The sequence below is a fragment of the Pongo pygmaeus genome, chromosome 13 (genome assembly GCF_028885625.2).
Source record: "Pongo pygmaeus isolate AG05252 chromosome 13, NHGRI_mPonPyg2-v2.0_pri, whole genome shotgun sequence".
Lineage (NCBI taxonomy): Eukaryota > Metazoa > Chordata > Mammalia > Primates > Hominidae > Pongo > Pongo pygmaeus.
In genome coordinates, this window is record NC_072386.2 from 89208409 (window position 1) to 89261180 (window position 52772).

Here is a 52772-nt window from a genome sequence, read left to right on the forward strand (position 1 = left end):
CCACACAGCTTGGTGTATCATAGCCACAATATTTATTTAATTAGTGAAGTTGGAAATACTGGCCTCTTACAGTCTCCTAATGTTTGTGAGGTTTAATACACTGCACACCAAATTTCTCACACCTATACACAACTTTCAAGGTTTTGTTTTTTTTTTAACAAACATTTTATTTGATCTTATGAAGTCAGTTAGCTGAAGGTTGCTACCTTCTGTTTGCAGCTGCTGATAATAATAATAATAATAATGATACTATGTGTTCAGTACTTTTCTAAGCACTTCATATAAATGAGCTAATTTAATTCTCAAAATTAAAAAAATTCCACCTCCCGCCCACCACCTCTGCTTTAAAAGGTAAGGACACTGAGACTCAGAGAGGGTAAGGAACCGGTCTAAGGTTGCACAGATAATAAGTGACAGGGCTGAGATTTGCATTAATCTTGCTCCAGAGCTCAAACAGCTCTGTCTTCCTCTCTCTGGGAGGGGAGGAGAGGGCCTGCCCAAGTCACGCAGCTCATATTCCCTGATCACTCTTAATCCATTTACACAACACTGCCAGTTACAGCCTGACAGTTAATGAGAGTCTGTCCTGCTTGGAGAGTGCAGGAGTTTATAGCTGATTGATATCTCTGGGCAAGCACATTTCTTTCCAAAGTGTCAAGTCAGGGAGAAGAACTAGGGACAGGGCTCCAAGTTCAGTGTCCCGTGTGGAGCAGACCTGCTCCTCCACATGCAGCTGTCCGGGTGGAATTCCATCCTTGCCCATGTCACACTCTGCCCTCTTTCTCTTTCAAACAGGATGCGGGTGGGAGGTATTTCTTCAGTTTCCCTCTTTGATGTTCTTACTGCTCAGTCAGAGAGGCCTACAGGCAGTGGCCAAATTGACTGCGATTGCTCCATCCAGCCCTTACCCATCTTCAGTGTGCTTAATACCCAGGGGATAGAGAGTTCTGTCTCAATCGCCATGTCATGATTCCTTTCTGAATCATCTCGAACTTTCTTTTACGAGGTAAGGGTCAGTGGAACAGATTGCTCATGAGAATCTTGAGACAGTTATTTCAGCATCCTATAAAGAAATTGCCAGAATGGGTGTGTCTGTTGGGTGGCTCGAGTTATTAACTCAAGCGTGATTGCAAAGCACCACTGGATTCTAATTGCCAACGGTTATTTTTCATTTATTTATTTATTTATTTTTGAGATGGAATCTCGCTCTGTTACCCAGGCTAGAGTGCAGTGGCACAATCTCGGCTCACTGAAATCTCCATCTCCTGGGTTCAAGCAATTCTCTTGCCACAGCCTCCTGACTAGCTGGGATTATAGGCACCTGCCACCATGCCTAGCTAATTTTTGCATTTTTAGTAGAGACGGGGTTTCAACACATTGGCCAGGCTGGTCTTGAACTCCTGACCTCAGGTGATCTGCCCGCCTTGGCCTCCCAAAGTGCTGGGATTACAGGCATAAGCCACCGTGCCTGGCCACCAATGGTTATTTTAACAAGTAAATTACTGGGTTATAGACCTTGAAGGGACTTTAGAAGTCATGTGCTCAACTCCTTCCTAATGCAGAAATTCCTCCTCCATGTTCCCAATACACAGCCAGCTGACCCTAGCTTGTCCACTGCCACCTACTCCACAGCCATCCCATTCTGTTGTTGAGTGGCTTCCTGATGAGGGGGAATCACTTTCCCTGCAACTTCCCATATTGCTCTGGGATCTCTCTGAGGCCACCCAGCGCGTTGGCTCTCTCTGCTCCAGGACACCCCTCAGAAAGTCAAGGAGAGAGGATATGGCCTTACATTTACTCTGCTCCAGGCTAAGCAGCCCTAGTTTCTTCATTGTGGTGTGTGGTTTTCACTGGGATTCTGGGAGTGAGTGAAGACAGAGGTTTGCATGAAATCTGCTGCATTTAACCAAAAATCAAGACTCTCTTCTGTATCCTTACAGAGAGGTCCAGGCCAGCTCAGGCTGACCCCCAAATGCTGTGAGGATAGTAAAACATTGGCAGGCTGTGGGATGGGGACTGGCTGTGTGCATGTGTATGTGTGTCTCTGTGTGTGTGAGTGTGTGTGTGACAGAGAGAGAGAGAGAGAAAACCAGAAATGGTGTGAGACCCCAAACCTTCATTTTCCATAATAGGAAGTCAAGAATAATCATCTAAAATTGAAAAATTGGCCAGGTGAGGTGGCTCATGGCTGTAATCCCAAGCACTTTGGGAGGCCGAGGCAGGTGGATTACCTGAGGTCAGGAGTTCGAGACCAGCCTGGTCAACATGGCGAAACCCCATCTCTACTAAAAATACAAAAATTAGCCAGGTGTGGTTGTGGATGCCTGTAATCCCAGCTACTGGGGAGGCTGAGGCAGGAGAATTGCTTGAACCCGGGAGGTGGAGGTTGCAGTAAGCCAAGATCGCGCCACTGCACTCTAGCCTGGGTGACAGAACAAGATTCTGTCTCAAAACAAACAAACAAAAATACGAAGGCAAACGCAGGAAGAAATAGCTGGAGGAGTTGAGAATAGAGTCTCTCTCAGGAGCCAGATCTGGGGGTGGAGAGAGGTGGGATGGGGTACTGCTGATTTTATTATAAACCTTGAGAATGATTAGGCTTCTTAAGCTAAATACATGTATTCCTTTGACAAAAATTATATTTAAAAACTTCCCCAAATGGAGTCTGAGTGCAAACTCTTATTAGTAGGGAAACAATTGGGGACCTCAGTTTGCCTTTGTTTGGCATGATTGATTGAAAACAGGCCAGGATTTGCAGTAGGAGAGACCTGAGTATAAATTCTGCTTGGTCACATGGACTTTGAGCAAGTTACTTACCCACTCTGAGCCACGATATCCTCTTCTGTATTTTAGGGGCAGTGCTACTACCTCTGAGGGGGTGGTGAGGATTGAAGGAAATGAGGGGGGCCAAGCTGGGAGCCTGGGGCACCAGCCAGAATCAGAGCTCAGGGACCACTTCCTGAGGGAGAGCAGATGCTGACCAGACAAAGATCCCAGGTTGCTCAATCCCAGAAGTGTCCTGGGAACCAGATCAGCCTCAGCCAGCAGAGTGTCTGGGAACTGTTGCTCTTCACAGAAGCCCTGAGTTCTGTGCTGTTTGCTGCATGTGGTAGAACAAAGAGGTCCTTAGAGGTTCCCAATCCTCCTTCCTTCTCCATCTGCAAGAATATCAACTTTTCAACACTTCTCGTAATTAGTCCATCTCCCTGGGAAAACATCAAATCCAAGAGCTGCAGGGATGTTTAGGGTTCATTTTATCCCAATCTTTTCACTGTGGAGTTGAGGGCACGGCTCCCTCAGAGGGCACAGGAGGGGGCCCCAGAGGCTAGTTCATGCTTTGTGCCTGGAGAAGGGAGGATGAACCTCAGCCACTCTGCAGAACCCTGCGGGCAGTAGGATTTGGAAGACTCAGGGAGCTTGTCCCGATGTGGACTGAGCTCTGTGCACAACCTTTGCAACCAGAAGCTGAAGGGAAATCAAACTGCCTTTTCTGGGTAAGATTCTGGACAATTCTGGGAACTTGTCTGCAGAACAAATTGATTTATGGGGACCCAGCTGTGAGGAACTGTACAAAACAGGGATCAGAGGAGATACTCTCCAGATGTGGCTTCATTAAAAGCAGGGATAGAACAATACGGCTGAAGGGCTTCTTAGGTCCATTGGGCCATGACTCGGAGTCTTGGGAGAAAGTGTGGCAGGGGCCTGTGGCATCAAGCGGCTGACTTTGAGCTGGATAGCACCTTAGAATTCATTCTGTCCAACCTCCAGACACTACAGATGGGCAAGCCAGAGGCCTAGAGAGCAAAGGGGCTGATTCAGTATCACACAGCCAGGGTAGCCAAGGTTGGGACCAGAACCCACGTCTTCTGCTGCCGATTCCAACGTCTGTCCCATCACCTGCCCCTGCCTCTCACTCTAAGAGTCTGCCTTTTAGAAACCAACTCAAGGCTGTTTTCTTAATTAAAAGCCAATCTCACTGTGTTGGTGAGATTGGCCACACTTTGAAGAATGAGGCCAGGCATCTATCTATCTATCTATCTATCTATCTATCTATCTATCTATCTATCTAATTAGCTTTCTTGGATTGAAAAGATCCTTTTGTGTCTCCCAGAGGGAATCCTTGCCCTAATGCTGGGGTGAAAAACTTTCTCCCCACCTCACAGGCTTCCAAAGCCCTCGGCGACACTTTCCATTGGAGTAGTTTGTCCTTTGTCAGGTGTCTGCTCTCTGTCTTCTGATGGTGCAGGTGGAGGTGGCCCAAGAGATGGGAGCATGATCCTCTCCAGCTGCATTGTCTCTGTTGGGAATGGATTTCAGTTTTCTAATGCTTGGAAACTAGATTCACATTTGGTAGAATCTCAAATCCAGCTTGGTTTCCCATTCCTATAACAGCATTCCTGATGTTTCTTCTTTAACACTTTATTTTTCCCAGATTACTTAAAAATGTAAGATTGCTGCTGAAAATCTGGAAACTACACAAGAATATAAAGAAACCACTTAAGTTCTCACTACCCAAAGACAGAACCATTTGGAATTACATCCTTCCAGTCTTTTTTCATGATGACACTTCCTTTTATTTGGCTGAAATTGGCTGAATAATAACTTTTGCCCAGTGAGCATAGTTCTGTTGCTTGGAAAAAGGCAGAATTACTCTCCTTCCTAACAAAAGTTCAGATGCATGAAGTCAACATCTGTCTCCAGATTCTTCCTACCTCTGGGAAAAAACCTCAACCCCATTTAAATGCCAAGGTTTATAACAGCACTTCTGATTATTACCATTTACTAAGTGTGCACTACTTGTAAGGTACAGTGCTAACTAATTCTCATACATTCCTTGTTTAATCTTCACAACAACCTCATGAAGGAGGCATTTTCTAGATCCAAGTTTTAAAAGAAACTGAGACTCGAAGAGAATGGGTACCATTTAGGCTGACGGGAACCAAGTTCAGTGAGATGACAGCCTCCTTTATTCTGGACCCTTTATTATGGTGGCCAGAGGACACAGCAGCATTCCTGATGCCTTATCAGAACTGCCCATTGAATGCCATGCTTGCAAAGCAAACTTTTACATTTGTTCCTGACAAATTAATCTCTTTCATTCTGGCTCGTAAAGACCTTTTTTCCCCTTATAAAAATATCTGAGACAACATGACTCATATAGAATTCCTGGACACAATATTTTTAAAAAGCCTCCTAGCTATAGCACCTGGCACACAGTACACATCCCATACCTGGTTACTATTATTACAGAAGGCGGGCGACACTGTTTGTTTGGTTCCCTGGGTTTCCCTCTGTTCCCCACAGTAGAACAATGGGCTAAAAGTAGCTCTGTGCTAAGGAGGGCCCATCCGCTGTGGTTGGTCTCTGAGGTGGCTTCTAGAAGCATCCGTCCTCTCCAGCTATTGGCAGAAACAAGAAGCCAAGACGATACTTCTTTGAATGTGGGCCCATCTGCTCTCATGCCTGGTTCTGCTCTCCCTCATCATCCCTCCCATTTGCTGGTGGGGTGGGTTTGTCTGTCCTTGGTGGGAAGACCTCTTCCCTCCCCAGCCCTCAGACCCCAAACCCATGACACCACAGCCCACCTTGCTGCTACTTCAGCTGCTGATTCCTCACCCACATTGCTCAGAAGTGACATTCCTTTTAGTGGGGTGGAGCTGTTGAAATGGATTTTAAAATATGGGTTGTATTTGAATTTTTGGTTGTTTTCTAAATTTGGTCACAATCATGTCTTCTTGTTCTAAAACAAGAGAGAAAGGAAGCAGCTGCCCTCTGGGAAGCCTCCAGAGAGGAGAGAGGAAGAAGAAAGCCCTCACGTGTCTCTGTTGATTGTTCTGCTTCCTTCCTGAGCTCTCTAAAGCCAGGTCTGTAGGAGTGGAAGGAGATAGATGTGGCCCTGAAGATGCCCACTTGGTATCCCTGGCCCAGGAAACTCTTGCAGAGCACACCATAGCCACCCAACAAGGCTACTGGCTCCTACTTGTGCCAGACTGGTGTGCTCTGCCCTGTGGGGAACAGAAAACACAGACACTATCCCCACCCTGGGGAGCAAATCCCACTTGAATCTGGCCAATATAATTCAAGGCAGATACAGAGAGGTGCAAGGAGCCCAGAGAAAGGAGTGACCTTGTCTTCATTAGAGGGGGTGACATTTGTGCCACCTCAGAAGGTTGAGTAGGCTCCAGATAGTCTGTGGTGGTGGGGGGGAGGGCAGTCCAAGGGTGGACAGCGAGGCCAGGAATGGGGGGAGTGGGATCCTGCAATATGGAGAAGGGAGGCTGGGCAGGGGAGGCCACAGCCTGGCTGGGTCCACATCTTTGAGGGTTGGATGCCAAGTTGAGTTTAGATTTCATCTTGGAGGCAAGCAGGAGAAATGGTCTGTGCAGTGAGGACAAGGCTGCAGCTGGCCAAGCAGTTGTTTCCTCCCATTGCATCATCCTTCCTCAAGCGTCCATCCCCCATGGAGGGAGCTGCAGAGGGCTGGGATTCTGCAAAGGGCTGTGTGGTTTGGCTTCTGTCCCCAGCCCTGAACTAAACCTTTCCTGCCAAGGTCAGGGACCTCTCATTTACTAAACCCTTTGAAAAGTTTTCTTCCTCATGTGCCTGAATCTCACTGCTGCATTTGGCCTGGTCTGTCCCTGTCTCTTGTTGAGATTCTCTCCTCTTGTGGCCTGTGGCCACCACACATCTGGATTCCCCATCTACTCTCCCTGCTTCTCAATCACTTCTGTGGGCTTCTTCTCCAGCATTCTTAAGTCACATTCCCCAGGATTCCATGAGACCTGCTTGTGACCCTTCATGTTCTTCCCGGGGGATCTCAAACACAGGTGTGGCTTTATTTTATTATTATTTTTTGAGACGGAGTTTCGATCTTGTCACCCAGGCTGGAGTGCAATGGGGTGATCTTGGTTCACTGCAACCTCCGACTCCTAGGTTCAAGTGATTCTCCTGCCTCAGCCTCCTGAGTAGCTGGGATTACAGGTGCCCATCACCACAGCTGGCTATTTTTTATTTTTTATATTTTTAGTAGAGACAGGGTTTCATCATTTTGGCCAGGCTGGTCTTGGACTCCTGACCTCAGGTGATCTACCCACCTTGGGCTCCCAAAGTGCTGGGATTACAGGTGTGAGCCACCGTGCCTGGCCAGTTGTGGCTTTAATACCAATAGTTACCTGTGTCTATCAGGAATTTTTTTTTTTTTTTTTTTTTTTTTTTTTTTTTGAGACAGAGTCTCACTCTGTCACCCAGGCTGGAGTGCAGTGATGTGATCTCGGCTCACTGCAACCTCTGCCTCCCGGGTTCAAGTGATTCTCGTGCCTCAGTCTCCTGAGTAGCTGGGATTACAGGCTCCTGCCACCATGCCCAGCTAATTTTTGTATTTTTAATAGAGACGAGGTTTCGTCATGTTGTCCATGCTGGTCTCGAACTAATGACCTAAGGTGATCTGACTGCCTCAGCCTCCCAAAGTGCTGGGATTATGGTGTGAGCCACTGTGCCTGGCCATCTATCAGGAATTGTATCAGAAGTAGCAGAAACCTGTAAAACAGTGATTGAATCAAATTGAGGTTTTATTTTTCTTAGGTAAGAGGAAGTTCAGATTTAGGCATTTCCAGGCTGATACAATGTCTCTGTGGTGCTGAGGGATGGAGGCTCCTTCTGTCTTTCCACACGGCCTTGTTTAGTGTCTTCCTGTGACCTGTGGTTGTAAGACGGCTGCCTCCTCTCACCCCTCCAAGCATTGAGCCTGTCTTCATTCAAGGGAAGAGAAGGGAAAGGGGCAAAAAACCTGCCAGCTGAGTCTGTCTTCTGTTAAAGAGCTTTCCTGGGGGCTCCACCAGTGATGTCTATTTACATCTCTGCATCAGTCAGTTATTGCCAGGGTAATGCTCTGTAACGCGACCACTCCCAAATTCAGGCTTGGCTCATCTGAGCAGTGGTCCAGACTTGGATCGGCTGGCCTTGGCTCTAAGAGCACTAGTTCTGGGATCTAGAATTTGCTGGGATCTGAGCAAGCAGTGATTACCTGGGTGGGTTCTTCTCATGGCAAATCATGAAAAGAAGGAAACCAAACTATTCAAGCAAATAAAAGGTTTCTGCTTATTCCTTCCACTAACATTCCAAAGGAAGTCATGTTACTAAGCTCAACATCAATGGGTAAGTACTTATACTCTATTCACAATGGGAGAGGAGAAGAATGCATATTTGTTGAGGAATAATCCACATTAACACAATCTCACTGTCCAGCCATGTATGTTGCCTCTTAGCTGCAAAGGAGGTTAAGTGTGGATTTTTTTTTTTTTTTGAGTCAGAGTCTCACTCTGTCGCCCAGGCTGGAGTGCAGTGGTGAGAACTCAGCTCACTGCAACCTCCTCCTCCCAAGTTCAAGCAATTCTACTGCCTCAGCCTCCCGAGTAGCTGGAATTACAGGCGCCTGACACCACACCAGGCTAATTTTTGTATTTTTAGTAGAGACAGGGTCCACCCTTGGACTGCCCTCCCCACCCCGCCACAGACGGGATCAGGTCTCAAACTCTTGACCTCGTGATTCGCCCACTTTGGCCTCCCAAAGTGCTGGAATTACAGGCTTGAGCCACTGTGCCTGGTCAAGTGTGGCTTTTCTAGTTGGCACACTGCCATCCTAAACAAATGCAAGGTTTTGATAGTAAGGAAGAAGAGGAGAGTGGATGTTGGCTAGGCACACTTTGCCAGGACTTTTTACAATAGTCATGGGCCAGGAGTTTCCAGGCAAAAATTAATGAAGATAGGGATCACACTGGCTTACGGTAACACTGGAGATGCTTATTATCCTTGTGAAGACATAGAGACAGGCAATGCCGCATCTCAAACATATCCAAGATTTACATGGGCCACTGAGTTCCTTTCTCCCATTGCAACATTTCACAAACTTTCCCCCATTTTGGTGTCCTCCCAAGTACTGCCCCTCGTTTTGGTACCTCTCCAAGTACTGTCAGAGGTGCAACAACATGATGGGCATGGGGAGGTTACCAGGAGAGGTGGAAGAGTCATCAATGTCATCCCCATTGGAGTTGCTTGTCCTTCCATCTTCTCGGGAGATGCTAGCCTGTGTCAGTCCCAGCACATGCCCATCAGCCCTGAAGGACTCTGGGTCTGTCACATGTCCTGGTCCCAGGGCCCAGCATCAATCTCTTTCATTTGTAGCATCAGTGGTTCAAATCACTATCAAATATATTCAGGTCCTGACATCAACTAAGGGAGAGGAAGGTGCAAAGCAATCTAAGACAAGAAGTGAGAGCTGGTGTTGAAAGAAGGAGGCTGGGGCATTGCTAACTTCAGGATCACAAGGACTGTTCCACTGCCTAATCCTAAAGAGCAAAGAAAGCAAGAGACTTTCACTAGATCAAACTTGCAGTTCCTGAAGCAGGGAGTCCAGAATGGCTTCCAAAGTCTGCATCATTATTGTCTTCTTCAGCTTCTCACTCACCACCTACACACTGGAAATTCCAGATCCCTCTCCAGCATGGGTCTCTCCCTGCCCGACTGCCTGCTGACCATCTCCTCTGCTTGCATCACAGAGCCTGTAAACACAACTCCTTCTAATCTGGACTCAGCATCTTGTCCTCCCCTAACCGACTGTTCTTTCTCTCGTACTGCCCACAAAGCTAAAAACATCTGGTCGATCTCACTGGCATCTATTTCTTTCTCTTTGTCCTAGCAAGAGCCTGAGTATTTCTTTGGGGTCCACTCCTTTGCCTCTTAGTCCCTACAGTTTCTATGGTTCCACCAAAGCTTAAGGGGTGGAGCTCATGGATTAGGTCTAAGTCAATTAGCACAGCCATAGCGATTGGCTGGAGGTGAGCATGTGACCAAAGGTGGTCCAATCAGGGCAAATCTCAGACTATTCATGGGATTGCTTGGACACAAGCTCTTGTGTGTTTTTGTTGAATTTAAACCTGGAAGGATGTAGTTCAGAGAGGTGCTGGCAGCCATCTTGAAAAGATAGGGGACGAGCTGTCAAGAATGGAGTCAGCACAAAGTACTTGAGTCGGGAGATGGGGGGAGGATATGCTGATGATGTGACCCTCATACTGTTCAGTTATATGAACACTGCACTCCTCTTCCCTTTTTTTAAAGGTCAGTTTGACCAGGTTTTCAGACATTTTCAACCAAAAGTGTTCTGCTACACCCATCTCACTGTAGGGCTACACCACTGATTCAGCCAGTTAAGCCAGAAACCTGGGACCCACCTGTCGACTCATTCCCCACATCTAAGGAATACCAAAAAGCTCTCAATACTTTAGCAAGTCCCCTCCCTGCCATCCCCACTGCTATTGCCTCTGTTCGGGCCTGTGTCCTCTTTTGCCTGAGCCATGGCCAGTGACCATCAAGTGGCCTCCTTTTCAAACTTGCCGTTTCGATCTCTCCTCCTCCCCACCCAGCAGCGTAGCCTTTCTAAAAGCAAACCTAACCATGGCACAGTGCCTCATCACCTCCCAAGCTCCGCTGGTAGGTCCTCCTTGACCTGGCCCCTGACTGAGGCTGTGGTCTCACCTCCTGCTACCTGTCACCCCCTGGAAGAAGATGCCTGTTCCGCCTGCACATCCCTGAATAGACGAGGCTGTCTAACACCTCCACTGGAAAACACGATCTTCCTACCTTTTCTTCCAAGAACATTCTTCCTCAACCTCTGATGTCCAGTGCAATCAACTCTGTGTAGGCTTCTTTGACCACCCTGTTGTAGTTGTTTATTCCTGCCTTCCTCAACACTGTTCCGTGTCTTACCTTTATCATAGCAGTTGATCCGGTTTGTGAGGGAGGGCTTCTAGAAGGCGGGTGTGATGTGTCTGGTCATTACTGTAGCATTTGCCACAAGGCCTGGCCCAGGTGTGGTCATCCAGTGTTTGCTGGCCAGCTGAGTGAATGACTGAATGAATGAAGGAAGGAAAGAGCAGATTAGACTAGGGAACATTGTCCTCTGACTGCTTTTGCTGCTGGGAGGGAAGGCCTTGTGACTTGGAAGGAAGTTGTAGTGAATGGGAAAGGGGAAAAAACTACCAAAACATATTGTGAGGTCACAGTCAAACTGAACTCTGGCTGGCTCACACCTGTAATCCCACCACTTTGGGAGGCCAAGGCGGGTGGATCACTTGAACTCACAGAGTTCAAGACCAGCCTGGCCAACATGGTGAAACTCCATCTCTACTAAAAAGACAAAAATTAGACAGGCATGATGGTGGGTGCCTATAATCCCAGCTCCTAGGGAGGCTGAGACAGGAGAATCACTTGAACTTGGGAGGTGGAAGCTGCAGTGAGCCAAGGTCATGCCACTGCACTCCAGCCTGGATGACAGAGTGAGACTCTGCCTCAAAACAAAACAAACAAACAAAAAACAAAAACAAAGTGAACTCTGTGGAGGACTTTTCTTTACTCTGTAGACACATCTTGAGCCGAGTACAAGCTGCTCTGGTGGCACAGAGGCGAGCTATCTGGACAGAATCAGGTGCTTATGAGTGTTAATTCCACCCAGCTCTGCCACTTACTACCAGTATGAATTTGAGCAACTCATTTCCCTTATCTGAGCCTCAGTTTCCCTTTTGGCCTATCAGTTATAGTCCCTGACCTGTCTGCCTTGTAGAGCTGTTGTATGGATCAAAGAAAAAGGGGCTTTCTAGACCCAGGAGTGCTCTTTGAAGGGAGGCCAGGATGCCCATCAGTGACTCATGATCTCGACTCTTCTCATCTTCACCACTCCCACTGTGTTGTGAGGTCTCCCAGATCTAGGGAATCCATGGTCCTTATGGATTACAAGTGTGAGTGGACAAGCTTGGATACCTCTGAGCACACATTCCAAGCTGCATTCTTTTTTTTTTTTTTTTTTCTGAGACGGGGTTTTGCTCTTGTTGCCCAGGCTGGAGTGCAATGGCGCGATCTCAACTCACTGCAACCTCTGCCTCCTAGGTTCAAGCTATTCTCCTGCCTCAACATCCCTAGTAGCTGAAACTACATGTGCCCATCACCACGCCTGGCTAATTTTTTGTATTTTAGTAGAGACAGGGTTTCACCATGTTGGTCAGGCTAGTTTCGAACTCTGACCTCAGGTGATCCACCTGCCTCAGCCTCCCAAAGTGCTGGGATTATAGGCATGAACCATCACGCCTGGCCTTCCAAGCTGCATTCTTTTGATGGCTACTGACAAAAACTCAACTCCAGCTGTAAGCAAAAATGGAATTTATTGGCACACAGAACTAAGAAGTCAAGGACTTCAGGCACAGCTGGATCCAGGATTCCAACAATATCTATCCTAGGGCTTTTTTTATTTTTTCCTTTGCTTCCTTCTGCTGGCTTCATTCTGAGGCAAGCCTTCCTTACTCCATGAAGGGACTCCAGGAAGCTCCAGGCTTCCATCATTCTTACAGCTAGCAATCTCAATATTTTCAGTGAAAGTTCAGGGATTGAGTTTTGCTAGATTCTCTTGGATCAAGGGCCCATCTCTGGATGTACCACTGTGGAGAGGGGCACTAGAGGGACCTGAGTTCCATGCCCACCTTTGGAGCAGGGGTGGACATAGCACTACCTGAACCAGGCATGGGGAGAAGTGGCTCAGTGAAGCAGGAAAGAGAAGATGCATGCCAGTCAGGCAATAGCAACTGTCATCAGTTGCCAGTGGCCCGGGCAGAGTGGGTGTGAAATTGTGAGGTCAGCATATCTTGTGTCTGGGGCCCCTTCCTCCTTCTTGGTGCCATCTCCCACCCCTGTGCCATCAGCTGGGAGTGGCACAGAACTACTCAGATGAGCTGGGCCCACAGAGCCAGAGGAATCTGTGGGTCTGGGAAGGCAGCCAGGAGGTCAGGCCTCCTAAGCTTTGGGTGGAAGGAGCCTGCCAAGTCTTGGACTCCCTCCTCGCCCCAGCACCTCCCTGCCTGGCTGCAGCTAGATCCCTGGAGGCAGACAAGCTCGGAGGGCGAGGGTGAGGGGGTGCACTGATAGAAAGAGGAGTGACGGGACTCAGGAGGCCTGAGGTTAGGCTGGGTGAGCTCTGGCTCACTGGGGAGCCATCTCTGCCTTAGGCTTACCTCACAGGTGTGCCACCTGAGCACAAGGCCCCATGCCTAGACGGGCCCCATGCTTGGTATAATGCTCTACTGTTACCATCTTGAAATTCTTCATAGTTTTTGAAATAGGTGCCTCCAGTTTTCATTTGGCACAACCCCCAAAATTATATAGCCAATCTTGGTCTCAGTCTCCCCATCCATGTCAAGAAAGTGATGGACTAAAGGAACAGAGGAGCTTGGAGGTGACTTCCCACTGACAGCAGAAGCAGGTGGTCCTCCAGGGGAGCTTCTCTGGGCTCACAAGTGGTTATTTCCCCTGAGAAGGTCACCCAAAGCTGCCCCATGTTGCTTTGCCACCTCCTTTCTCCTCTTCCAGCTCCTGTCCTTTGAGGGGTGGAAAGAGCTAGAGCTGCGATCAGCACCCAGGACTCAGGGAGCACTGGACTTCCCATCCTCACTCACCCATCTGGCTTAACCCCTTCCATCTGGCACCATGCTACTCAAAGTGTGGGTCATGGACCAGCAGCCCTGGCATTCCCTTGGAGCGTGTTAGAAATGCAGACTCTCAGGCCCCACTCAGACCTACTGAAGCAGAATCTGCATTTTAACAAGCTCCTGGGTGATTCTCAGGCTCATTAAGGTCTGAGAAGTTCTGATGAAGGCTCATTAAGGCTCCCTCCAGGGCATGCCTTGGGCCTCAGGACTGGGCAGGACAGCATTGCGGGGTGGATAAAGGCACAGAGCTGGAGAAGTGCAGGGTGTCCATATTTGCTCCGGCTGCCATGACAAGTACTCCAGGCTGGGTGGCTTAAGCAACAGAAACTGATTTTCTTGCAATTCTGGAGGCAAGAATTCCCAGATCAAGGTGTGCCCTGGGATGGCTTCCTGTGAGGCCTCTCTCCATGGCTTGTAGGTGGCCACCTTCTGTCTCTGTGTTCACGTGGCATTCACTCTGTGCTTCTCTGTGTCCTAATCTCCTCTTCTTATGAGGACACCACCCTTCAGATTGGGTTAGGGTCCCCCAATGAACTCACTCAAACTTAATGACCTCTTTAAAGACCATGTCTCCAAATACAGCCACATTCTGAGGTACTGGGGGTTAGGACATCAATGTATGAATTCAGGGAGGGACGTGATTCAGCCCATGGCATGGGCGTGCACAGGAGGGGCACAAAATGGAAGTCATCAAGCGCTCACTATGTGCCAGGCTTGGAGCCAGGTGCTCTGCTTATTTTTTTCACTTAATCCCCAAACAGCCCTGAGAGGTACAAAGTGAGCCACAAACGCTGTTGAGATCACTCTGTGTGCCAGGCACTGGCTAGGCACACACATACATCATGGCATGGCGTCCCCACCGAGTCTGCTCCTCATTACACTCACAGGTGTGGAACCTGAGACCCAGTGAGGAAAGAGAGGATGCTCCAGGTCACTCAGGGATGGGGCCAGGACTCAGGTGTTTGTGGTCCATTTTCACCCCTCCTTCTCTACCTCCTTGCCTTGCTGCTTGGGAACAGTGGTTTACAAGTCACTCTGCATTGCCATCAAATAAACTAGAGGGTGTCTTTTTTTTTTTTTTTTCTTTTTTGAGATGGAGTCTCACTCTATTGCCCAGGCTGGAGTGCAATGGCACAATCTTGGCTCACTGAAAACTCCGTTTCCCGGGTTCAAGCAATTCTCCTGCCTCAGCCTCCGAAGCAGCTGGGATTACAGGCATGCACCACCACACTTGGCTAATTTTTGTATTTTCAGTAGAGATGGGGTTTCACCATGTTGGTCAGGCTGGTCTTGAACTCCTGACCTCAGGTGATCCACATGCCTTGACCTCCCAAAGTGCTGGGATTACACCTCCACCCTTGGTGCACACCCTGGGGGATGAGTTCTCACTTTCTGCCGTGCCTGCCCAGGGCTTCGGTGCACCACCCCGGTTACCTCTTTTTATTGGAGCCGACTCTGCCTCCCAGTGGCTTCTTTCCATGGGTCATTGTTCTGCTCCTCAGAGCCACCTGGAATGAGGTCACCATGTCCTCTCTGTGACACAGATGAGAAGATAAGGATCTACATCCCCTGGAGTTCGCCCCTCTCCATGGTGTTCAGCTGTGGCTCTTTCCTCTCAGGGCGGGCATCCAGACCCTTCCCAGCCTGTCTTGGCCCCAGGCCCGTTCCTGTTTCTCAGTGTTCTCATTAAGGGCTGGCCCCCAAAACACAGAATTCCAGGTGCAGTCTGGCCAGCCCAAGGAGAGCAGATCGCTCCCCCCATTTGTTCTGGATGTTGGCCCTCATTAATGTAGCTCTGGAGACAAACATAACACAGCAGATCCACTGAGCTGGGGGTCAACTCAGACTCCCAGATTGTCTCCCTGTAAACAGCTGTGCAGTCCCATCTTCCCTTTCCTCTTTCTAGTATTTGTGAGGTTTTAGATGGAAATCCCAGTTTATACCAGATATTTGGTTTTCTATTATGCTCCTTTACTGCTCATGGTGCCCTCAGCCAAAGGCATTTCCACCCCGAGCCTCAGTTTCCTCACAGGTTTGTTGGGATGGTGAAATGTGTAAGGTCAATGTGTAAGGCTTGGAAGGGTGTTCTCTTTCTGTGTGTTGTTTTGGAAAAGATTTCTGGTTGTTTCCAAAATCCATTTCCTCCCTTTTACATGGAAATAAAACTTTCACCTTGGTGTGCAGACGCTCAGCATAAGACCATAATTCCTGGTCTGTCTTGTGCTAGATGGAAGGATGGGCAAGCCGTGTGCAATAGTCCCTGCTTATCCACACTTCCCACAGTTTCTGTTACCCAAGGTCCAGAACGGTGGGTGATTTGGAGAGAGAGAGAGAGAGGGAGAGAGAGAGAGAGAGAAGTCACATTCACGTATTTTTTTATAACTGTGTATTATTATAATTGTTCTATTTTATTAGTTACATTGCTAGTCTTTCACGGTGCCTCATTTATAAATTAAACTTTATCATAGGTATGTATGTATAGGAAAAACATAGTGTATATAAGGTTTGGTACTATCTGCAGTTTCAGGCATTCACTGGGGGTCTTGGAACGCATCCCCCACAGATAAGAGGGACTCTTGTACTCAATTTCCAGTTGTGCCTTTGAAGAGAGGAGTGTGTCCTCTTTCGTTACCTGCTCCGTGGGTGGAGCGTAGATGTGTGGGCTGCTATCTGGGACACCTGGATGAGTACAGCCCCTTGGGATGGCAGAGCAATAAGACAGAAGCAGCCTGGACCCCTGATGACTTCAAAGAGCTGCCTCAGCCTCCTCAGAAAGACTTTCTTTCTTTTTTTTTTTTTTGAGACGGAGTCTGTTTGTGTCACCCAGGCTGGAGTGCAGTGGCGCAATCTCGGCTCACTGGAACCTCCATCTCCCGAATTCAAGCAACTCTCCTGCCTCAGCCTCCAGAGTAGCTGGGATTACAGGCACGCATCACCATGCCCAGCTAACTTTTGTATTTTTGGTAGAGACAAGGTTTCACTGTGTTGGTCAGTCTGTTGTCAAACTCCTGACCTCATGATCCGCCCACCTTGGCCTCCCAAAGTGCTGGGATTTCAGGCATGAGCCATTGTGCCCGGCCATAAGGACTTTCATGTGAGTGAGAGATGAACTCCTATTCTGCATAAGCCGTGTTACATGTGTTGCTCAGCTGAGCCTTGTCACAGCCTAATCAATGAGTTTTTTTGAGGCATTTTATTTAGAAGAGGCAGATACAGGCTCAAATCAATAGGGAAGAAGAGAGGGACTTGCAAATACTCTAAATAAGCCAATATTTTTTTTTCTTTACTTCTGCTTCTTTCCTTCCCGCCTGCCATTTCTCCCCTCTCCTTCTATCTGATCCTTGAATGCTTATTGAGTTCATTTTCTGTACCAGGCTTTCTGCCAGGCACTGTGGATACAGAGATGATTAGGACACACTATCTGCTGTAGACTAGCAAGGGAGACAGAGGGCATGTCTACATGCCCTCTGTCAAGTCCATGTGACAAGATCACCATGGAGGGGTTTATAGGGTGATGGGTGGACTCGGAGAAGCAGCCACCTCTTTTGCTTGGGAAGGTGGGAGGGAGGGAGTCGGAGGATTACGTCTTGAGTTGATCCATGTGGGCTGCGTAGAGGTTCTCCAGAAAGAGAAGGGAGGGAACAGCATTCCAAGCAGAGGAAATAGCTTGTGCAAAGTACTAGAAGTGTGCAGGAGCATTGAGTGTGACGAGCTGTGGGTTCTTTTTGGTGGGAGCGAGGGGTGGAAGACAGCTGATCAGTGACTTGCTTTGCGGCAAAGTGCCCTGCCAGAAGTCAACTCCCTTCTGAGGAGCGCTGAGCATGGAAGAAACAACTGCTTTGCAAACAAACACCTCATGTATTTATTTCCTCTGTTTTCCTCACATCTCTCATCTTTTCCCCTGAATGAGATGCCTCCTGGTTTCACTTAATTTCCACAGGAAACTGGAAGGAGCAACATCTGTCTAAATTCTCCCTAACTCACTCCAGATTTTCAGGGTCAGAATATGGCTGCTGAGAGTCAGGATCTCTGTGGGGTCAGAGGTGACAGCCCCAGAATTGGGGTCTTGTGCCGAGCCCCTTATGGCAGGGGAGGCCAGGCACCAGTTCCCTGCACAATACAGATGTTCAGCAAGGATTTTGTTGGGAGCATAATCAGCGGCCAAGGCAGCCCCTGGAGAGGGGAATGTGGGCCTCATTCCCATGGGCTCCTGCCCAATGTTCCTTCGTTCTTGAGTTTTATGTTCCTGGGAGAGGCTGGAGGCCGAGCAATGCTCCAGCTCCACAGCAGCTGCCCCCTCCTCGGAAAGGCAACAACCTCTTTCCTCACATGGCCTTGGGACGTTGGACTCCCAGCCCGGGGACATTGTTTTGTTCACAGCTGCATGCTCATGGCATTTATTTAGGGGACACTTTCTTTTCTGCCACCCACAAGGAGGCAGCGTGGAGCAGAAGGAGCAGAGCTGAGCCTCCAGGGATGGAGGTCTGTTCCTGGGGAAGGTGGTTCCCTCTTTTGAGGCTCAGTTTCTTCATCTGTAAAACAGAGCAGGCTGGCCCAGGTGGCATCTAAGGTGATGTGTGAACAGCTGTGGACTTTGGAGTCATGCAGACTTGCGTTCTGCCTGGGCCAGTTGGCAGCTGCGTGGCCCTGGGGAGGTCCTGAACCTCCCCAGCTGCGGTGTTCTGTTCTCATCTGTGCATGGAGGACATGGGATCAGGTCATCTTGAAGGGCCTCGAGGGCTTAGTGATGAGGCCAGGAAAGCCCACTCTCGACAACAATGCTGAGGAAAAGCATTTTGTTTTCTCCCTCTTGGCAAAATATTTATAATTCTATGCCTGTTGGAACCAAGCAAGGTCAGCACAAAAGAATTGGCCCTCCACTATCCTAAGAAAACTAAAGCAGGAACAGTAGAGCAAATACCACATGCTCTCACTTGTAAGTGGGAGCTAAACATCAAGGACACGTGGCCCCAAGGAGGGGAACAACAGGCACAGGAGCCTACTTGAAGGTAGTGGATGGGAGGAGGGTGAGTTGGGTACTATGCTCATTGTCTCGGTGACAAAATAACCTGCACAGCAACCCCCTGTGACACTCAATTTACCTATATAACAAACCTGCACATATACCCCGACCCTAAAATAAGTTAACAAAATAAATAAGTAAAACAAAACATATGGGAGACCGAGGCGGGTGGATCACCTGAGGTCGGGAGTTTGAGACCAGCCTGGCTAACATGGTGAAACCCCATCTCTACTAAAAATACAAAAATTAGTCGGGTGTGGTGGCATGCACCTGTAATCTCAGCTACTTGGGAGGCTGAGGCGGGAGAATTGCTTGAACTCGAGAGGCGAAGGTTGCAGTGAACCAAGATCATGACACTGCACTCCAGCCTGGGCAACGGAGCAAGACTGCATCTCAAAAAAAAATAATTTTTTTAACAAAAGAAGAGGCATCCATGATTTACCCTTCCTCCCACCCCTTGCCCCCAGTCTCCACAGATCAGTGGACTGTTTTTCCTAAAGCATAACTGGATGACTCGTTGGGTTGTCCTCTTCTTGCACCCCACCTTACTGTGTCCTCTCACTCACCCCGACCCCTTTCAGACCCTTCAGCAGTCCAAACCACAGCCTCTTCTGGAGCTTGCATTGTCCAAGGGTGACAAGAAGCAGCCCCAATGGGTGAGGGTGGGAGGGCGGGGTGGGGGTTTAGCTCCTCCAGCATCTTCACGTGCGTCTCCCAAACCCTCCATCTCGGAAATTCAGGGTGCTATTGGTGTGTGATGATGTTGAGCCATCCAGGTCCCCCGTTCAAGGTGCTGGCAGTCCCCTGTGCCTGCTGCACTCCCGCCCTCCCCACCCACTGCTCCTGCTGGCTGCCTCCCCTCTTTCAGATCTTGGTGTCCTGTCACTCTCCATCCTGATGCCTTGTCTGTCCCCCATCTCATCTTTCAGAGCCCCGCGTGTTTTTCTTCGGAGAACTCATCATATTTGTAGTTATACACGGATCTCGTCCTCTCCCATTTGATGCCTGGCTCTTGCAATGGATTATAAATGCCAGGAGGGCAGAGGCCATGCTGGCCTTACCGTATTCCCATTGCCTCACATAGCGCCTGGGAAATAGTTGGCTCTGGACAAATCATTGTTGAATGACTGAAGAAATGAATCACCCAGTGAATCTAGAATTTGGTGGCAATGTGAGCACAACAGGAAGGCAAGTGGCCGCAAATCATGTTGTACTAGATACAGACTTTGGCACTAACATGGTGGGCACTCAAATCCTAGTGGTGACCCTGGGGACTCCAGGAGGGCGGGCTATTTTCCCTCTCAGCCCCACAGAGGAGAGTGTCTCAAGAAAGAGAAGGTGGTCACCTGTGTTGAAATGTTCCTGAGAGGCCAAGGAAGAAAAGGACTGAGGTATGTCTATTGGACTCAGTCACAGGAGGTTATGGTGACCTTGACAAGAACAGTTTTAAAGGACTGGGGAGTCGGAAACCAGACTGCAGAGGAGGGAGCAGGAGTCAAGGAAGTGGGAATTGTGAGTAGAAATTACTCACAGAGACTATTTCTAGACACTAGACGAGGAATGGGAGGAGAGATGTCATTAGCTGTTTCTTACCAAGAAGGATCACGTCAAAATTCATTTGGAAAATTTTTGGAATAATAAAAATGATTCATCTACTAGATAGCCAGCAAAATAAGATGCCTCAACCCCTAGTCCTACTTCTCACCAAAAACTAGACTATGAGAATTGGAGGGACCTCAAAGGCCAGAGGTTTCCAACACAGCCTTCTCATTCCATAGACGAGGTGCCTGAGGCCCAGAGAGGGTCAGGGATGTGCCCAAGGTCACACAGCAGATGAAGGGGAAAGACAGGTTTTGAAGCAGGCTCCTGTATGCTCAGCCCATGGCTCTTTTCCCATATTCCATGTCTTTCTTTCCCCTGTCCTTTCTAAACAGTCGTTATTGACTCCAGGAAATGGGAAAGATAGTTATTTTTAGTTTATTCAAAATGAGTAAAATGGGTAATTTTTTTTCTCCCCAATATATCAGATCCAAAATATGTCTTATGTAAGAGCTAACTGGGATGAGAAATGGTTGCACAGTGAGAACAAAGATTTCTTTGACTATTAAAAGCTCCAGAGTGAACCCTAAACTGGCCCAAATAACTGGGCTCAGCTCTCCTTGCCTAGCTGACAGAAGAAGGTTGGGCAGGGCTGTGTGTGTGTGTACATGTGCAAGTGTGTGTGTACAAGTGAGCACATGTGTGTGTATAGCAGGCTCCCTCTGTGGGGTGGTTTCCAGAGCACCAAGACAAGCACCCTGAATCTGAACTTCTTTGATACTATTTAACATCATCATCATCATCATCATCATCATCATGATTAATTCTACTAAAACATGTATAAAATTTACCATCTTGATTATTTTAAGTGTATACTTCAGTGTGTTAAGTACACACATGCTGTTTGTTGTGCAACCATTACCACCATCCAGAATTTTCCAGAAACCTTTTTATCTTGCAAAACTGAAACTCTGTACCCACGAAACAACAGCTTCCCATTCCTTCCTCCAAGGCCCTGGAAATCACCATTCTAATTTCTGACTCTATGAATCTGACTTCTCTAGAGACCTCCTGTAAGTGGAATCATCTGATGTTTATTCTTGTGTGACTGGCTCGTTTCACTCTCAGGACTTCTTTGAGTGTGTGCCCCCCATGCCCCCAACACCCCATGAGACACCCTCCTTTCAATACCTCTTTGAGTGTGTCCTTGTGCCCCCAACTGCCCATGAGACACCCTCCTTTCAGCACCTCTTTGAGTATGATCCTCGTGCTCCCAACGCCCCATGAGACACCCTCCTTTCAGTACCACTTTGAGTGTGATTCTCGTGTCCCCAATACCCCATGAGACATCCTCTCCTTTGGCAGAGGATTTGATCCTTGGTTGAAGAGTGGCAAGCAACCCTAGGAAGGAAGCATTTCAAGCTTTACTGGCACTTTTTCTTTAGTGCCAGTCAATGGATAATTCCTTGAGAGCAGGTTTTGATAGGGTAGGGTGACCCTAGTTGAAAGCCCTGATTGATTATGGGTGGGAAGAGGGAGAGACCTGATGACAGAGAAAAAAAATTGTTCTGCCTGGAAAAATGTTGCTGGGATCATTATAAGTGAATCCATGAAACAGCAATTAGTTTTATAACAAGCCACTTCTGACATTTATGTCCCTAGGTGTGTTGACCTCATGTTATGCTCTGACTTGATTCCTTGGGGAGTCATAAATTAAGTGTCCTCAAAGGACTGCTGGCAATAATCATAATAATCCTCTTGTATTTTGGTTGCATTCTACACTTTAGGACACACTTTCATTTATATTATTTTATTTGATCAAAATGACAACAATGTGTGCTCGTTAGAATATGACTTATCATCTTCATTTTTCAGGTGAGGAAGCCGAGGTTCAGCGGGTGGAAGGGACCTGCTCAGGCTTGTACAATCACTTGTTGTTAGCACTGGATTGAGAACCCAAGTCTTTAGCCCAGGCCTTTTTCCACTGTTCCACATTTTGCTGGAGTTTTCTCCCCTCTACCTCCCATTTGACCTCAGACTCAATCCTTCTCCAAGAAATGCGTCACTATGCAGATGCTCAAATTAGAAACTCCAGAGTCGTCCTTGACATTCCCTTGCTCCAGTTTCATATCCAGTCTTCAATTAAGCCCTGTCGTTTTAAATTCCTGAATATGTTTTCAATACTCCCACTTCTTCGCAAGTCTGGACCAGCAGAGTCCAGGCCTTTTTCTCTTACCTGGAGTTAATTCTTTAGACTGTCATGATGCCCTTTCTGTTCTTCTCTTCCTCTGTTATTTCCTGGGAAATGTGGATTTGAACAAGGTTAGACGAGTTTTCATACTGTAGAATTTCTCAGACCTTCTGATCTGCTAAGAATGGTCACGGTGACTTGCCAAAGTAAGGGGTTGTGTGTTTGCCATACCCTAAAATTACTTGATCTTTCCTGGACCCCTGCGGTTTATCTCTACCCTCTCCCCCATCCATTTTCCATGCCGAAGCCGCATACACCTCTGCTAACTGCAGAACTGCCCTCCCAGTCCCACCCCATGCTCCTCCTACCCCTCTGGGCTTCCAGTCCCTCTGACATGTGGTAAGATACACATGCCCTGCCAGGGTCCCCTCTGCCTGACTTCTCTATCACCAGCTGTGGCAGTGTCTGTTGCTGGTGCTCACAGCTGTCTCCTCTGGGAGCCACCTTACCAGGGAGGCCACATTCCCTGGAGCTCCAGAAGCATCTCATAACCAATATCTGACATGGTGTTTGCAGTGCCTTTATTTCTCTTTCTCTTTATTTTCCCATAGCTGGGACTACAGGTGTATACAACCATGCCCAGCTAATTTTTTTTTTTTTTTTTTTTTTTGAGACAGGGTCTAGCTATGTTTCCCAGGCTGGTCTTGGACTCCTGGCATATTAGTCTGTTTTCACACTTTCACACTGCTGTAAATAACTACCTGAGGGTGAGTAATTTATAAAGAGAAGAGTTTTAATTGACTCACAGTTCTGCATGGCTAGGGAGTCCTCAGGAAACTTACAATCATGGCAGAAGGTGAAGGGAAAGCAAGGTATATTTTACATAGTGGCAGGAGAGAGAGACAGAGAGAGAGCAAGTGGGGGAGGTGACGCACTTTAAAACCATCATTTCTCATGAGAACTCACTCACTCTCATGAGAACATCATGGGGGAAACTGCCCCCATGATCCAATCATCTCCCACCAGGCCCCTCCTCTGACATGTAAGGATTACAAGTCGAGATGAGATTTGGTGGGGGACACAGAGCCAAACCATTATCACCTGGCTTCAAGTGATGCTCCTGCCTCAGCCTCCTGAGTTGTTGGAGTGAGTCACTGCTCCCAGCCCAAGATTTATTGTTGTTAAAAGGTCATCATGCTGGTGAGGAGATCAGAACGCAGCCATTCTGATACACAGCTGGTAGGAAAATAAGTTAGTGCCACCATTTGAATATGGCCCTTTGGGGCAGAGAGTTTGTCTCTGTGTTCACCCCTGGATCTCCAGTGCCCAGAACCATGCCTGGCACTTGGGCACTCAATTAAAATTTGTTGAATGAATGTAAGACAATTTGACAATACATCATGAAGCTTAAGTTTTCATATCCCATTGTTTAGTAATTCCACTTCCTAAGGAAACTCTTAAAAATTAGGACAAAGATATTTGTATAAGGACATTCCTCACATTCATTTATACACTCATAAAACTGGAATCAACCTAAGTGTCCACAGGATGGTGACTAGCTTAATTACGGCACATCCACACTAAGAAATCTGATATAATTGATAAAAATAACATATTCAAAGAATATTGGGCATATAGGATTATGCTACTGATAAATACTAAGTGAAAACAATTTAAAACTCTATATACAGTATAATCTTAATTTTTTGGAAAAAAAAACCCAAACCACACTTGTTAATAGTAGGTTGCAGTGATTTTACTTATTTCTTGTTCTCTTTATTTGCCAAAATGCCCACAATGAATATGTGTTGCTTTTGTAGTCAGAAAAAAAAAGCTTTGAAAAGGAAAGCATAGTTTATAACAAAATTGTGAGCAGCCAGGAAAAATAGGAATAACTTGTAATAGTATTTTTCCTACTAATACTTCATAATAGATCATTTTATGGTGGGTTAAAGAACATGCCTCCTTATTAAATTGGCCTGGCTTTGTTTGGACAACAATGAGGACTAGATTTCATGAGACACTTTGTGTTGTTTTCATGTTCTTAGTGTATATTTTTCCATGACTTGGAAAATCTTAAAATACTGGCTCACTTTAAAAAAAAAAGTTTCACAACTCCTTTGACTGGAATTGATTTCTCCTGTGGCTCCAGGGTCTGTAAAAGGCATCAGGATGCGACAAGGCATTGACCTTTATTCTTTGCCTTGGTCAGAGAATTTCCCTATGATTGGCTCAAGGTTTCCAAGAGGAAGGCAATTAAATGACCTAGTACAATTGCATGGATCCTCGGCCCTGGGCTTATCTTGATTAGGAGGAAGTGGCTATCTAGTTGTTCCAAATTTAGAGCATAGAAAAGAGCCGGATGTCTGAGACTATCACACAGAGAAAGCCTTAACCCACTGGGGCTTTTGCCCTACTCACCACTTCCCTGATATCTGGCTATGTCCACCTTGACGCAGAGCACAGGGACCTTTGGGTTACAACTTTCCCCTTCCCAGCAAGTCTGTCCTAGCTTCAAAGTCCACTGAGAGGCTCCTTTCTGTGCTAAGATTGAAAAGACGCTGGGCACATACCTCTTGAGAGATTTCGTGGCTTTTGCTAAAGGTTCTGTCATCTCTAAGACTGAGTTCAGAATCCTGAGGCTGGTGGTCAAGACCCTTCACCATCTGGCCCCCTGCTGCCCCTCTCCCATTGTTCATCTCTACTACAGTGACAGAGAAGTGTTTATGAGAGCGAACTCCAGGGACTAGAAACAGATGTTGTCCCTGCCACCAGGAAGCTTACGGAATAGTAGGAAGGTAGAAATTCAGCACACGGAGGGGAGTACATTCACAGCCCGGCAGAGATCTGGCCTTAAAGACCAGACTGGCTTCTTCCTAGTTGTATGATTTTGGACAAATTATTTTATACCTGTCTGTCTTTGCCATCTCATCTGTTAAAGGGGCATAATATTAATATTACTAATAATACCAAATTCATAAGATGTATGTGAGCTTTACATTATTTGATATGTGTGAAGCACTCAGTACAGTGTCTGCTATATACCTTTGTCCCTCAGTATCCATGGGGCATTGGTTCCAGGACCCCTCCAAGGATACCAAAATTTGAGGATGCTTAAGTCCCTGATATAAAATGGTATAATATTTGCATAGAACATGTGCACATCCCCCAGATACTTTAAATCATCTCTAGATTGCTTATAATAGCAAACACAATGTAAATGCTATGTAAATAGTTGTTATACTGTATTGTATAGGAAATAATGACAAGGAAAAGAGTCTGTACATGTTCAGTACAGAAGACACCATCCATTTTTCCTCCTGAATAATATTTTCAATCCACAGTTGGTTGAATTCACAGATGCAGAACCTGCAATATGGAGGGCCGGCTGTACTCAGTGCTTAGTACATGTTAACTCTTAGAGAAAATTCATTCACTTAGAGAAAATTTGCTGAGCTCTGACTAGGTGCTGGGCACTGTGCCAGACGCTGTAAATTCCAAAGGGGATAATGCACAGTCCCTGGCCTCATCCCCAAAAAACCCATATTTTATTGATGGAGATGCAAATGGGAACAGACCAAGGTAGCATAGCTCCAGGCACCTTGTTCCAGAAACCCTGGTCTCCTCTTCTTTCCAAATGTGCCATGCACTTTCATGTTTTGTGCTGTTGTTCTTTTTCTCTAAAAAGCTTTCCCTTTTCCTCAGCCACTGAAAACATTCAAGATCTAGCTTATGGTGTGTCATCAACACCGTGAAGCCTTCCCTGACCCCCAAACCAGAATCATGGACTCTCCTGTGTCTCCATCATGCTTTGTATAAACTTTCTGCCTCTCATCTTCCCCTCAGCTAGGGCTGGTCATTAGAGGAACATCTCCCAATAGGCTGGAAGCTCTTTGAAGGCAAGTTTTATGCTTCACTTATTTCCATGTCCCAGTGTCCAGCACAGGGCCAGGCACATTGTAGATGTTTAGGAAGTGTTTGTTGATTGAATGAATGAATGAAAGCACATCTCACATCATAGAATAAATTGCTGCACTGATAGTGAGGAGAGATGCTTCCTTTCCAGCATAATATTCTATGAGACCACAGAATTTGCTCTGCAAATAGTTGGGTTCCTTCTAGTAATTCCATCTGCTGTTGTGAACAAGGCTAAGTTTACTTAATCATAGGTAAGTTGAAGAAAGTGCCTGCCCAAGGGGTCTGTCCTGAGCATGGCTTTCCAACTGTAATATTGTCAGGAGCATCCTGAAAGGGTTAAGACCCTTGCCTTGGTACTGGTCTTGTGCTAGTCCATTTGGTGTTCACAGTGTAGAGATTATTTAATTGGAAATGGAAGCCAGTATTAAGGCCAATATTGCAACAGAAATAATTGAATGTAAAAACCACATGTGCTTTGGGGACTGGGACACAGAAATTTAATTTTAGTTTCCTCACTTATTTGTTGGGTGATGTAGGAAGGCTCTTTCCTCTCTCTGAACCTCATCCATTAAATGGGGATCATAAGAGGCTGGAGTTGGGGAGGTTGGACTGATCAATCTGTAAGTTCCTTCCGGCTGTGATATGCCCTGTCTGTCACTTCTATGATATCAGATAAACGAAAGGTCAACTGAAACAAATTGCTGGAAATTGATGTGGAGGGAGTTCTGGGAGAGGATCTCAGTCCTCATGAGGTCAAGCTCATGGTTTAGGAACCAAAAGCTCAGAAATGCTCTGAAACCACAGACGATCAAATCCACCCACTGGAGATTCAGCACATATTTGCTCAAAATTGCAAACTAAAAGCAGACATTTTTGAGTTGTTTGGAGGATGCATGGCTAGACCTAACCTGGGTGGTGGGTGTACAGGGCAGTTCATGCAAATGGGAGAGACCCTGTCTGCTGTCTGGGACCTGCATCCTATTGGGGGGAAGGGCATTCCTGGCCTGCCCACCCTGGCCATCAGGACATAAAGATTCCTTGCTTGAGTCTTGCTCAGGTACTGTGCTTTGAGAACCTGAAGGATGTTCTTTTGACTCACTATTTTATAGAGACAACAGCAGGGTCAGTTGAGAAGAATTGAAACCCACTCTCAGAAGTGACTTGCAGCACATACTTTTTTGAAAAAAATTGAGAGATAATTCACACACTGTAAAATTTGCCCTTTTCGAGTATCTAATTCAATTTCGGGAATTTAGTATATTCCCGAAGTTCTGCAATCATCTCTGCTGTCTAATTCCTGAATAGTCTCATCACTCCAAAAGATATCTTGAGGCCAGGGGCGGTGGCTCATGCCTGTAAGCCCAGCACTTTGGGAGGCCGAGGTGGGTGGATCACGAGGTCAGGAGTTTGAGACCAGCCTGGCCAATATGGTGAAACCCTGTCTGCTAAAAATACACACACACACACACACACACACAAAAGCTGGGTGTGGTGGTACACACCTGTAATCCCAGCTGCTCAGGAGGCTGAGGCAGGAGAATCAGTTGAACCCGGGAGGCAGAGGTTGCAGTGAGCCGAGATTGCGCCACTGCACTCCAGCCTTGGCGACAGAGCAAGACTCTGTCTCAAAAAAATATATATATATTTATATATATATATTTATATATATATTTATATATATTTATATATATATATTTATATATATATTTATATATATTTATATATATATATTTATACATATATTTATATATATATTTATACATATATTTTTATATATATATATATATATATATATATATATATATATATATATACCTTGTGTATGTTAGCAGTCACTTCCTACTCTCCTCTCCCCCGTGCCCTTGGAAACCACTTTTGTCTCTGTGGATTTGCTTATTCTGGACTTTTCATATAAATGGAATCATACAACATGTAGCCTCCTGGGTCTGGCTTCTTTCACTTTGCATAATGCTTTTAAGGTTCATTTGTGCTGACTATATATTTTTCTGAAGAATTAAAAATTACAGGCTCCTGCAGCACAGTGCAGCTGCCACCTGGCCCAACTAGCTTCCTAGACCATGGCCAACCTGAGTGCACCTTCATCGCCATCAAGCCAGACAGTGTGCAGCGTGGCCTGGCTGGCAAGATCATGAAGTGCTTTGAGCAGAAGAGATTCTACCTCGTGGCCATGAAGTTCCTCTGGGCCTTTGAGAACATCTGAAGAAGCACTACATTCACTGGAAAGACTGCCCATTCTTCCCAAGACTGGTGAAACACAGGAACTCAGGGCCTGTCTTGGCCATGGTCTGGGAGGGGCTGAATGCGGTGAAGACAGGCCGAGTGATGCTTGGGGAGACCAATCCAGTGGATTCTAAGCTACACACCATTTGCGGGGACTTCTCTATTCAGGTGGGCTGATGCATCATTCATGGCAATGGCTCAGTAGTAAGTGCTGAAAAAGAAATCAGCCGGGCTGGGCACGGTGGCTCACGCCTGTAATCCCAGCACTTTGGGAGGCCAAGGCGGGTGGATCACGAGGTCAGGAGATCGAGACCATCCTGGCTAACACGGTGAAATCCCATCTCTACTAAAAATACAAAAAATTAGCTGGGCATAGTGGCAGGCACCTGTAGTCCCAACTACTTGGGAGGCTGAGGCAGGAGAATGGCGTGAACCCGGGAGGCAGAGGTTGCATGGAGCCGAGATTGTGCCACTGCACTCCAGACTGGGTGACAGAGCGAGACTCAGTCTCAAAAAAAACACAAAGATATCAGCTTATGGTTGAAACAACAGATGCTGGAGTGGATGTGGAGAAATAGGAACACTTTTACACTGTTGGTGGGAGTGTAAATTAGTTCAACCATTGTGGAAGACAGTGTGGCGATTCCTCAATGATCTAGAATGAGAAATACCATTTGACCCAGCAATCCCATTACTGGGTATATATCCAGAGGATTATAAATCATTTTACTATAAAGACACATGCACACGTATGTTTATTGTGGCACTGTTCACAATAGCAAAGACTTGGAACCAACCCAAATGCCCATCCATGATAGACTGGATAAAGAAAATGTGGCACATATACACCATGGAATACTATGCAGCCATAAAAAAGGATGAGTTCATGTCCTTTGCAGGGACATGGATGAAGCTGGAAACCATCATTTTCAGCAAACTAACACAAGAACTGAAAACCAAACACTGCACGTTCTCACTCATAAGTGGGAGTTGAACAATGAGAACACATGGACACACGGAGGGGAACATCACACACTGGGGCCTGTCGGGGGCTGAGGGGCTAGGGAAGGGATAGCATTAGGAGAAATACCTAATGTAGATGATGGGTTGATAGGTGCAGCAAACCACCATGGCAGGTAGCATGGCACCTATATAACAAACCTGCATGTTCTGCACATGTATCCCAGGACCTAAAGTATATATATATAAAAAAAAAAAAAACCAACCAACCAAACAAACAAAAAACAACAAAAAAGAAATTAGCCTATGGTTTAAGCCCAAAGAACCAGTTGACTACAGATCTTGTGCTTATGACTGGGTCTATGCATGATAGGTGGACACAGTAGCAGTCTCTTTCAAGAACTGGTTGGAGTGTCCTTGGACATAGCTCTTCATTCCACTGACTTAGAAGCAGAAGCAACAGAATTGATCATTCTTTTCTAGAGCATATTTACCCATAAAGCCATGGAAACTAGAAAAAAATTATATGTGCCTATCAACCTTCCAACAGCATACATGTGAGCTTGGTGTGATCTACCAGCCTCTACTTAGTAGAACGGATAGAGGGCTGGGCTAGTCTAGCTAGGTCTGTTCCAGGTCCTCTCTTCTTCATTAGTCCAGTTCAATTTTGGCCTTTTAATAATGATGCAGACCTTTAAAATTAAGAATAAAATCTTTAATATTTTCATTTTTTTGTTCCATCTTTGCTGGCAGGTTTAAAAGTCTTTTCCCTGCCCAATGTTATTTAAATACATGTACATATTTTCCTGTGTGTGTATTTAAAACATACTTTCATGGTTTCCTTTTTATGTTTACAGCTTTAATTCTTCTGGAATGTGTGAGTGGTGTGAGGTAGGTATCTACTTTTATTTTTTCTCATATGGTTAGCAAGTTGCACTGCCCCACATTTTTTCCTCATTGACTTGGAAACAACAGCATTACCATATCCTACTTTTGACATATAGTTGAGACTACTGATGCACTTTCTTTCCTGCATTGGTCTGTCTTTCCTTCAGCTGCTAACATACTGCTAAATTTCTTGCCCCTTTATGATATAATTTAATATTTGTTAAGATAAGTTCATATTATCACTCATATTAAAAATCCCTAGTCATTGCCGTGTGTTTATTATTCTAGCTTAGTTTTGTTAATGTAATATACTTCTTTTGTGTAACGTGCATTGCTGCATTATTTAAGAATTTTAAATTCTGTCTTAGCAAACAATTAGAAGCCAGTAGCTGTGTAACATGTGATAGATAAAGTTGGCCGAGCCTATGTGGGCTGAACAGAGACAAGACGGGATGGGAGGACCAAGGAAACACTACATATTCATGAGGCCTGAGACACCAAATGTTTATGACAGCTACACCATCCTTAGACCAGCTCTAACTGCCACCTTGGATCTCGAGGACAAGAGCCACCTCTGAGATGATTGAAAAGAGAACCACAAAGGCCTGGGTCTTTGGTGTCCTTGAGCTACAAAAGCTCCCTCTAACTTAGGCGAGAGTGGAAGACACTTCTATTTTGTTTAAGCCATGATTACATGAAGCTGAACGTAATCCCAACTAAATCACCCCTAATTTCATTTTTATATTTGCTTGTCTGAATTAGAATTTGCAGGATGGTGTTAATAACACTGATAACAGTGGACATTCTTTTGGTTACTGATGCAAACAGGACTGCTGCTGGTATTTCGCCAGTAAGCTTCTTGCTGGATTTGGTTTTACATGGAGTACATTTGTCACTTTAAGAAAATGCATCATCAATGATGATGATAATGAAATGTTAAATTTTCTCAGATTTTTTTTGTCATCTATCAAAATAATTACATGGCATTTCTGCTTTGCTATATTGAGATAATGAATTATACTAAGGTTTTTCTAAAGTTAAAACATACATACAACCCCAATCTTTCTTTCTGTATCTCTTCTGTTCACTTCCTTACATAGATGCTCCATTATAGCTCTTGGCTCTCTCCTCAACCTTCCTTTCATCATTTTTGTCTCCTTAATAATTTCTTCTGAGTCTGGGGAAATTGCTCAAGTTTGTCTTCTGATTTCTTGCTCTCCAAAGTGTGATCCAGGGACCAGCGGTATTACCTGAGAGTTTGTTAGAAATGAAAATTTTTGGACCCCCACCCCAGACCTACTGAATCTGCATTTTAACAAGATTCCCAGGTAATTCATGTGCACACTGAAATTTGAGAAATGTTCTAAAATTCCTGGCTGGGCGTGGTAGCTCATGCCTATAATCTCAGCCTTTTGGGAGGCTGAGGCTGGTAGATTTTCTGAGCTCAGGAGTTTGAGACCAGCCTGGACAAATACAAAAAGTTAGCCGGGCGTGGTGGCGGGCACCTGTAATCCCAGTTACTTGGGTGGCTGAGGCAGGAGAATCGGTTGAACCCAAGAGGCAGAGGTTGCAGTGAGCTGAGATCACGCCACTGCACTCCAGCCTGGGCAAGAGTGAGACTCTGTCACACACACACACGCACACACACACACACACACACAAGAAATGCTGTAAAATTCTGGCAAAAGAGGGAACCCTTTCCAAGTTTTCAATGACAATGCAGCTTTTTCCCGTTATTACAGTAGTTTGGTTATTTCAGTACAAATTTAGGAGAAGAAGGCTTTGGATCACCATCGAGGATCAGAACTCTTAGTGGCAGGATATGAGGAAGGGCAGTTGGCTGTTGCTTTATCTGATGACATGAGATGAAACTGACAGTCCAAAGGTCATCAAAATCATGAGCAGCCCTCAGTCCAACAAGAATCCTTGTGTTACATTTCTGAAGGGCAGTGGGCCTCCTCCAGAGGGTCTTGCCCACATTCATTTGACAAATTTACAGATGCCAGCTGGTATCTACACGAAAGCCTCTTGTCCTAAGCTGATAGAGAGGAATAAAGGGATTCCAGAGAATGGTTTGGTTTCAAGAATGCATTTTCCTCTTTTCTAGGTAAGTGGGAGAAACTCCTGAGGTTATTGATGAGACAGATGTCCTTCTGTGCCCCAGGACTGTGCCTGAGGGCTGCCTGGGGGTTGGGGGAGGGAACTCACAGCCCTGAATTATGAGTATTTGCATATGGAAAGATACATTCTTTAAAAGAAGACATCATATTGCCTATACCCAATTCTCATCTGTCATGGCAGATTGGCTGGAAAAATCGTGGGAAGGCAGAAAAAGCTATTGAAATGATTCTAAAGAGAAAAAGAATCTTTCAGACAAACTGGCTCATTTCTTATTTATCGCCACAAAACCCTTTATTCCCTGGAGAATTTTGAAACAATACTGGCGCATAACTCTCATTGTGGAATTGAAAAAACATCCTACCTTTCTTAAAAGTTTCATGAAATTGTTGTCTCAACAGGAAATTCTGGTCATTGTCACACATTCTTCTTGTTTATTATTAGTAATAATAACCCTTGCATCAGTATTGTGCTCTAATCTTTACAAAGTTTCTCCACACAAAGTAGCTCATTGATGTCTCCTGACAATCTCGTGAGACAGAGCAGGGTGTGTGGGCACTGATGTGCCCATTTCATGGAACTGGGGCTCAGAGGAATTAAAGGACTTTCTCATGGGCATAATGGACAGTAAATGGCAGCTGCAGGGCTCACACTTAGGTTTTCTAGCTGCAGGGGAGATTTCCAAAGCACATTTGGCCAAGCTTGGCCAAGCGTCTTTGATCCTTACTCTTCCCAGTACAATTATTTGGACTTTTTGCAGTTTGTGCATATACAAAACAATAAGGAGGATCACAACCCACATGGAAAGTTCATTATCCAAAGTTTTGAGCTAAAATGTAATGCTTTAGTGAGATGGCATTCTGCAGATTAGACTTAGATTGTTAGACATCTCCTGTTCCCTGGAAACTGTCTGTGTAAATCATCTTGTACTTATTACACACCATTGTTGAACTTATGCCAAGAATTCACTGCAGCCTCAATAAGGTGTGATTTATTACAAATCCGGAACAAATAATTGTTTATAAGTTCTTTTTTGTTCTCTAAATTTGATTCAACTCACCTGATGAGTAGGGTGAAGGCATCTTATTTCCATTGTTCTGTAAACTATCTTCTACTCCTCATTTTTTCCACACTGAACATTTCAAATTTCCCCAAATGTTCCACTTATTTTCCCCGCTCAAAGCCCTTGCATATATTCTCATTCCTAGAATACCCCTTACCTTCTTTACCTTCACCATCTTCCTCAGTCTTCCTACCCTTAAAAGGACCTAGTTAAAGAGCTATTCCTCTGTGAGGCCTTTTGGATCCAAAGTTAGACATACTTGTGTTCCTAAAAGCACTTTGAATGCATCTCTGTCATACCATGGACCTATCACAGTGTGAAATCTATTTCATTTAGCTCCATGTAAACTGGGAATTCCAACTGGATTGGGAACTACTTTGGGGAAGGAAGGACATCTTATTCCTATTTATTTTCCTTGAACTTGGAACCTGACAACTGAAAAGAATTCATTAAGGGCTGATTTAATTTCCTTCTGGTTTTAGTGAATCAGGAATTCCTTTTGACCAGGTATCACTTTAGTTTTTTCAGTTTAGGTGATAGGAAAGTCTTAAAGGGGACCATTCAAATACGGTAGGAGTGAGTTATTATAGCCAATTATTTTAAAGAACAGGAGGTAAAGTAAATTTGTCTCACAGATTTATCTTAGATTCTATTCCTTTATGTCACCAGGTGAGAGTTATTTTAGTGTAGCGCTGCTTTTTCAACATCTGTTATGACTTTATCCAGGACCAGCCTATCTAGAGGAATTCTGAATTGTCTTTGGTACTAGGGCATTTTCCCCCCAGTTCCTTTACAGTTCAGGAATTAATATTCAATAGTTCTCAACCTTGACAATACATTGGGATCACTTAGGGAGTTTAAAAAATACTGGGGTGAAATTTTCATGGGTCCTCTGAAGTCTTTCACTGAGTTTGAAACTGTACATGCACAGAGTGACACTTTGAGAGACCTGGCAAGTAATAGCTACTGGAGGACTGTGAGCTCAACAGAGATTTTGGTAGTGTCAGTGCTGACAGATGTTGGAATTCTGACTAACCATATTAGAGTCACCTTACTGAATACCCTAGACATTCAGTTGAGACCTCAGAAAGGCTGTGTCTTATTATCTTTAGAAAAAAGTGAACTGCCTTCCAGAAAGAAAGTTACAACACTCTTTAGAGGAAGTGAACACAGTCCAGACTCTTAATGTGGTAGCCAAAATGTGCAGCAAAGAAATTAAAATTACTAGAAATATAAAATTGTAGGGAAAGTCACGCCAACTAGATGAAAGAACAGTCAGTAAAAACAGATTCAGGGATGATACAGATAATGAAATTAGTAGACAAAGACTTTAAAATAGCTATTATCAATATGTTTGTGGATTTCTCAGTTTGTGAAAAATCCACAATATGTTTGTGGATTTTTGTCATTTCCATTTTTCTGATGAGATTCCCCCATCTGATAAAAAAAAAGAGAACCAAATAGAAATTCTAGAACTAAAATTTTAATATCTGAAATTTTAACAAATTCACTAGATTGGATAAGAGCAAATTGGACACTGCAGAAAAAGTGCAAAGTAGTTGAAAAGGCAAATATGTGGGCACATTAACAGATTTGTTTTCTTAGTACCTCAGCTAGGTGATCAAGGTCATCATCAATAGTCATAAATCATGTTGATGGTATGTACCCTTGGTACGATGTGATGAGAATAGCATGCTACCCCTATGGTCTTCCTCCCCGTAACTCACAACCCCAGTATCATCATGAGAAAAACATTAGAAAAATCCAACTGTGGTACATTCTACAAAATACCTGATAAATACTCCTCAAAACCGTTAAGGTCATCAAAAACAAGGAAAGTTTGAGAAACTATCACAGCCAAGAGGAGTCTAAGGAGACACAATTACTAGATATTATGTTGCATCATAGGTGAAATGTTGAACACAAAAAGGACATCAGGTAAAAAGTAAAGAAACCTGAATAAAGAATGAGCTTTAGTTAAGAATGTACCAATAATAGTTCATTAATTGTAACAAATATACCATACTAATGTAAGATGTTAATAATAATTGAATCTAGGTGCAGGATATGTGAGAACTCTTGCTACTACCTTTGTCATTTTTTTGTAAATCTAAAAGTGTTCTAAAATAGTTTATTTAAAATAATAAAATGACAATAACAAGTGCTGTCAAGGACATGGAGCAACTGAAACTCACATTCTTTGCTGGTATGAATGTAAAACGGTATAGTTTTGGAAGTTTCTTGTGAAGTTAAACATGCACCTATCACATAACCCAGCAATCTCACTCCTGGGCATTGAGCCAAGAGAAATAAAGACGTATTTCCTTATGAAGACTTGTATGTGAATGTTTATAGAGGTTTTACTCAGAGTCACCACACACTGGAAGAAACGAAAATGTCCACCAACTTCTAACTGGATAAATAAATTGTGTACATCCTTACAATGGAATACAACTAAGCACTAAAAAAGGAATGATCTATATCATAAAAACCATGAATGACTCTGAAAAGCATTATGCTAAGTAAAAGAAGCCAGACACAAGAGTTCATACTGTATCATTCTATTTACATGCAATTCTAGAACAAGCAAAGCTAATCTAAGGTTAAAAAAAATCAGAACAATGGTTGTATCGTTAGCTCTGAAGACTAAGGGTGAGGATGATTAAGAAGGGGCAAGAGGAACTTTCTGAAGTGATGGAAATGTTCTACATCTTGATAGGCTGTGGGTTACATGGGTGAATGCATTTGTCAAAACATATCAAGATGTGTTCAAAGGTATGCAAAGTATACTTCAATTTGTAAAGAGAAGGTTAAAATGTTGACGCCTGAGATTCTAATTTTAATTATTCCATATGTAGCCTTTGAGATTTTTAAAAGCTCCCATAACCAATGTTAAAAATCACGGTTATAAGTATTTGTCTAGTGATAGGATCACCCGTCATTTCTGTTTGCCATGTGGATGCTTCTCTCTGGCTTTTATGTGTGGATCCTGGAAGTTGGATGCATGGGTTTACATACCTGGTTGGTCGCTGGGTCCCCTGAAGATGATTAATTGGCAAGCAACAAGTGCCAAAGGCCCAAGAAGAAGACAGGAGCAGGATGGAGCCCCGCAAAAGCCCCTCCAGCTCTTCTCTTTCTACTTCTTCTGAGAATGGTCCTGCTTATTCAGGGAGTGGATTGTTATGGTGATGGAAAAAGTAAATAGGAAGGGGATCAGAGGAGGTATTATTATGAAGCAGGGGGAATTCTTACTCCTACACAATTTTAGATAATTGTCTATTCCTCTTCAGTCAGCTGGTACCACACGGACAACAAAGTTCCACTGGATTCTGCAAGCTGACCTGATCTTTGTTCTGATTTTTGTCCTTTTTATGACTATGGAGAGGCTGTAAAAAGAAGGAGAGCAGTACACATCCATGTGCTGAGCCTATGCCATCCATTCTGCTGGGAACTTTGTTTCTTCTTTCTTCTTCTAGGTTAACACTAAAGCAACACCATTTTCTTGTTAGCAATTTTTCCTCTTTTGAAAATGACTGGTACCCCATTATCATTTTTAGGACAAAAAAACTTTTCTTAAAACTTTATCCAACATTAATAAACTGCATAGTAAAAACTGAAATAAATCATAATAGTTATTCCATGGATACTCTGTGTCTGATTTTCAGAACACATGGCCAAGGTTCCAGAGAGATCTCATTAAAAACTAAAACTTTTACTAATTATTACTAAAACAATTTCATTGAGGGTGCACTAATAAATAAATGTATAAACTTAGACCCTCCCAATTGAAAGGAATTTTGCAGAACATCCAACTCCATAGGTATCTGTGTAGCTGCTAAGTGGTACTCACTTTCTTGCACACTTCTGAGAACAGAGAGGCTCATAAGACAGCCCAATGTGTCTCCGGGCAGTTCCACATCTCTGTAACTCTTAGACACAGAGAATGTCAAATCCCTTTTCCTGTTTGCTGTCCACAAGCTTTCTCTGCAATAAGTTAAACATCTCTAATTGCTTAAGCTTGCCTCCTATGATTTGGATTTTTTTTTTGCACGCATCAGCTTGCTTTCTCTCTCCCACATGAGTCTTAGTTCATTTCCACGCCAATCTAACACGATTCATCTGAACCCCTATTATCTGAGCACCTTCCCAGGGTCAGGTACTAGGCTAAGTGCTATGGAGAAGACAGGGACAAATCAGGCTTGGCCTTGTAGGAGAGGGAAGGCTTGTCCACAAAGGCCCCCAGCACAAGGCAGGCTGTTACATGTGGCAGGAGAGAGAGAGACAGTGTTCTCTTTCCACCCCAGTTCCCAGGCTTGAGTCTTGCATTGCAGCACATCAGCTAAAGTATACAGCTATGCAATTTCAGGGCATGGTTAGACGGGGCTGCTCATCAATTTTTTTTTTTTTTTTGAGACAGAGTCGTGCTCTGTTGCCCAGGCTGGAGTGCAGTGACACAATCTAGGTTTACTGCAACCTCCACATCCCAGGTTCAAGCGATTCTCATGCCTCAGCCTCCCAAGTAGCTGGGATTACAGGCATGCGCCACCATGTCTGGCTAATTTTTGTATTTTTAGTAGTGACAGGGTTTCACCATGTTGACCAGGCTGGTCTCGAACTCCTAGCCTCAAGTGGTACCCCCGCCTTGGCCTCCCAAGGTGCTGGGATTATAGGCATGAGCCACCATGCCTGGCCCAAAAATTTGATGAATGCATGTCAGCTGACTAGGTCTCTGTGTTTCAATTCCAAATTTTTGGAAGAGAGAATCTGATTGGCCTATCCTGTGCCAGAGATCCACCCCTTGTTCAATCAGCTGTCAGCAGAAGGAGCAGGGTCACCTGATACAAAAGACCACAGCTTCTGGGCTAAGAAGATGGAGAGTTCTATCAAATATGAGTGTGATTGGGGAGGAAGTGATTGACCTCTTAGATATATTATGGGTAGTATTATGGATAGCAGATCCATAATATATAATATACGTAGGCAAACATAAGCAATGTGTAATATTTGTAAGCATTAATCCTGAACGATGGGAGTTATCCCCATTTTATAGCTGGGGAAACGGATTCAGAGAGGGAAAGTGACTTTTCCAAGGTTACTACTTTTAATGGCAAAGGCATGGTTTCAATTCAGGGCTGCCACATTGCTTCTTGGCATTCCTTAAGTCTTTCTGGAACTCATTTTTATATCTGCTTATTCATCCATTCAACTAGAAATTCTCCAGCACTGGCCATGGGCCAGTGATGTAAAGCCCTGGTCACACAGACATGTCTGGAAACCCATCAAGAGCATAAGGGAGGGTTCTTGCCCTGCAAAATCTTATAGATTTTCTAGGGAGAGGAGACATACAAACACCACAAGTTCAGGCATTGTTGCATAAAGTGCCCCCAGGAGTGAGCAATACTGCAAAGGCTATGGGATGGAAGAGTAGAGAGAACTCCATGGACTGGCATAGCTGGGGAAGTCTCCTGGAGAAGGCAGAACTCCATTTAGGTGCCCGGACTTCATACAAGCAGAGTTGTGTGCATTCTACATCCTGAGCATCATTCATTTACATCTGCTTCTCTATATCCCCCTGGGCCCCATCCTGGTCCGAGTCACTAGCACCCCTTGCCTGGGCACAGCCTAAACCTTCAACATATCTGCCTCCTTCTTGTCTTGTTCCCCACCAATGGATTGATATTGTCAATATTTTTTTTAATTGATAAAATACTTCAATCATATCAAAAAGTATAGTAAACAATGCAAGGGCCACCAAGATACCATCATTTAGATTCAATAGATATAAACATTTCTGCATATTCATTTCAGTTCTGTCTTTTACAGAAATATAACAATTTCAGCTGAATTCCTGCTCTACCCCTTAACCCTCCCTCCCCTTTCTAACGTTCTGTTAGATTGACCATTATTCCTACGCGGTTTTCTACTTTTTCTACTGATGCTATATTCACAAAGCACATGGGGCATTTTGTGTATTTTCATTGGTAATGCTCACATACATAAGGTTCATATCCTTTTGCAACTTGCCTTTCTTTCTCCACTGCTCATTGTTTTTCAGATTTATTCTTGATACAAGGATGTGTTAGGCCATTCTTGTATTGCTGCAAAGGAAACCTGAGAGTGGGTGATTTAAAAAGAGAAGAAGTTTAATTCGCTCATGGTTCTGCAGGCTGTACAGAAATCATGGCGCTGGCACCTGCTTCTGGTGAGGCCTCAGAAAACTTACAATCATAGTGGAAGGTAACAGGGAGCGAGCATGTCACATGGCCAGAGTGGGAGCAAGAGAGCGAGGGAGGAGGTGCCACATACGTTTAAACAACCAGATGTCACGTGAACTGAGTGAGAACTCACTCATCACCAAGGGGATGGTGCTAAACCATTCATGAGGGATCTGCCCCCACGATCCAATCACCTCCCACCAGGCCCTACCTCCAGCATTGGGAATCACATTTCAACATGAGATTTGGAGATAAACTTCCAAACTGTATCAGGGGAGATCTAGTTAATTCACTTAACTGCTGTATAGCATCCCATTGTATGAATTAATCACAGTTTACCTGTTTCCCTATAGATGCCTGATTAGCTTGTTTCTACTTTTTCACTATTAAAAAAGGCACTGCAGTGAATATCCTTCCATATACCTCTTTGGGCACATGTGTATGTGTTTTTTTCCTAGGGTGGAAACCAAGAAATGGAATTGCTGGGTGCTATGGTCCGAATGTTTGTGTCCCTCCAAAATTCATATGTTGAAACCTAATCCCCAAGGTAATGGTATTAGAAGGTGGGGACTTTGAAAGGTGATTAGGTGATGAGAGCTCTGCCCTTGTGAATGGGATTAGTGTCCTTATAAAATAGGCCAAAGAAAGCTCCTTTGCCCGTTTCACCATGTGAGGACATAGCAAGAAGGCAACACCTATGAATCAGGTAGTAGTTCCCTCACTAGACACTGAATCTGCTGGCAACCTGACTTTGGACTTTTCAGCCTCCAGTTTATGGCACTCTGTGATAGCAGCCTGGATGGACTAAGACACTGGGCCAAAAATACACAGATCTTCAACTCTACTGGGTATTGCTAAAGATTCTTTAAAATGGCAGTGTCACATTATATGTGTACTCCTCCAGTGTCTGTGAAATAAGAATTCCAGTGGCTTCACAACTTCACAGTCACTTGGTGTTGTCAGTATTTTTCTTAAAAAAAAAAAAAATCAAATTTCTCCTTCTTTCTTCTATTTTCTATGGCAGATAGAGGAATCTTTCTAAAATGCAAACCTGATCATGCCCTTTCCCTGCTTAAAACCCCTCCAGTGGCCCCTCACCGCTCCCTGTAAAACACCCAGGCTCGAGTGACCCACAGGCTCTGTGTGAGGAGTCGGTGCCTGCTCACCTCTCCAGGCTCACCTCTCTCTCCTCCCCTGCCCCAACATGGCTGAGCACACAGACACACACATGCACGCATGTGGGTATGCATACCTATGGGCATGATACTGTCCAATCAAATTAACCAGATACATTTCCCCTAATCTACTGACCTTTTCCTGTTTGAGGGTCTTGGGATACGCTGCTCTCTCTGCCTGAAATATTCTTATTCTTCCCCTTCCCCACTCTTTAGAGGCTGATTCTTTTTTTTTTTTTTTTTTTTTTTGGAGACTGTCTCGCTCTATCGCCCAGGCTTGGGTGCCATCTTGGCTTACTGCAATCTTCGCCTCCCGGGTTCAAAAGATTCTTGTGCCTCAGCCTCCAGAGTAGCTGGGATTATAGGTGCATGCCACCATGCCTGGCTAATTTTTTTGTATTTTTAGTAGAGATGGGGTTCCACCATGTTGGCCAGACTGGTCTCGAACTCCTGGCCTCAAGTGATGTGCCTGCCTTGGCTTCCCAAAGTGTTGGGATTATAGGCGTGAGCCACCGCACCTGGCCCAGAGGCTGATTGCTACCAGCCCTCAGCTCTTGGCTTGCTGCCTCCTCCCTGGGAAGACTTCACAGGCATTCTGAGCCTGCGTGTGATGCCTTTCCTCAGTTTCCCAGCCAGCATCCTCCACTTTGGGCCTCATAGTTCTCGGGACACTGACTTGTGATTGCCTGTTTATCATCTCCCTGTCCCACTGTTCTGTAGACTTGTTCATATCAGGGCTTGTGTGCTCAGCCTATTTATTGAATAAATTTCTTATATAATCTGTGGACAGGAGACGGGTCTGGATGGAACAGAAGTAGCAAGAGGAGAAGCAGCAGGAAATCAGACTGGAGAGAAAGTGCTGAACCATAACCTCAGAACTCCAATCCCCAGGTAAGGAAACAGACTCGGCAAGATGACTGACCTTGTCTAGAGTCACATATTCAGTCAGTGTCAGAGCTGGATTTTATCTGCAGTCTCCTGACTTCAGGTTGGGGCGCTCTCTGCCGCATTTTAGCTGTGGACAATGGGAAGGAATCAGTACAGCAGGAGAGAGATGGGGCTGCCAGGGAGGGCAGGAAGTGCCGGGAGGGAGGCCTTGGGATCTGGGATGCAGGTGGAGGGCTTGGGTCTGCAGACATAATCCTGGGTCCTCTGGGAGGCGAGGAAGGAAGAAACATTGGGCCAGTTTCCTAGAACAGACACTTGTCCAGGCTGCCTGGGGAGCCTTGGGTGGGCCACCCCTTCTCCTGGGAGGAGCAGACTTGTAAGAAGAAATGCATCCTCTTCCTGAAGACCTAGCCCACCTGAGTGGCCTCTCACTGCTGGCATCAGGAGAATGATTTCTCAAGATCCCCCTTTGGCAGGAGGGACACCAGAGCCAAGGACAGCCAGGAAGAATTAAAGGAAGAATTAGAGGCCTAATGCAAGCAGGCAGGTGCTGGCCCGGAGACTGAAGTTCAGCTCCTCCAGCCAAAGGGGCTATAGAGGGTAGAGGTCAGGCTCAGAGGCTTGGGGTCACTGGCATGTAGAGGAGCCCTTCTGTGCACCTGCTCATGTGTGGCAGGGCAAGGGGACATCAGTAAAATGGGGACAACAATACCTATTTGTCATGTGATTATGGTGAGAATTAAGTAAAATTATTATAAAAATGGAAAGGGCTCAGAATAGTGCTTGGCACAGAACATCACTCAGCTGCCCATAGTTATTATTATTTGCCCACAGGGTTGTTGGGACGAGTAAACAGGACAGCCTGGTGGACAGACCCTGTAAGGCTGGGTCAATGACTACAAGCAGGCTTCTTCTGTTAGGAACTCAACCAGTGAGCATAGATGAGGATGGGAAATCCTCATCTACAGAAAGGCAGAGAGAAGAGGCGTGGCCTCCAGGGAACCAGCCTCCTCCATTCCTTGAGTTTCTGCACCTGACAGCTTCATCATGGATGACACAGGTCACTTCTGGAAAGATGCTTACAGCTCACACAATCCAGCTCTCCAGCTGCATACAAGGGGAAACCGAGACCCAGAGGGTAGAAGTGACTTGTCCTGGGCCATGTGCAAGGCACATCTGGGCCCTACTTCCGGACTCAGACCTAAGGTTCCTTCTTCCGTTGCATCAGCCGAGGTCTCAGTGTTTGGCATTTCTTCCCACAGTTGTCTTCTGCCTCAGAAATCAATGGGCTCTCACCAGCTCTGAGAACCTCAACCTTTGAGAGCTCCCTGATTTGATTCCTTTCTTCCTGTTTTCCCACAGAAGCCAGTTGAAAAGCAATTGAAAGCCACTTCCACCTCTGGTGACCTCTCCAGAACTCTCCCTCCCTGGGCCTCTCCTGGAGAGGTCAGGAGCAGATTAGCAGTGTGTACCTATCTGCACCCTTCACTAAGGTTTACAGGGGCAGGCGGTCTCCTTTTCCTCAAATGGAGTGCCCTCCCTCCCTCCTTCGCTGCACCCTCCCTCCCTTCTTCCCTTCCTTCTTTTCTTCTTTTCTTCCTCACACGCCTTGCTGTGTCAAAACCACCCATCTGGTACACACAGAAGTTCATTCTGAGTGACCTTGAGCCTGCATCTTTGTTGCACAGGTAGAATTTCTCTACTGAAAAATAGTTGCAGGACAAAATAGATACAAAATGCCAGGCCTGGTAAAAGCTCATTTGTAAGGTATATATTGACCAACAAGCCCAGGAATTATAGGCATGCAAAATGGGGGAAAATGAAGCTTTAGATTTTTTCTTGTAGCTATCGTGATTTTTCGATAAGCTGTTAGAGCAGCCCATGGGGAGGTCTTGCTGCTTTAATAAACTCTTGTGGGGCCAGAGGAGTCTCATATCCATGAAGCAGGTTCACGTATGTTATTTCATCTGAAACATCCAACTGCCTTCTGAGGTGAGCTGGACAGAATTGTTTCCCCCACTTTTCTGATGAGGAAACCGAAGCTCAGAGAGGTCAAGGAGTTGCTCCTAAAGATCTGACAGACTCAAGGCTTCAACCAAGTGTTTCTGACTCCACATCTAGGGCTCCTTTTACTAACAATTCTACTTGAGAGAAATCCAGACTTTTAAACTTAGGACAAGATCCTACCCTGAATTTTTAGTTCAGAGCTAGAATTAAGTTAATCTGAAGTGCACATTAGCCACAAAAGGGATAAATTATGGTAAAGATAAAAGTGACCATTGAATCAATGACAACTAGACTGTCCCCTCTGGTTTCCTTGTTCCACCTTTAACTCCAAGTTAGACTTTTATCCTCAAAGCCTTCCTGGCTCCCTACTCACCCACTGGGGTGGAGTGGATTATTTTTCCTCTGGGCCAAACTTTTCATGTTCTGTGAGTCTCAACTGTAATTTGCATTATATTGTCATTCGTTCATTCATTCGTTAGTTCACAGAACTCTCTTGTCCCATGTGCAGTGAGTTCCTCAGGGTAGTGACCTTCCCTGGGGCACAGCATCCTTAGGCAGTGAAACGATTCTGCAAGTGAACTGGCCTGGCCTGGTCTAATTCAAGGACACAACAATGGGTACCAAGTCTGGTGCTGGGCTTGGAGCAGTGGCATTTGCTGACTCAGAGAGGGGCTTGCAGCAAGTAGGGTGGTGGTCAGGAGCTGGGGAATGGGCATTGTGGGAGGGTCTTGACCAGCAGACAGATTTTGGGGAAGTCTGGGAGCCCAGGCTATAGCCACTGGCCTGAGGTTTGGGATCAGGACTCAAGTCTTTGGAGTTAGGGTTCAGGAACTTACAATGATCTTGGAAGAAACAGGCTGCAGGACCAGGATTGGTATCAGGAATGAGTCAAAAGTCCTTCCCCTTGGAGGCCCAGCTGCCGGGCCCATGGGGGCTGAGCCCTCTGAACACCCTGGCAAAGGGCCAAGGATCTGGGGCCGTCTCAGCTGTGGGGGCAGGAGGCTGGGAGTGGGGAGGCAGGAAAGATATTTTAAGAAGCTGCATTTTTCTCATTTCCAAAAGGCAGAAGAGCTGAGTAGTTAAAGTACAAAGAAAAAAAAAAAGTTTGGTTTAGAAATTGCCCTAACCTAGATTCTTAGATAAAGGAAGGAGCCTTTCATATAGAGCTTTTTGTGATTGCTGTGGTACAGGGGACCTCTCTTTCTTTGTGCAGAGCAACCATCATTTCTGTTCCCTCCGAATAGCCCTAGTCCATCACTCTGACCCCAAAGACAGGCTGATGTCCAGAAGTCATATTGAGTAACTCAGCTCTTATCTTACCAAACCATTTGGATTTTACTTTCTGGGTAAAAAGTTATCAGTTCATGGTCCATGCAATTACTTTGAAGATGGCTCATTCTCATTGCCTCTTGAAGGAAAGTTCCCAGTCTCTGCACACTTTTTTGCTATAGTAAGGAGCACCAGCTGCTCACCTGTCCTTCACACCAGGGGAGTGAAAGACCAAGTTATCATATGCTTGAAGAAATGAAAAGGGAAACTAATAATATTTATTGAGAACCTGCTATGTGGAGGCATGGTCTTAGGCCTTTCATATGTATTATTCTATGTGTATATATTTACATACACACACACGGCAGAGCGGGGAGATAAGGTGTTACTATTCTCAATCTCCAAAGGAATAAATGAAGACTCAGTTGCCATGCAACAAAAGTGTTGGAGTTTGGATTTGAACTCCAGCTCAATCCTCTCTAGAGATCTCTGAGATCTTCACTGCTTTTCTTTTTTTTTTCTTTTTTCTTTTTTCTTTTTTTTGAGACCGAGTCTCACTCTGTTGCCCAGGCTGGAGCGCAGTGGCGCTGTCTCGGCTCACTGAAACCTCCACCTCCCGGGTTCAAGTGATTCTCCTGCCTCAGCCTCCTGAGTAGCTGGGACTATGGGCATCCACCACCACGTCTGGCTGATTTGTTGTATTTTTAGTAGAGATGGGGTTTCATTGTGTTAGCCAGGATGGTCTCGATCTCCTGACCTCGTGATCTGCCCACCTCAGCCTCCCAAAGTGCTGGGATTACAGGCGTGAATCACCATGCCTGGCTTCTTCACCGCTTTTCTGCACAGTGAAGGTATCCAGGAAGGGCTGGTGCTACCTTTCAGAGCTGGAATGATTATACCAAAGGCCACTGGAGCTGGTCTGGCCACCAGGAGCTTTCTGATTTCCCAAGTGTCCCTCCTTTACACCAGTTTCTGATGTCAGCTAGACCACTGGTTGGCTGGCCCAGGTATCCAGATCTGAAGGCCCTTCCCTGGCCTAGGGGCCCTTATTGATAAGAAGAGAGTGATGCTGCTGGTTCCCTGCTAGGGGAGCGGTGAACCCAGCCGAGAGGACATGTTGGCTGCACAGGTTTGCCTGCTAAAGGAGCCAGAGCAGTTGGCTGCAGGGAATTTGATGAAAATAATCAGCTGCAAACTCCTAAAAAACAAACAGACTTCGATCCAGAGGTTTGAATAACAGCCCCCTCAGCCAGATGGCTGCAGGAGCCTCGCCAGGGAGAAAAAAATGATCTCCCGCCCTGAATTTCCTCTTTGTTCTGGACCCTGCTCTCGGTGGACAGCATCGGTGCACCCCACCCTTGAAAGTGCCAGCCGCCCGGACAGGGCCTGGTGTTTGGGGAGCTTAAGGCAGCTTTCCCCAGATTAGGGTTTTGGGACAGGGAATCCAGGCAAAGAAGCGGCTTTCTTGTCCCAGTATGAGTCACCACAGGCTGGAGGAAGCACACAGCTGTCTGCATCTGGGCCTGGAATGCGGTTTCCTCTTCACAGGACACTCCCAAGGAGACTGGGACCCTTGTGGGTACAGCACAGGAAGTCATAAGCAGGGCCACCCTGTGTGGGGCAGACCTGGACACCATGGTCCCCTCCAACAGGGCTTCACATCTGAGCTAGTGGGAAGAGAATGCTAGCTTGCTGCCACATTAAATTGCAACCATGTCTGGAACAAGTGGTGGGGAGTGCATCCTGCCAGACTCAGCCCCCGATGGCTCCAATAAGAGCACTGATGGAAGAGTGAGGCCAATGTGGATTCGAATCCTCAGTCTTCTACTGTGTGACCTCAGACAACTTATTTGACTTCTCTGAGCCTCAGTTTTTACTTCCCTGAGTTTTAATGAGAATAATAAAGAAATTACATTTTCAATGCATGTAGCACAGTATCTGGCACATAGCAGGCACAAAATAAACATTGGTTTCCTCCCTCCCAGCCTTCTGGCCCAGAGCCTCTTGGTACCAAGAATTTCTTCTAATGCCTACTCCTAAATGCTTTCACTGATCCGTGGTTCAACCTGTCATTCTTGGCTTTTGGCAAAACTTTCAAGTACAATCCTCTCCCATCTTCCCTGAATGGATTCCTCTCTCTCCTCTATTGTTGTTTTAGTGACTCTGTTTGCCAGTATGTATTTTGATTTACTAAGCTACCACAGATTCTGTTTGGAAGTAGGCTAGGCAGGGTATGCAATTACAGTGATATTGCATCAGGCTCATCTAACTTACAAGTTATTTTATTTTTTAATTTTTAATTTTTACGGGTATATCAGATATATATATATATTTATGGGTTAAATGAGAAATTTTGATATAGGCATGCAATGCCTAATAATCACATCAGGGTAAATGGCGTATCCAACACCTCAAGCATTTATCACAAGGTAATTTTAGGATTTCCTCCCCTCTGGATTGGCGATATGGCTCACTCCCAGCACTTTGGGAAGCTGAGGCAGGAGGGTCCGTTGAGCTCAGGAGTTTGAGGCCAACCTAGGCAACATAGTGAGACCTCCTTCTCTACAAACAAACAAACAAAATTAGCTGAGCATGGTGGTACATGCCTGTGGTCCCAGCTACTCAGGAGGCTGAGGTGGGAGGATCGCTTGGGCCTAGGAGGTCAAGGCTATAGTGAACTGTGATTGTGCCACTGCCCTCCAGCCTGGGTGACAGAGCTAGACTCTGTCTTTAAAAAAAAAAAAAGCTTCACAACAACCAACAAATCTATTAATATGTACTAAGATGTTAAAGTGTATTAGTCAGGATAGGCTGGATTTTGCTTCAGTAATAAACAACTCTTAAATATGCATGGCTTAAAATAGCAAAGGCTCACTTCTCACTCATGCTCCACGTTCATTGTAGGTTTGTGGGGTCGTCGTTCACACTGACCTCTCTTAGATACTCAAGGTTCACCACCTGGAATGCTGTGGGTCACTGCAGCAGGGGGAGGAGAAGATGAAGAATCGCTTAGCAGCACTCGAATGCTTCTGCCTGGTGGTAACACACCACTTCCCGTCTCACAGGCCAAAGAAGGGACATACAATCCTATTGTGTGCTCAGGTGGAAAATAACCAGAAACACTGAGGAACAAGCATTAATGTTTACTACATAGAGGCTCAGTGTTTTAAAATAACAGAGGAAACCCTGCGGGCAAGAAGAAATTTCAGTGTTCTCCACTCTTGTCATTAATCACTAGGGATTTGCTGGCCATTTTAAAATCAGAATATGCCCAGACATTTGCATAGAAGAAGTTCCTTTTGTTTCTCCCTTTGGTCTATTTCAGAGATCCTGAATTTCCAGTGTGCATAAATATTCTTGTTTGCCATTGTACAACGCTGTGTACACAATCCTAAAAGGTTTTCAGAGTGTTTTGGACATAAGCATTTTCCCTGTATATGCTGAATTTAGAACCTAATTTACTTAGGATGTGACTCTACAGTACTTAATTGATACTAATGCCTGATTTTAGTTGTCCCAAAGTTTTATCACATTCTCCTCTTCTGTGCTTCACTTACAACCCTAGGAGCTAGTTTTTATCCAAAACTCTAAAAAATGTCTTCCAGATACATTATCTTATTTAGTAACTCTTGTAACCCAAAGGAGTTGGTTTATTAGTGGAACATTTCCATTCTACAGAGAGGGCAAGTGACTTGCTCAAGGACACAGTGCAGATATGTGGAAGTCGAATTTGTGAACATATTTCTGTCTGGCTTTAAATTCTGTGACTTTCTCATGATCCTAGGCAGGCTTCCAGCTGGGACAAGGAGGTCTTGTTTGGAAAGGGAGTTTATAGGCCCTGAACTCTGCCCTGGAAATCTGTGAAAAGAACAGAAGGGAATGAGAGGCTCAGCCCCATAGACCCTTCTCCTTGCTGCCGTCCACACAGGGCATTGTGCTTAGTGAAAGCCCAGTTTCTGCAGGGATTACTTTGGGCACACAACATTCTAGGAGCTGGATGTCCAGGAATTCCTGTTAATTAGGCATTTATTCACGGAATAAATGTTTCCCTGAAGAGCTTTCTGCAGCTGGCCAATGTTCCGGTTTGGTCGTGGGCAGTGAGATGCCCATTAGTCTAGAATGCACGACAGTGTGAGGCGCACGTTCACACGTGAATTGCACGTGTAAGTAGTATAAGTATGTAACATGTATAAGTGTGTAAGCTGTGTTATATGTGTGTGTAGGATTGGTGCTTGTGTTAGCCGTTCTCTGTTTGTAGGGTCACTAGATAAAATACAGGATGCGCAATTTAATCTGAACTTCAGATGAGCATCAAATTATTTTTTAGTATAAGTTTATCCCATGCAGCATTTGGAACATAATTATACTAAAAATATGTTATTCATCTGAAATTCAAATGTAACTGGTCATCTTGTGTTTTGGTTTGTTAAATCTGGCTGCTATGTCTACATGCATGGGTGTCAGCATAAATGGACTTGCTTGTTTATACCCCAGCGTGCACCTGAGTGTGTGTGTCTGTGCCCGTGTGTCTCTGGGTGGGTATGGGGGTCTGTGTGCATGTGTACCTTGCTGATAAGGAGTCAGTGGCTGGTTGGGAACCAACTGCTTCACCACCCACAGGTCATCTCCTGCCAGTCCAACCCTGCTGGAGCAAGAGGGGTCAGGATGGGCCAGGCATGATGGCTAAAGCCTGTAATCCCAGCACTTTGGGAGGCCGAGGTGGGTGGATCACCTGAGATCGGGAGTTTGAGACCAGCCTGGCCAACATGGTGAAACCCCGTTTCTACTAATAATACAAAAATTAGCTGGGTGTGGTGGCAGACACCTATAATCCCAGCTACTCAGGAGGCTGAGGCAGAAGAATCGCCTGAACCCAGGAGGCAGAGGTTGCAGTGAGCCGAGATCGCGCCATTGCACTCCAGCCTGGGCAACAAGAGCAAAACTCAGTCCCCAAAAGAGAGACAGAAAAAAAAAAAAAAGAGGGGTCGGGATGGGCCTTGAATACCTGGTCAGGGAGCTTGGACTTTCTCCTGAGGGTAGCCACGTAAGGCTCTGAGTAAGGGAGCAAACAGATCTAGATGTGTTCTACAGAAGTCCCTCTGGCTGCATTGCAGAGAAAGAGCTGGAGAAGGCAACACCAGAGGGAGGCTGAGGGAGCTGGATGGTGACCATAGTGAGGGAGGGTGAAGATCTGGGCTAAGGCTTTGGCAGTGGAGAAGGAGGGAAAGGGTCTAATTGCAGGACTCATTGAACAACCATGAAGGGGCTGGGGAAGTCTGAAGTTGCAGGTGGTGTTCATGTTTCCAGCCTGGGCACCCGGGCTGATGAACCGTGGGCCCCTTCGTGTTTATCTTGCTCCCTTCCTCACCCTCAATGTCAGGCACAGTGCCTGGCATGTAGTGGATGCTCTGTGGGTGTTTATGGCATGAATACATGCACATGTTGATGAGAGAAGTGGGGAATACATCAGGAAGAGGAAGAGGAGAAGAAGGTAGAGGAGGGGGAGGGAGAGGAGGAAGAGAAGGAAGAGGAGGAGGAAGAGAAGGAAGAGGAGAAGAAGGAGAGGGAGGAGGAGAGATACATCCTGACTGCATGTCAGCCCTGGGAACTGACAGTGTCTACTTCATCCCTGGCTATAGCTCCACATTAAAATAGTACCCAGCAGTGAGTAAATGACAGTGTAAACCAAATCCAAGCACAGTGCCTGGTACATAGTAAAAGCTCAATAAATGTGCATTCCAACCTTCTTTTCAGGGAGTAAAGATGCTTCCATTATTCCAAGGCATTTCCTTCCCTGAGCACAGTTTTTCTGTTTTAGGGAGGAAAATGTCCTTTTGCTTGGGACATTTTGTCTTTTCTGCCGTTGAATTCCTGGGAAATTCAAAGGCACTTGGCCTCAAAGCTTGCTGTGAATCATGGGACAGTTAGAGCTCAGGAGAACAATGGCCTGATCCCCGGGGTTGGCGCTAGTCAGGGTCAACCCCCTCATGGCCTCTCCTTCCTTCTGACATAGCCTTGTCATCTGTTGGGAACCCAGAGATTCTCCTGGGCCTGGCACATAGTATGTGCTGTGTAAATGTTTGCTGTGATTATTTTTGTTATTACTGTCCCTGGGCCTGGTGTTTCCTGAAATTGAGTCATTTCTCTGACTCTAAAGCTTAGTTTATTTTATTTTATTCAAGCCTTTGGCTAACACCTCAATAGCTCAGGATTCCCAAAGCAGGGAAGACTAATTCTGACACGATCCCTTTCCAGTAATTTTTAAACACTCGTGCCACGGAGGAAGGTAGGCTTCCTTCAAGAGCTCACTTAGTGTAGATAAACATTTGACCTGTGGATATGCGAACAGTCCAAAAATGCACCTTTTTCTAAGTGTAGGCTCTCAAAAAGGGTTTTCAGGATTCAATGCATATTCATTTAGTCATTGGCTTGTTCATCTAGTAGTTCCCACTGGAATATAAACCAGGGCAGGCTTTTTGCCTGCCTCGTTCGCTATTGGAAACCCAGTGGCCGAACAGGGCCTGACACTTCGCAGCTGCTCAATACATATTTGTTGAATGAATGAATGAATGAGCATCTTATCTGTGCTGGCATTCGGATACCAGAATTGGACACAGTCCCTGCAGTCCATGAGCTTGTGGTCCTGCAGAACATCCCCTGCACCCAACATCTACGTGAAATACAGTGCAGATCAATCCAACTGCCTGTGAGATAGGGAAGGCACCTGCAGGGGTCACGGAGCCAGGCAGAAGGAGCAGCACTTCTGCTGGGAATACCAGAGAAGGCGTCTTAGACCAAGTGGCATTTTTTTTTTCCAAAAGTCTTGAAATCACCTTTTATTTTTGTTATTCTTTGTGGAATATGTCAATGTTTTAATAAGGACTCCATATACACATACGAAAGATCAACTGTGCTAATTATGTTAGGCCAGGTTCATTGAATCCATTTTAATCTTCCAAGTTTGTTTTTCTTTAAACTGTCAGTCTAATTATAATTTTAAAACTATGATGAATTTTTATTTCTTTTATTGATATATAATGTTAAACACATTTATAAGGCACATGTGAGTGTTTTACACATGGAATGTGTAATGGTCAAGTGAGGGTATTTGAGGTATCCGTCACCTTGAGTATTTATCATTTATTTGTATGTGTTGGTATCATTTCAAGTCCTCTCTTTTAGTTACTTTGAAAGATACAAAATATTGCTTGTTGTTAAGTACAGTCATCCTAGTCTGCTATCAAACATTAGAACTTATTTCTTCTATCTAACTGTATGTTTGTACCCATTAATCACCTTCTCTTCATCATCCTCCTCCCACCCACCTACCCACACTTCCCAGTCTCTGGTATCAATTATTCAATTCTCTATGCCCATGAGATCAAGTTTTTTAGCTCTCGCGTATGAGTGAGAACATGCGGTATCTGTCTTTCTGTGCCTGGCATTTTCACTTAACATAATGACCTCCAGTTCCATCCCTGTTGCTGCGAATGACATCTCATTCATTTGTATGGCTGAAGAGTATTTTATTGTGTATCCATACCACATTTTCTGTATTCATCCATCTATTTATGGACACTTAGGTTAATTTCATATCTTAGCTATTGTGAATAATGCTGCAAGAAACATGGGAGTGCAGGTGTCCCATTTGGTACACTTGAATTCCTTTCTTTTGGATAAATACCCAGTAGTGGGATTGCTGGGTCAGGGGGTAGTTCTATTTATAATTTTCTGAGAAACCTCCATTTTGT

The 52772-nt window shown here is 45.2% G+C and overlaps 1 long non-coding RNA gene and 1 pseudogene across 1 annotated transcript; one reads left to right on the plus strand and one right to left on the minus strand.

Moving 5' to 3' along the window:
- Positions 1–7552: 7552 nt before the first annotated feature.
- On the minus strand, positions 7553–15036 carry LOC129044347 (uncharacterized). The gene is made up of 3 exons (XR_008504657.1): positions 14961–15036; positions 10762–10903; positions 7553–7748 (listed from the first exon to the last, which is right to left on the minus strand). It is a non-coding gene; the product is annotated as an uncharacterized LOC129044347 (long non-coding RNA).
- A 13239-nt stretch (positions 15037–28275) lies between these two features.
- Positions 28276–29768, plus strand: LOC129043525 (nucleoside diphosphate kinase B-like; annotated as a pseudogene).
- Positions 29769–52772: the final 23004 nt, after the last annotated feature.